Source organism: Ursus arctos, unplaced genomic scaffold (genome assembly GCF_023065955.2).
Source record: "Ursus arctos isolate Adak ecotype North America unplaced genomic scaffold, UrsArc2.0 scaffold_36, whole genome shotgun sequence".
NCBI lineage: Eukaryota > Metazoa > Chordata > Mammalia > Carnivora > Ursidae > Ursus > Ursus arctos.
The window spans coordinates 16,607,372-16,671,434 of NW_026623050.1; the positions used below are offsets into that span (position 1 = coordinate 16,607,372).

Sequence of the window (64,063 nt, forward strand, 5' to 3'; positions counted from 1 at the left end):
GTTTTATGCTTTAAAATGCTTTCTTGATAGAAGGGGAAAGGCAGGGTATACCTAATGGGCTGGGCTTGGTGACCAGGTTGACTTGTGTGAATGCATTCTGTTTGTTTGGTTGACCTGGTGGAAACAGAGTATGGCCATTGGCTCTCTAGACATAGGCCAACATTGGCTCTCTAGACATAGGCCAACATCTGCAAAAAACTGCGGAAAAGAAATGTGGGAGTTCTCTTGGGCAAGCCCTATCTGTTAAGCCCTGGAGAGTTCAGCCTTTGACTTTGCTTTTCTTGTGCTAAGTCTAACTCAAGTACCACAATTCCATGTCACTCATTACTTTGACGGAATGTAATTGAGCAAAATCCTTCTGCAAGTATGGGTGAAAGATTCGGTCACAGAGCCCAGCTGATACAGGAGATTGAGGAAGGTTCAGCTAGTATTCTTTCAAGTAGTCCAGTGCCACACACTTATGGGAATATTAGCTCCATGAGTAGCCAAAGAAGCTATTTAGAAATAAAAGTGACAACTTCCAACTGACAATTCTTAATAGGTGGGATGTTCTGTATGGGATTATTTTCTCCTTGGAAGAGGAAAAAGTGGGATGTTGATGAAGGCAGAGGGGGGATGTCCAGTACGTCTGAAGATAGGAGGGCACAGTTGTCCTCACGATTTCACAGTAATAGAGCCCTTATAATGCATGCATTTCACTGACAGTTTCTTTGAAAACTGGTAAAAACTGAATCCACAGCACATTCAAGATGATAATCAAGTACATAACAATGAGACAAAATTCTGAAGAGAAAACAGGATTTTCAAATATATGTTGATCAGCTTAATGAAAAGTCAATGATATTCCAAAGTCCTTAGGCAAAACCTGTACAAACATATGGGGTTTGTTCAAGCAGAGTGAAAAGTTGAATGACTACCCAGATAATTTGATTCTGGGAGTTTGCTTGGATCATTCAAACCAGCACTTCCCCTCTTCCTATCCTTTCTCTGCCCCCCACCCCATCCCTAGATTTTCCCCAGCATATTTTTATATCTACAATGTCTCTATCTAACTACATTAGCTTCCATCTGACTTTGTGTAGACATAGGCCTTGACTACATATATGCATACAAAATACAACAGATGTTCCAAGGAACTGGATGGGCGAAGTATACTGATCTGAAGTCTGTTTTCCAGCCAGAGGCAAAGTAAAGTGTGTGTTTATAGTCATCAAGTGAATTAACTTGGATACATTTAATCTAAAATCCTGGTCTTTCTTTCTGGGGTCTGAATTATTTGGATGATTGTTGAGACCTGACTATGGATATATCCAGGTACACAGGCATATTTCTGTGTATGTTTAGACCATATATATGATCCATATAGTTCCAACTTCAAAAATTTCTTTCTTTACTAATACCTATCCTTGAATTCTTAGAATACCTGCCTCCCCTTTACTTGGATTCTGGGGCCAATTAGATTATCTATGAGCAAGAGTGTCTGTTCAGTGCTGTCCTTCCTCCAAAGTAAATATAGAAAAGAAAGAAAAGATCTCCTGCTCTCAAGGTGCTTACGCTCTCATTTTATATTCAGCTGTTGTCCTATTACCAAATAGTAGGATGAAAAGAATATTCGAATGTTGAGATGGAAGTTGACCCAACGGCAAACATTTACTTACTTACAAATGAGTTTAAGTTTTTAATTTTTTAACGGCATTCAGTAGATACAATCATATTGGCTGTATAACACAAGTGGAGTGGTATTTGGAAAATTAACTCATCTACTTGATTCTCTTCATTTTTAAAAATTTTTTATTATTTATTTATTTATTTATTTATTTATTTATTTATTTATTTTAGAGAGAGAGTGCATGAGAGTGGAGTGTGGGAGGGGCAGAGAGAGAAGGAGAGAGAATCTTAAGCAGGCTCCACACCCAGCACGGAGCCCGACATGGTGCTTGATCTCACGACCCTGAGATCATGACCTGAGCTGAAACTGGGAGTCAGACGCTTAACTGACTGAGCCACCCAGGCGCCCCATACTTGATTCTCTTAAAGAACTAATTTACAAGGTGTGCATTTTATCCATGGCTATGTATAATGATTCAATAAACTCGATAGCAGTTCAATCTCCAAGGTAACTATTAAATCCGAGGTAGGATAAAAGACGATTGCAGGGCCTCTACCCTGACCACATTCTCTACTGATCTGTTGCTGTTGACTTCGGGATCACAGAAAGAAGGAGGGGGGAAACTGTTGAGGGAGAAAGAGGATGGAATGGGTTTGAACCCACTGGGTTGTGGAATTAGATGTAGATGTAGAGGAGTTCTCCTCCCTCAAATTATTGGGGCCATTGTAAGAGTTAATAGATTCCATTATTTAAAGTTATCGCTTGGTTAGCGCTAGTGGAGCTAAGCAATGTGCAAACATGAAGAAAAGAATTTTTATTTGAATTTGAAATGCATTGTGTGATTTTTTTTTTCCTACACCAGATGTGTGGTCCTGATTATATTTTACTCAGGCTATTACTAAGTTACTTTATATTCCCGAATCTATATCTATTGTAGTGGAGGTGATGGCTGAGGCATAAATTGAGAGACTGGGAAAGAATGGTCCTCTGTTTAACTTTTGCCACAGGCACATCTCCTGTGGATAATCAAGAGTTAATTGAATAATTCATAGGAAAAGTCATATGTTGAATTTGTAAGCCCTTCTCCAAAGAACATGAATGTTGTGGAGCCTACCACTGAAAACTAAATCAAAACACTTTTATTCACATTAGCAGGTATGTTTGGCCCTAAGTACCCAGACATCAGGCTGGCCTTTCTAACGGACTTGAATGCTTCTGCCCCAGACATTAAAATGCTCTTGGGGCAGGGCAGTGGAGATTTTGTGGGAAGGAGGACATAAGTTTTGCTGATGGCCTGTCTTTTCCAAAGCATGTTTTGTGGGATTGACCATTTTCCCTGCAAACTCTTGGCCTCTATTTTCTCTGGAAGTCTGGTTCTCTGGTTTGGATAAAAACAGATGACCAATGTCTCCTGACTCGCTGCAGTCCATACAAGGTATGCCTATAAAATGGCACAGGCCACCAAATGTTCACTGTGAGGATGACACTACCTGGTAAAGACGGACGGCTTCCATATGAACTACTGATGAGAAATGCTCCAGAGTAGGTACGGACCAACCTTCTTTAGTGTTTGAGGCACTTTTCTGAATTTCTTGGGATAAAAACCATTTCCAGCAAGTTGCTAGTCTCATCTGGGTGTAAGGACAAGCCATATTTTTTCTGTAAACTTTCAACACAATTTCCTTGCAATGTCTGTACGTGGAATCGTCTCAGAAGTGTAACCAGGACGACTTTCATCATCACCATGGCGATGTACTTTCCTGCACAGCTACGGGGCCCAAAACCAAATGGCTGAAAATACCTGTAAGGAACCTATGAAAATGATCAGACAGTTAGCCAGAATCATGCAGTCTCTGTTTGATTCACCCTGAAACCACTGAACGGTCAGAACGTTGTTACAGGGTCCAAACCATACTGTTCCCTCACTGAGATGAGTGACTGTAACGCAAATAAGTTCTTTCCTTCATCCAATGTGATTCACTCCCTGTGATATATGCCCAGCTTGGACAGTCCTCACTGTGGCTTTTCACATAAATTTGCTGGGGTAAATCAATGCACATCATCTTGTTCCAGCCAATGTTAGCATACTTAACTAGGTCTGTGGGATGGCCACAGCTTTGCTACTCTTCTGCATGTCACCAAGGCAAAGATTGTTTTTTTGTGCAAAGATGTTGACTCCTGGCCTATTAGTGCCAAGCATACAAATATTTTTAGTTATGCAGAAAATTAATGGGGACAACATCTGACTGTCTTGTTACCATTTGTACTTACATAGTACCTGGCACATTGTAGGTGTTCAATAAGTTTTTGTTGACCAGCTGTCATAGCATGGGTTGCTCACATAGAAACAGAATGAATTAGAGAACTGGATTAATTAAGATCATGTTTCTACATCATACGCAAATGGAAAAAGAGGACAGTGAGGGAAATATCTGGAAAATTTTGGTTAGTAAACATCACTGCCTAAAATTTGACATAATGGAGACAGAATCTACAGTATATTTCAATGATAGAAAAAGCTGGAGCTCTTCTAATTACTGAATTCTATTTAGAATGGAACTAGTGTTCATGGGGCCGTTTGGTGAACCAAAGGCAGACTGTGAAACTAAATCTTTTGGTCTTGTTTGATTTCCATCTGAGGCACAACTGGATTTTCCTTTGCGGAGATGGTGCTAGAGCTGAATCTACGTGATTAAAAAGTGACAAGTTGAAATGGAAAAGCAGGTTGGTTGGGTTAAACAACATTTGCCTCACTGTAGCCAAATTAAGGGCCTGGATTTTTCACATTTTGACCCATTGTGTGGCCACCATGTGGATACTTCTCAGAGCTGGAGGCCCAGCATCCTTGGCTTGACGATGAATATGGTAGTCATGTTCTAAGCTAGGGGAAACATGTGCTTCTGGTGAGGTAATAGAGGGGAACAAGTAAATAGAATGAAATGTACATGGTGAAAACACAGAACCAGAGAGGATTTAACAGTTGACATTTTTAAGAGTGGCACGCTTGGTTTTAAGGAAGTGCTCTTACATTCTTTGCAAAGTTTTCAAGAGTAAATTCATTGGGCTTGGGGAAAAACTCGAGTCTATGCATTCTTCCAATATTCAGGATAATGTTAGTCCCCTTTTTCACTGGGTAGCCATCGATGACATCATCCTGTAAGGCTTTGCGCATGACCAAGTTCACAACAGGCTGGTACCGCATGCTCTCGTAGATAAAGTTTTCCACCACTTTTAATTTTTGCATATCATCAATCCTTATATCTCTTTCACCTGTGGGAACAGATAAATAGGACAAGGAGGTAATGATAGTTTCAATACGGGATGGGCATTAAAACTCCCATAGTTTCCACAGAATACTCAGCTCCTGGCTAAAACAACATTTTTTTTTTTCATTCTAGAATTCTAATGCAAACCAACAACCTGGGCCAGATATGTCATTTGGTTCACAGCATGTTTTGTAAAAATTCAGATTTGAAGCCAATTACTATAAAACCTAGGAGATTTTGTGGAAAAGCCTGGATTTCTAAAAAAAATCAGAAAACCTGGTGACCCTGGACCTACATCCCTACATGGCAATGATGGGCTGAACTTGAGTAGCCAATGAGCCCTTTAGAGGGTATCCACCTGCCGTTTTATGTAGACCTACACAGTCTGCTTCAAACTTTATCTGCCTGGCCTCTGAGGTCTTTGAGTTTTGTCTCTTCCTCTAAATTCTAGGGGACATCCACTCCTTCTCTAGTCAAAGTGAGATGGTGAATTAAATCCCTTTCAATGAAATTTTCTCCTCTGGTTACCTCTGCGGTCATCTGCCTGGAACACATCACTGATAGTCCCTCCTTCCATCTCATCAAGAACAACCTTTTGTGGTAGAGTGGCAAGAACCTCTTTCCTTACCACAGCAAAATAGGTGCCTCAGCTAAACTACGGGGGTGCTGGGGATTGACTGGTCAGAGAGGCTTAGATTACTCCCAGAATTGGCAAAGCTTCAGAGCATCCTCGAATGGGTTACCACTTTTGCAGAGTCAAAATCAGCCCAGGGTCCTGAGGGATCTCTGTCTCCTGTACAACTGCACCATTCAGAAAAGGTCTCATTTGGTCAGAAAACTCTAACAGCCCTGCCGCTTGCATGCTGCTCTTTGTACACTCAAGGGTCTACTGCGGTACATTTATCTGGGGTGGGATGGTGGAAGGGAAGATGACAAAGAAGGTAACCAGAGGCATTCTCTAGGAAGTAATTACTATGTGTGTGTATCTAGAGGGAGCACGAACACATGTACAACTGGTTCAGCTATTTTCCATCTTTGCAGAGGTTTGTTGAAGTGTCGGGGGACATCATGGGGCAAACACTTTTCATCTCTCAAGGAAATTGTATTAAAGGCTCATGGTTTCAAGAGCAATTTTCCCCTTGTTGCCTGAACTCCATCATTCTATGGCTCTCTCTTCACTCCACTGGGCTTGCTTGTTAAGTTCTCTTTCTCCTGCCAGCCTGTGAGCCCACAAGTCTAGGAATAGCTCTGGCTTATTCACTGATGTGCCCCTGCACCTGACCCAGAACTCAGAACCTGACAGGGGGCACATGAGAAACCATTCTAGAATTTGGGGCTTGAATGTCATTCTGGCTTCCTGTGATCTATTTTCCCAGGCAATTTCCCACCTACAGCAACTCCTCTGTAGAACCATTCTCTCACATATTTAACCCTTTTATGAAAACCCTTACTGTCAACTATTTCAAGTAGCACTCCAATGGTGCCTCTAAAAAGATGGTGCCTCTCTACAACCAAATAAGTCATTTCACAGGGATTTATAAGGTCAAGAGAGAAAAGTCTGTATCATTACTGATGTCTCTTCACATGTCAGAAATGTGCTCCTGAAAAGATTATCTATGTGGGGGCCCCTGGGTGGCTTAGTCAGTTAAGCTTCTGACTCTTGATTTCAGCTCAGGTCGTGATCTCAGGGCTGTGAGATCAAGCCCTTCATCAGAGCATTCTCGAATGGATTACCACTTTTGCAGAATCAAAATCAGCCCAGGGTCCTGAGCAGCTCTGTTTCTCTCTCCCTCTCCCTCTGCCCCTTCCCACCAACCCACCCAACCCATGCACATGATACTGGTGCTCACTCTCTCTCTCTCTTAAAAAAAAAATTATCCATGTGAAGGACATTCCAAATAAGGAATTCTGGTTTTTTTCCCCAGAAAGCAATTCTGATTTCTTCCTAATGTGACAGTGTTCGTATGGAAGGGGGCAGCAGCGTCAGCAGCAGTGGGCAGAATGATGCTTAGGCAAAGCCAGAGCAGGGAAAACATTGTGTCAGGAAGAGCTGAGCAGGGACCTGGTGGAGGAGGAGAGGGCAGGGGGAAAAAGGGTCCAGCATCACTGGATTTGGGGGGAGAGGGAAACTGATCACTCTCCTGCCTTTGCTGTCATCCTCCCCTTGTCCTTCTGCCACTGGCTGGAAGTTCATTTGTGGACAGACTACTTGAAACCCAGAAACACTGCTGTAGATGATAGCCGGTTCTCTGGGTGGACCCACAAAAGCATTTGGCCCCATAAGGTAGGCAGAACATTTATGTGCACATTAAGAAAGACCTTAAAGAATACACGGCAAAGTATTAACAGTGGTTCCCTCTGGGAAATGCAAATGAGGCTGGTGAGGAGAGTGGAAGGGGTCAGGGAATGTCACTTTTGGCTTTATACATCTTTGTGTTATTTAATTTCCTTTCAGTAAGCATACATTGTTTTTATAATGAAAAAAAAGCCCCACAGAACAAAACTAACTTTGCAACCTATCTGGCATAACCAAGTGTGGCAAAATGACTACCTTTATTGTTTTCTGGGTGGATTATAATAAAGATTTTGTTTGAAATCAGATTCTTAGGACATAAAAAGCTGACACTCAGAAGGAATTGTTTTCTAAGTTCTATTATTGATCAGTTCTTACCAATAACAGTCTGGATCTCCTTCATTATTGCCTCTTCAACCTTAGGGTGCTTTGCAATGAGAAATAGCATAAAGAACACAGAGACAGACATGGTGTCTGGTGCTGCGATCAGCATTTCCAATATGCACTGGTTCACATTCTCTTTTGTCAGGTCACCACGTTTCTGAACAATTGGGAGAAGGGCGAAAAATTGGAAAAGTGAATCAAAGCTTCCAAAAAGGAGGGAAAGGGACAGTCGGGATCAAAAACATCAATGAAATGAAGTCATAAATATTACACCTCTGTAATCGACTTTGGACATTTTTCATAATAGTCTTCAGCTGAAAGGGGAAAAATTTAACCAATTATATATGTATTTACTGTCTCTGGGCTCCCCCATTTTCGTATTTTGTATTGTGCAGACACAGTAGTTTCAATCTTAAAAGGTCAGTCTTACCAGAACGTCTAATGAGTGGGCTCTGTGGGGTGCCATTGTAGAAGTACTAGAGCAGATACTTAAAAGCAGAAGTATGCAACAATTACAAGAGGGGATCTTTACACAACCTGACACAGTCAAGTACACATACCGCGTGGGAATTATGGTTAACCCAGGTCAGTACCTCGGCAAAAATTAACTCGGTGGCAAAATCCATATGGTCTTCCAGTTTCTCTGCTGTGGAAATCCTGTGTCTTTTCTCTTCTATCAGAATTTCCATGGCATCTTTCAAATCCTTGCTAAAAAAAATTTTTTTTAAAAGTGAAAATATAATCTATCTGTAGTCAGTTAAGACATCTAGAAAAACAAACTCATTAGCCGCATTTGTTTAAGTAAAATTATCTGCTCTAATTGAGGTCTTCAGCACTCACAAATAACTGAATTTAAACTTAATTCTTCCCAAAGATCCTTAAATTATGTATTCATTACACTTCATGTTAAGGAACCAAATTTAGCTAAGATTTCTAGGTACTGGTAGCGAAATGAAGGCTGTAACCTCTAGTTAAGGGTTAAAAGCTGGTACCAAAATGGTAAATCCAATTGTGTTTTCTGATTTTCGATATGTCTGGTACAGTGCCTAAATTGAAAAATAAAACCAAAAACTAGTGAAGGTATTTATTGGGGGCATGTTTGCTCCAGGCACCTTCACTTCCTTTTGACTCATAACCACCTAGCCCATTTCTATTTGCTCAACTCTGGAAAAAATTGAGTTTGAGATTTCCTATTCTAGAAACTGAACACAAAGGATCAAGTAATCCTCTTGATATTTATTCTCATACCTTGCAGTTTCTGCCACATAGTAAACATGAAGTAGATACTTATTGACTGACTAGCCGCACGAGTATGTAGTATATGCATTTTGACAGTGTGGTAGAGGGAAGAGCATCTCGAAAAAAGAGTCAGGTTCTAGTTCAGATTGTTCTCTACATAACCTACTCTACGTCTCTTAAATCTCTTTTAAAGTGAAGGGCTCAGACTTAACAGACAATAAGTCCATCTTAAGATCTAGATTCTGCTATTCTTGCCTTTGTCTTAAAGTGTATGCATTCACGTGTAAGTGTATTGTTCCCCAATCTCAGGGAATGGTGTTCTGCATTACATTAAATGTATAATAAGTCTTTCTTTCAAATTTTTGTTGACATGGTCACCTCTATGCCCTGTTGATGATGTTGACATAAATAGCCTCTGTGTTTACTCCAGCTGGGCAAGAAAATTAAGGGAAGATTCTTTAAGATTCATCCCACTTTTTGAAGTTTCTTTTGGGCATCTCAAGGAAGGGGTTTAAACATTTGAAGAGGTATTCTTCAGGCTAGTGGAGTAATTGTGTCATTCAAAATGAGGATGCCATCTATTGCGTATCTCTGTAAGTGTGCCCATAAATACATACATACCTCCAGAAATACACGAAGGATATATTCACATTCATTCATTCATTCATTCATTCATCTACCAGTCCATTTATTCAGCAAATATTTGTTGAAACTCTTACATACAAGGGACTGATATTCACTCAGTTGGTGGGCTGTGAATGCTCATAGCATTCCTACCTGAGCAATGGCCCCTAAATGCCCTAAGACTATAAATTCATGGAGAATTCCTTGATGGAACTGCAACCACTTCTGAACATCTTCTTCCCTGGGCAGAATTGGGGGCCTGTGAATGCCTGTTGGGATCCTTCTTACTCAGATTAGAAGCTGGTCCTACATAAATAATATGCATCTGAATTTATACACCCTTAAAAACTGGGAGAATTGAATTCAGTGACAGTTTTCAGGGAATAGGAAATCTCTGACTTACAAACATGTATTGTAAGAATATATCTGTGAGTCTGTGGTTTGGAACTCTGAGCGTATTTTGCACCCAAACAAGGTTGTCTCAGTTATCAGTCCAGGCCACAAACACCTATTTAAGGTATTCTGTGGCTAAAAAGCCTTAAACTTGCCAGAATAAAAAGTAGAAAACAATACTGCTGTAATATTGGTTATTAAGACAGGCAGAAGTATAAAATTGAATAAATAGGGATGGGAGTAGATGTCCCAGAATCCTTTCCATCAGTATATTTCTCAAAAGTATTGGTGTGACAGAGAAAGACAACTAGTATATGATCTCATTTATATGTGGAATCTTAAAACAAAACAAAACAAAAAAACCTCTAGCTCATAGATAGAGAACAGATTGGTGGCTGCCAGAGGTGGGGGGGGGGCAGAGTAAGAGTAGGCAAAATGGCTGAAGGGAGTCAAAAGGTACAAACTTCTAGTTATAAAATAAATAAACCGTGGAGACATGATGTACAACATGGCGACTATAGTTAACAATACCATATTGCAGATTTAAAAGTTGCTAAGAGAATAGATCTTAAAAGTTTTCATAACAAGAAAAAAGTTTTGTAACTAGATATGACGGTGATCATTTCACAATATATACAAATACTGAGTCATGATGTTGTTTGTATACCTGAAAGTAATATACTGTTTTATGTCAATTATACCTCAATTTAAAAAAAAAAATGGCATTATTGCAAAGGGCATGGATGGGAGAGGAAATTCAAAGATTTCTCTAGGTCTTTACTGCTCTAGGACATAGGAGATATGGATTAATGTACTAACCATTGGTAAATATTATATAGAGAGGGAATGTCACAGAGCTAATTTCTACAGAAACCTAAGAGAAACCATAATATAGTTTCATGCAATAAATTTTAATGGGCTTGCTGGCCAAAACCAAAGCTAAACAAATGACCAGAAACTATAAAATGAGCCCCTTCAGACCACTGCCAAATTTGAACATAAGGAAGAGATGAATCCTTTATCTCATCGATTCAAGTCACAATAAGCTCTGGTGGAAACTCAATGAAATGTATAAAGACCCAAGTGTCCAGATCACCTACCTAATACTCACCAACCACATGAGAATATATAAGCAACATCAAGTTGGTTTCCTTGTGAAGGCTAACATTATTAAATTTCAAAATACACAAACAGGATAAAGTTAGGTCTTCAGACAAGTTTGGAAAGTTTTAGAGATGGAGAATTTAAGATCATCAGGGACATCTGGGAGAAGATATGAACAGAGGGAAGGAGGAAACTAATATCTTTAGTGTCTTCTATGTGCCGTCCTCTGTGTTAATTGCCCTACGTATAGGATCTCATTAATCTATACCTCTATTCTTGAAGATAGATTATATTTTACTTTAAATAACTTCTCAAGGACATTTAGTTACTAAGCAGTAGAGACAAGATATAAACCAGGTCTGTCTGCCTCTAAATCCCATGGGCTTTTCACTGGTGGTTGGGGGCAGTGTTTAGTGGCTGGCTACTTACATTCTAGAAACCTTTTTTTTAGCCTGTAGACCGTTGGGCATTTGTCCAATTTTTGTCTAGACTCATCTATAACCAATGCAAAGCCATTTAATGACAGTTTCAGGATCCCCCAAAGACTAATATATATGACTAAAAAAAAAGGAAATCACACATTTTATTGAAGTCCAGTATATTCATCGTGAAAAAATTCTTTTGAGACTGCTGTTAATTCCTACAAGTTGAATTATGTTAAATTCATTCAGAAGCAACACAACTATAAAATGATTTTGTGTTTCCATTTTCCAGATATGAAAAGAGAATTTTTACAGATAATAATGATAGGTTCAACCAACCCTTCTCTTCAACTCAAACTACACTGCAGTGTCCTAATTCCAGACATGGGGCTCGCAGACCATCCACTTGGCCCCCTTGCTGAAAAGCTGCCTGGGCCGAAGGCCTCCCTTACTCTTCAGTCTGGCCACCACGTGCAGCCAAATTGCTGTACAATGTTTCATCAGTGTCTTAATCCATAGCTCCCCTGTGGGTTCTGAAGAGCAGAAAGCTAGCCGAAGAGGCCAACAAGAGCAAAGACACAACCCAAAGTCAATCCAATCTCACTGATAAGTTTTCCAAACTTGTGTTACTTACACAGACTTTTCATACTTTTTGTATAGCCAAGAAATCTTAAAGAAGATGTCTGGTTTGAGAAGGAGAGCTTGCCATGCATCAAAATAACCCTGGATTTTAACCACGATGGCACTTTCTGAAAAAACAAAACAAACAAAAGAGCAGAGTAGTTGAGCCAAAATGTGAGCCCAAGAAGGGTACTCTGAGAAGAGCCCCTGTATAGAGTCTCTTACCAGCCTGGGCTTCAGTGGGTGTTGTAGCCATATGAATGCCACTAGACAAATCAACATTAATTTATTCTGCTTGACATCTAAATCAACCAAGTTAACCAGAGATTTACTGCTTTTCAAGTTTGTGTTAAAGACACAGCCTAGAATCTCACATACCCCTCTTTGACTTGAGTGTCCAACTCAGTCCTGTTTTTTTGGACAATGGGAAATAAGAGGGACACCAGAATTATGGCTGTTATCGGCCTCAATGCTGGCACCTGGGAGGGCAGAAAGCCATGCCACTTTCCTGGTTACATTTTGGTCCAGAGTATAGAATTCATCTTAGTATCCCTAATGCCTTGTCCTGAGCCTCATGCATAGTCAGCTCCTAATGAATGTCCTTTAATTAAATTGCATGTTTGGGGAAAGAAAACCTCTATTTTTTTCACATTGTACAAAAAGAGAGGGAATAGGCATTTCTTTTCAACTGCTAAATACCAGTCACCATGCAAAGAGCTTTACAAAAGAGACCTCATTTAATCCTTACAATCTTGCTAGGGGGCTGATAGAGTGTCATCACTTTTTCAGATGAAGAAACTGCAGTTCATAGAAACTGGGAAGCTTGCCTAACACCACCATACAGCCAGTGTGGCAGGCAGGCTCTTGGGCTGGAGCCCAGTTCTATCTGACCTCAGAGCAATGTTCTTTCCTCTTGTTGCACTGACTCCCTCAAGCAAATCGAGAGTTTAACCAGGACCGGGTGTGGAGAAGGGGGATCTACATAACTCTGCCTGGGGTTTTACAGGTTCTTAGCATCACAGCCTGTATCCCTAAATTAACAGAGAGATTTACAATTCCATTTACTTCATCCTTCCCAAGAACCAAGGCCAGCACGGAACCATGAAGCAGGGACTCGTAAAATACGGACTTGCCTGACCTTCGGAGAGCTGCATGTAGGACAGGCCAGCTGGGATTAAGAGTTCCTGTCTGAAGGGGATGGGGCAAGGGGTGTGACTTAAAATACGCAGAGTTGAATGGGCCTCCCATCCAAATGGCAGTCAGATGAGGTTTCTATGTCTCTTGTAGGAAGTAAGTAAAGAGCAGGGGACAAGAGGTAAGCAGAGCTGGAGAGGAGGAAAGGAGGGCTTATAGCTTATCTGTTCTTCCGAATGTGGCCAATGAGGCAGCAGGTATTACAGCTCGCCTGCTTTGGGCCAGTGTTAAAATGAGGCCCTGTTCTCATGCCTGAAATGTCCTTCCCTCAGACCTGGATGTTGCTTCTGGTCTCACTTCATTTAGGCTGATGTCCAGGTGTCCTCCCTGCACAGGCCTTTCCTGACAACATTGTCTGGGATAGCCACACCCACTCCCCCCTGTGGCACCTTCTTCTTCACTTTCTATCCCCTTGACCTGCTTCATTTATTCTTCAGGGCACTTAGTATTGCCTGATGTATTATTAGATATTTACTTGTTTGCTGCTTATATTGCCACTGGGATGTGACCTCTTTGAAGGCAAGGACTTTATCTGTCTTGTTCACTGCTGGATCCCCAGAACCTAGAACAGTGCCTTGCATAAAGTAGGCAATTAGCAAATATTTTTTGAATGAATGCATGAGTCAGTGAACATGCTAGAATTCAGGGAAAATTACATTAAGCTGGACAAAAGCAGCACGGAATTAACCCAACTGATTAATGTTTATTTTTTGAAGGTGATAGAGTTGCATGTATGTGTTGTAATATTTGTTTCTGTAGTATAGTGAAGGGAGTAGCTTTTTGTGTTGGACATTTTTGCCAGAGTTGTTATAATGCTAAATGACAAACTATATGTAAAGCAACTTTTTTTATAGTAGATACTAAATTAATGGTAGCTATTTTCATCATTTCCAGCAGTAGCAGCACCAGCACCAGCACCATTATCATCGTATGGAAAAAGTTTTCGTGCTTAGTAGCTTTGAGGGAGGAGTGTATATGTATATTTATGTATATATGTATGTATGTATATCTGTGTGTGTGTGTGTGTGTGTGCGTGTGTGTGTGTGTGTGCATGCGCTCACAAGAACGGTTGGAATTGGTTAAATATATCATTTTGATTGGGGGTAGGGTATATTCATGTCCAAATTAATTGATCACGTTTGTCAAGTTTTGACTGTGGGTAGAATCATATTTCCCAGAGCAATGAGGAGAGTTATAAAAGAGGAGATGGCTCCCACTTACAGAAACTTCTATCTTATAAATAAACAAGGCAGACACACTAGGAAAAAAAAAAACCATAAGAATACTTAGAGATGTTTGAACAAGAGCAATGTACAAGAGCATTATCTTCCCTTGAGTCTGTTATCCCCTTCATGCCCTGTTCAATAAAGGGCAGAATGTCAGCTCTCTAGTACCGTCCAAGGGGATCCCCAGGAAGAGAATGTTCGAGGTGTCCAGCATGATGCGCCGCATGAGGGTCAGCACGTCGATGTAACCCAGTTCGTTGCTGACCTCCTCCAGCCTGTCCAGATGTGTTATGATGGATCCAACACAAACTGTCACCATGCGCACAAGGCCAGGGCCAGACAAAGCTGAGGGGAACACATCAGAGAGTGAGTCACATGAACTCAGGGGCACGCACAATCAGGTTATTTTGTCCTTTTCTGGTTGGAGTTTAACTGTACACGATTTTTTATTCGGTAACTTGGCAGAAGTTTTCATGTTCTTTTTTATACTTTTCTGCATTCTTCTAATATTCTACAAACATGCATCACCTTTACGGGAAAAGTGAATGAATGAATGAATGAATGAACGAACGAATGAATGAATGAATAAAAATCTTATTTTAAACAAATTCAAAATTAAACTCTTCTTCATGTGTGGCAAATCATTTGTGAGACTGCAAATGAAACCTTTAGTACTTGTAGTCATGAATTACACATCAGTGGTGTTCCATATTTATTGTATATATATTTCTCTAAAGAAGGTTTGGATTTGGCCAGGGAGATATTTATTTTATGTTTCAGCAGGTGGCAAGGTATTGCTATCGAACTACTCAGACTGGACCTTAACTATTGATCTAAAGTGCTTCCTGTTTAATTGTGGTTTATGTGGTTGAAAATGCTAGTCTTAACAAATTACCAGAAGTGTTCTTCTCTTGATTTTGGCTTCTTTTCAAACTACTTCTAGATTTGTCTTACTTAACCAAGGTTGTGACAGCTAAACAATTTTTTGTTTGCATACCAGTCTTCCCCACTGGCTGGGAATTCTTGAAGGGCAGTGACAACCTCCTATTAGCACTGTCCTTCAAGTCCACAGTACATGGTGGCCTTCAAATCGTATTTGTCAAATAGAAGAATGAACGAATGGAAGGATGGGCGAATAAATGAGTAAAGACAGAGTGAACTGGCTTTGCTCTAGATCATCTGGGCAGCTAGCGGGTTGTGGTGGTAGGCAATCTATCCAGAGTTTAACTCTTAAGGCTCTCCTTTCTTTGTTCTATTTTTTAAAGCTTTCTTTAAGAGTCATCTCTCCAATTTATGTCTTTTGTTATTCAGGCTTACCGTTAAAGTCAGAGTTCTTGAAATAGAATGAAAAATCGTGGGGAAATTTGTAGCCATAATTCTTTCTTTAAAAAAAAAAAACAACGGGCGCCTGGGTGGCACAGCGGTTAAGCGCCTGCCTTCGGCTCAGGGCGTGATCCCAGCGTTGTGGGATCGAGCCCCACATCAGGCTCTTTCACTATGAGCCTGCTTCTTCCTCTCCCACTCCCCCTGCTTGTGTTCCCTCTCTCACTGGCTGTCTCTATCTCTGTCAAATAAATAAATAAAATCTTTAAAAAAAAAAAACCAAAAACAGTTGCACAACAGAAACCCCTAAAGGCAGACTTTGCAAATAAGAAAGGAAGCCTGGTGAGCGGTTCTGGATTCTTAAGATTTCTACTTATATATAAAAAGGAAGGTTCGGTTGGTAGCATACCTTCTGACTTTAGGAAATACCTGGCCGATATGAAAGACCAGGCTGTTGTTTCTTGGGTGACTATCACATTCAAAGGTGGGACCAAATGATTCCTTAATGACTCAGCCCTTTGTGCGAAAGGGTTGGCTTCGAATATCCCTGGTGGTTTTGTCCCAGACAGATGTATGACTTGCCTCTATGTCCAAGAGCTGGAAGCCACGTTTCAAACATATAAGCAAAATTTAATATCATTGCTTATAGGCAGTGGTATGATGTAGATATAATTTTAATTTTTAAAATGTGTGAAAAAGTACTGAATCTTATCCAGGTTAAAAAAAAAAAGTGAGCAAGAAATCAGCGTAATTCCTTCACTATGGACAATTCTCTTGGCAGTTTTAGGAAACACAGGCTATTTCTTGCCCCTCTGCCTTCATCTCTCTGGGATGGGCCATTGCCTAGGCTGTACTTCACTATTTCTCCATAGATATGCCCAGGGAATCAATGCCTTCATTAATATTACTACTTTAGATACCAAAAAGTACCCTCACATTTTTGCTATATCAGGAAAACTAAGGAGGAACATAACTCTAAAAGGAAATTCAAGAAATGCCTGGGGGGCACCTGGCTGGCTCACTCGGTTGGTTAAGTGTCTGCCTTCAGCTCAGGGCATGGTCCTAGGGTCCTGGGATGGAGCCCTACACCAGGCTCCCTGCTCAGCAGTGAGTCTACTTCTCCCTCTGCCTCTCGCTCATGTTTTCTGTATCTCAAATAAAGAAATCTTAAAAAAAAAAAAAAGGGAAATGCTTGGGACTCTCATTGATTACTAAAAATATCAGACACAACAGGGAACTTTTAATAAGCAATTAGACCTCTCTATCTTTTTTTAGACCTCTTTTCTTGGTATTTAATCTGAGTAGACTTGTAATGTTTTTATTAGAAAATCTGATCTTCTATATACAGGGCTTATCTTAAAAAAGTGACAAAGATTTTTTTAATTGATTTCAAGTGCCCTAGATTTTACTCTTTTTTAAAAAAAGATTTATTTATTTATTTTAGAGAGAGAGAGTTGGTGGGGGGAGGGAAGGACAGAGGGAAAGAGAATGTTAAGCAGATTCCGGGCTGAGAGCTGAGCTTGACTCGGGGCTCGATATAATGACCTGAGATCACGACCTGAGCCTAAACCAAAAGTCAGACACTTAACTGACTGCACCACCCAGGCGCCCCAGATTCTACTCTTCTAACATCTCTTGCACTGATGACTTCCCTTCCACCCACCCTGTATCACTGCAGTCCTAACTATTCTCACTGCTCATAGTCATGCCTTCTGTCAATGAATCATTCATTCTGCTATCAGAGGAATTTTTCTAAAACACAAATATGTTCGTGTCATTTTGCTTAAAATCTTGAATGATTTACTGTAGCTTTTGAGATAAACTCAGTTCAGTGCCTTCCCCTTGGTCTCATGCCTACATGTATCCATGGCAGGCACAAGGGCCTACTTGCAGTTAGTTCCCTGGACATACAGTGTTGACCTACCCTTCTCTGTCTTGGAGTATCCTGTTCTTTCCTTCTGTGGAATGCATCTTTGTCCAACTTTCTTAATGTAGGTAGCTTTTACCTTCTTTCAAAACTTATCATAAGCATCCACTCCTCAAAAAGCTTCCCATGACCCCTCAGGATACTTTAGATGGCCCATTTTTTCTGTGCCTTGTAGCACTCTGTACACACCTCTTGCATAACATCACCTAGGATGATATTTGGTGATGTATTGATCTGCCACTCTGCCCCTCCCCCTATTATAAATTCCTTGAGGGCAGGGACCATGTCTTGACTATCATTGCATTCTGGGTACCTAGCTCAATGAGGAGAACACAGTAGTTGGTTAAACAAATGAATGAGTTTAGAAAATTCTATTAATCTAAAAATTTTAAAATTCTTTTGAGTATGGGAGAGTTAACTGCTCCTAAATACTAGTTCCCATGTTCCTAATGTGCCTGGGCCAAACAGCAAAGTAAAATAAAACTTACATTTCATTTGCAACAACATGGATGGACCTAGAAGGTATTATGTTAAGTGAAATAAGTCAGACAGGAAAAGATTAATGAATAGCCCATGACTTCACTTATATGTGGAATCTGAAGAACAAAACCAATGAACAAACAAATGAAGAGAAATAGACTCATAAATCCAAAGAACAAACTGGTGGTTGCTAGAAGGGAGAGGGTGGTGGGACGGGTGAAATAGGTGAAGGGGATTAAGAGGTACAAACTTCCAGTTATAAAATAAATAAGTCAGGGGGATATAATGTACAGCATAAGAAATATAGTCAATAATATTGTCACATCTTTGTGTTGTGACAGATGGTGACTACACTTATTGTGGGGAGTATTTCATAACATGTATAATTGTTGAATCACTAAGTTGTACATCTAAAATTAATGTAATACTGTATGTCAACTATACTTCAATGAAAAAAAAACAAAAACCCACATTTCTATAGGATCTTACAGCATTATTGCATGATGTCTTCATAATAACCCTAGAATTAATGTTCGGTTGTCTTTATCACCTTTTGTGGAGAAGGAATACCAAAGCTCAGAGAGGCTGAGTGACTTGTCCAAGTTCATATAGCTAGTAAAGTGGCAGAACTAAGACTTGAACCCAAACTTATAATCCTGAGTCCTATACTCTTTCTGCAGTTTTCTAAGGCATGAGAAGATTGATCTGCCCCAACATGAGTGGTAGGCAGAATAATAGTCCCCTAAAGCTGTCCAGGTCCTAGTCCCTGGAACCTCTTAATATGTTACCTTACATGGTAAAAAGGATTTGGCACATATGATTCAAATTAAGGACCTTGAGATGGGAAGATTACTGTGGATTATCTGGTTGGCCCCAACCTAATTACCTGAGTCCTTGAAAACAAAGAATATTTCCCAGCTGATGTCAGAGTTAGAAAGTGACTGTTGCTAGCTTTGAAGACAGAGGAAGGGGCTCTAGGCCAAGAGATGCAGGTGGCCTCTGAGGCTGGAAAAAACAAAGAAACAGATTCTCCTCTGGAGACTCCAGAAAGAAAGATGGCCCAGCCAACACCTTGATGTTAGCCTGTTGAGACCCATGTCAAATTTTGGACCTGTAGAACTATAAGATAATCGATGTATTGTTTGAAGTCACTAAGTTTATGGCAATTTGTTACAACAGCAATAGGAGGCAAATAGAGTCCACGAAAGTGGAGTCTACAATAGAGTTGTACCAAGTCTTGGTGATGGGCAATTCTGTAGAGGGAATCAACACTCAGCTGGGACAGGCATAGCTTTTCCCAGTCTCAGTAGCCACATGGGAGGCATCCAGGTTCACTACAGAGGCTGGCTAGAAGGAAGAATATTGCACAGTCAGACCTAAGACCCATCTAGCCTCAGATTCTATCACTGACAATGTTTCCAGGACATAATTATCTTCCTTGATGTTGATGTCAAAGACTGGTCATGTGTATTCCCCAACCGCTTCATTTCCAGCAAAATACAGCAAAGGGGGAAATCACTAGATAAGGAGCCTTGGGATCAGCTCTCTGCTTATCTATTGTTTGCTATGTTGCCTCAGCACAAATCACAACCTCTCTAGGACCGCATTTCGCCAACTATAAAATTCAGAGACTGGATGAGATGACGTACACAGTTCTTCCTAGTTCTAAAATTCTCTAATTTTATTTGCAAATTGCTTTCTGTTCAAACATCTGGGATGTCAGTCAATGATTCAGCAAACACATTGTTTGACTATGTTTAAATCAACCATGTGACCGACACACTAAATTCTTGACTGAAATGATCCTAAGTACAGAGCTCTCTCTCTTCTTCACGTCCACAGAATTGCTTTGTGCGCCAACAGGAAGAATGGAGTTTGTGGTGGTTTAAAATGTAGGCAGTGGCATTGTCTTCTGGGCCACCATTTACTAATTTGGGGACCTTGGGTAAGTTACTGAACCTATTTATTAAAGCTTCAGTTTTCTTATGTGTAAAATGTAGGTGACGAGAGCATTTACCACATGGGGTTGCTGTGGGATTAAAATATCAAGGAGTTAGAACAGTGCCTACCAAATCTTATCATTTCAAAATAAGTGAAGCAGCAGACTTTGAATTCCAGGAAAGGGGGCTCAGTTATAGACAAAAGAGCAGAATGTCGCCAGCGCCTGATTACCTTTGATGAAGAAAGGCCGAACGGCTTTCCAGAGTGTTGGATTGTTGTTGAATATGATGCCGTTCTCATGCATGCCGATGCACTGTAGTCCAAGTTTGCTGCCGAATCGGGAGCTGTAGTGACTGTGCTTCATTATATGGAACATGCTGGAGGACCTGCAGAGACAGCAAACCTTGGCATTAGTTTTTAAGGGTCAGGAGAACTCATGGTGATGATTTTGACTACCAGGTGGCTCTCTTAGCAAATGCATGTTAATCGAAATGCAAGGCCGGTTGGTTAAGCGTCCAACTCTTGGTTTTGGCTCAGGTCACGATCTTGAGGTCCTGAGATTAAGCCCAGGGTCGGCCTCCATGCTCAGTGAGGAGTCTGCTGGAAATTCTCTCCCTCTCCCTCTACCCCTCTCCCCACTCTCACTCTCTCCCCCTCTCTCTAAAAAATAAATAAATCTTAAAAAAAATAAATGCAAGATGTTCTAGGATTCATATTGAATAAGCATTTGTTAGCATAAGAACATCCCTCTCTAGTTGAAATATTCCTACCTACTGGCTCCCTGCTTGAGCATCACCAAAGATAGCACACGTGCACACGTGCGCGCGCACACACACACACACACACACACACAGACCCCATTCCTTATTTCGTATTTTTTTCCCTAACTCCAAGTCTCCAAAATACTGCCCACTACTGGGGTCAGAGCTGCAAGGCTTTGAGAAGCTGAGCGCTCCACACCACCAGAGGGTCCCGAAAGCCTCCAGCCCCAGTCCAGATGCTGCCACCCCCTGCAGGAGTGAGTCTCAGAATCCTGAGTTCCTGGAATTGCCCACGTCTTTTTCCATTTGGAACTGGCAGTTCTGCCTCTTACCACCTATCCTCAGAATCTCTCATCAGGCCTGGCCCCTCCAGTGGATATCCTTCTGGGTTTGAAGGGCATCTCCTGGGCATTCCTGGCTCTGGGATTAGCTGGCTGGGCTGGGCCTGGAAGGCTCTCTGTGGTGGTAACAGCTGCTATCTTGAGGCCCTGCATTCCATCCTGACTCATCAAGGTCTCCAGGGTCACAGAGTTCTTTCAGGACATAGGACATGGTGAGCCATTAGATAGCCCTTGAGGTAGCAACACTGGGACCTTGCCAACGGGCTTCCTTGAACTTCTCAGCTCCTACTCACTGTTTTGCCTCCATCCCTCTCCATGCCCAGCTTTTAAGGCCTGGGAGGAACTAGGAAGGAGGAGGAAGCTCCTCCGTCTCTCCTCTCCCCACCTATTTCCTCCCTAGTAGCTGCTTCTTGCCCCCCACATTCCACGGGGGTGATTTGGACTTGATGAGGCACTGAGAGTTATGAAATGTTATAAAATTCTAGCTGAAGAAGTTATAGGAGCCTGTACATGTGAGGGGGAGTATTACCTTCTTAGGACAGCGGTGCAGAATTCTTCTGTAGGGGGAGACTGACTCGCTTTGTTGAGAAGATGTTAAGACTGCTTAGAAGTTAGCCTATGGCATTAGAAGGATAAATGGGTAATTTAAATAATAATCAAAAGGATAAAGGACAAAGTGATAATTATTCTCTTCAGGATAAATGGTAGGTGGCTTTATTGGAGGGTGGGTGCACGCAGCACGGGGAGGGTGGGGGAGGAGAGCTGAGATGAATGCTGTAAAGAGTTGGAGAGAGAGGACTCCTGCCTCAGTGCTCAGCAAAAGAAGTCTGCAGGGAATTTATGAAGTTGAGAATTATGGGGTAGATGGAATGAATTCATTTTTCACCTGCCAAGAGAAAAATTAAGAAATGCCACAGGTGACTGCATTTCCTGTGGCATGGGCTTTGGCTGGAAAATACGTTCATGCAGGGCCCAGAGGGAAGCAGGTTAGCTGGACGAGGGCTGAGTGACGACTGAGGCCATGGACCTCATGGGTCAGGAAACCGGAACTCCAAGATGGCATGTGCTTATAAGCTATGTGGCTAACCCTTCGTAAGCTGAGAGAGATGAACCCTACATGAAGACAGACAGGACAGTGTTTACTGAAGGATGGAGAAGATAAACAGGACATGTGGTGCTTATATGTCTATTATTTTCATAAATGCCAATACCATATTGTAGGTGTAGAGCAGACATAAACACAACTTGGAAAAATCAAATGAGAGTATCTAAAGGATATGGAAGAAAGTTAGTAGAGTGAGGATAAGAGGCAGACAAAACAGTGCAGAAGGGGGAGCAGCCAGCCAGACCCCAAAATCCTCACCCACAGGGGTGCATGGTCATGGTTGAATGAGTGAGGAAAGGGAGGTCACACATCAGCTACTTCCTTCCAAGGCCCAGCCCTTCCATACAGAAGGCTGGGGACCCTTGGAGGCTTGCGACCCTCCAACATCTCTGTGCTGCTGAGTAGATGCTAGGAACACAGGATACACAGAGGACCACAGAGTTTGTGCTCACAAAGTCTCATGTATTGTCCTTGGCCTCCCTATGCTAACAAAGCATGTTCCAAGTACATGCATTACCCAGACTCCTCTGAGGTGCATGATAACAGGCTCTTCAGATCACAAGGCTGATGTCCCAGTATTTACATGTGGACAACATGGCCAAACGCAAATTCCCCTTGGTAAACTGTAAGCATCAGCAGATCTACTTCTCTCCATATATATTTTTAGCAACTTCGAAAAATTTCCATCAAGTATATTCAAATGGATTGCCATTTTTCTTGGAGATAGGGAGAAAAAGGGAGCAGGGTTTGGGAGTTAAAAAGAGGGGCAGAGTGGTTAGCAGAGGAGGAGTAGAAGTTTTCGGCATGCAGCCAGGGGAGGTGTGAAGAAAGGGGAGGCAGGGTAAACTGTCAGGAAATTTGACTTTTAGCCATGTTAATAGTGCCAGAGCCCGGCCGTGTATAATTGTTGTCTACCTGTATACGCTCTGGTGGGGATTGTAGGCAAACTTCAAGTGACATAACCCTTGACCTTGGGGCTTTAGAACTAAACTACTCAGGTCTGCCAGGTAAGTTAAAATAGAGCCCCCAAAGCTTTGGTTTCACCTGAGGATTATAAATTACTCCATGTCTCTGAGACCAGAGTAGAATTCAGAGGCAGAGATCATAAAATTAGGAAGGGACTAAACATTTGAGCAGAGGATGAGGAAGAAATTAGGCACATTATTGCAAGAAAGCAAAATATATTTATAAACATCTCTCTGATACTGCAAAACAGTGAGAACCTGGGCATTTTTCTGGTGTGGGAGGGATAGAGGGGGGAACAAAAAAAGAAAGTAACAGCATGGTTCTTTAAATGCGCAAATTCAAAATACATAAAATACCATCCGTGTTATATTTTAGATGCTGTAATTTTTTTATTTTGGTGAGCTCAATATTTATATGAGTTTGCACGTGTTCATTGCGACTTTGGTTCTTCCTCTCCACTTCTCCACTGAAATTTTGTTTCTCGACTGCAAATCTTCCTACCATGTGGCTTTTCTGAACATGTAACCGTTAGAGATGGGGAGTGGCCATTATAGTATATGCACCTCTTAAAGTTGATACTTGGTTCCTAAGTGGATGACTTTGCCTTAACGAGGTTGTTCAGTTAATGCCTGTGAAAACACATTCCCAAAGAAGACATCGGGCCAAAGGAGCTGTGCTCTGGCTGAGATTAGGCTGCGGGCTAAACATTAGCCAAACCCTCACATTTATGATGGTTCCATAGTCCTATTTAAATTTTAAAAGAAAGACACTAAAATAATGGCAGTGTCAAGAAATGAAAACAGAATATTATATGAATAAATTGTGTACTAATTTCTTTCAGAAAAAAAAACCTTATTTTCAAATCAAAATACTCTCCATTAATTCAACTATTCTCTTGACTCAATTCCAGATAATATTCATCAAATGATCCCTGAGTTTTGGACAAGTTTTTCTCTCCCTAGCAACAAAAATAAAAACAAAAATCCAGATGCTTTTGTTTGTATTCCAGGGAATTAATTTGACTGACAAATAACTAAAATTTTGTCCTGTATAGAAAAATTATGCTATAAGAGGACTGAAAAGCTTATTAATATATTTCAGCACTTTAGCTTCTCTTACCTTCCCCTACCTTAGTCTATAATGACAGCAGAAAGTAATTTGTACATTCTTTATTCACAGATTCATATCTAAAAATTTTAAGTGCTCAGAGGTAAAGCAAAACACTATTTTTTTCTGTTCTCCTAGAGATTTTATACACTGCATTAACCACATTAGCCTGCCCATTAACTTTGAGGAGTTACTAATCAATTTTAAAAAGCAAACAAAAGACCCCAGACTTAAACCCAACTAAATGTGTATTAGTTAATGAAGAGCTAACTTCAAACATAAATGTGTTCTTTAGGGGGCGCCAACATCTCAGCGATTTTTGAGTCGGAGGCTTGGACTTGGCAAGGGACAAAGACGGAAGTGATACACCCTGCAGGAGAAGAGTGACCAGAGGCAGGTGAGCAATTTAAAACCAAGTCTTTGATCAAAAGTAGGCTGGCTTTATCTAACCAGAGTAAATCGAGAAAGTGAAAATTAGAAAGTTGGTGAAGAACAGGGATTCCAGCCCCGAGCTCTCAGGGCATTCAGGAACACAGTAGAGAACTTAACTCCAGCCTTTTGGGCCAGCCTATAATACCAGTTAAGGGAGATGTTATCCTAACTGGGACAGTAAAGATTTCTTACCACTCAAGAGAGACCAAGGGAGTCCCCAAGCTCAGAAGGGATAGTGGGTAGTGTAAATTGTATGGTAACTGGGGTCGTTATTCTTTTTTCTTTTCTTTTCTTTTTTCCCTTTCCTTTCTCTCTCTCTCTTTCTTTCTTTCTTTCTTTCTTTCTTTCTTTCTTTCTTTCTTTCTTCCTTCCTTCCTTCCTTCCTTTCTTTCTTTCTTTCTTTCTTTCTTTCTTTCTTTCTTTCTTTCTTATTTGAGTATAGTTGACACAGTGTTACATTAGTTTCAGGTGCACAATATGGTCGTTCAACCAGTTTATACATTATGCTGTGCTCACCACAAGTATAGGGCTATCTGTCACCATACAGTGCTATTATAATACCACTGACTGTATTCCTTATACTGTACCTTTCATCCTTGTGACTTATTCATTCCGTAACTGGAAGCCAGTATCCCCCATTCCCCTTCATTATTCTTCTTTAAACATAACTGAAGTCAAAAGGCATTGCCAAAGATGGCAAACCTATTGTCTATTCAAAATGGGAAGTAGCCAGAGTAAGCTCTTAGGTAGTGAGGAGGAAGCCACCTTCAGTTCTGAATTTACAGGACTCACACTGGGGCACCTGGCTGGCTCAGTTGGTGGAGCATGGGACTCTTGACCTTGGGGTTGTGAGTTCAAGACCCATGTTGCGTGTAGAGGTTACTTAAAAATAAAATCTTCAGAAGAATAAAAAAATTTTTAAAATGCAATCTTCAAAAAAAAAATGACTCACACATCTGTGGCCAGGTTCAAGAGTGATGAGTGCTAGAAATATGGAAACTAATGGAATAATTGGTACCAAACATTTAAAATCACTTGCCTGTATGGACCTGTTTTGTGCCTGAGCCTTATGGTCCATTGATCCCATTGCCTTTCCCCTGTCCTTTGCCCCTCTGATGTCCTCACTTATCTCACTTACCCAGCTTAAATACTGGAGTCACTGCAAGAGAGAAACAATCTTTATAACAGAGAGATCTGCCTGTAACCCAATGATCACAATTAACATCGCTAATAGTGGAACAACCTTCTTCGTCTCTTGATGTGATGCAATATGAAATGCCTAGTACTACCAAGGAAGTATCATGACAAAAGAATTTAACCTGAATGAAACTGAGCCTTCAGACGTAATTTTCAGTTTATAAGAAATACAGGGAATAGAGGAATATGTTAAGTGACACCATAATGTAACGAGAGAAATTCGGAAATGTGGAACATCTTATAAGATAACAGACCTGGTCTCTTCAAAAGGTCAGTGTCATGTGGTGCAGGGAATGGGAGGACTGCTCTTTCAACTTTCCTGTTCCTTTGAACATTTTCTTAATAGAAAGTTAGGAAAAAACCATTTTATTGTCCGTCGTTAAAATCATTCTCTTTCATGCATTCTCAACTCCCTTGACCCTCTCCTTGCTTTGTCACAGTTGCCTGGTAAAACGTCACTTCTGGGTAAATCCAACTCTTAGCTTACTCTCTCTGCTTGCCCCTGGCAGCTGAATGCGGCTGGGAAAAAAACCCACACATGCACATGTTCGTACACACACACACACACACACACACACACACACACACGTCCCAGTTAAATTCAAGTGGGCCCTTGGTGCAGCTGACAATTCTACATTTCCCCAAGTCCATTCACTCTCACTGTTCTAGTTGACTATTATATCCAGCCTTCTCTCTCTTTAAATATTCTACTTCCTCAGTCTCAGCTAAAGACTTTATTCCCTATTTTACTGAGGAAAAAGAAGCAGCTAGAATCTCTGCGAGCTCCAACTATTGGGATCCGTGCTCATATATTCAAACTACCCAAACTTACTGTGGATGAACTTCCAAGTCCCTATGCAAGACCAACTCCACTTGTCACCTGGACCCCCTTTACCTCTCACCTGGCACACCACTTTCTCTTCCATCAACAATTTTGCTCTGTAATTCTCCACTGCCATCTCAACACACATGTTGTAATTTCTCCTAACTTAACCAAGACTCCTTGGACCACACATCCCTTTCTATTTCTTTGTTCCATTTCTCTGCTGCCTTTACGACAAACTCCTTTGGAACAGTTCTCTACACCTGCTGCCTACAATTCTCTCCCCTTATTCTATACTATCGTCAGACTTTTGCCTTCACCACTCCACTGAAACTGCTCTTTTCAAGGTCACCCATGACCTCCCTGTTGCTAAATGCAACAGTCAAATCTCTCGTTCACCAGGCACTATCTGGCATGGTTGACAATTCCATCCTCCCTGATATGCGCTCATCACCTGGCTTTCAGACAGCCACACTCTTCTTGTTCTCCCTTATCTGGCTGTCCTTATCAGCCTCCTTTTCTAGTTTCTGACTATGGTGGTGGTGGTGGGGGGGTTGTCTAAAGACTCAGACCTTCCTTCACAACATCCCACTCAGCTGTCTACTAGGCGTGTCAAGTCAAAATATCCCAAATGGAATCCTGATTTCTCCCCATCCCAAACTTGCTCCACTTATCTGAGGTAATGATACCTTCATTTTTCTAGGTATTCAAGGCAAAAACTATGCTATCACCTTGATTCTTACACCCAACATCAAATCTCTTAGCACCTTACTGGCTTTGCCTTCAAAATATACCTAGAATTTCACCTCTCATCTTACAACCTCTACTGCTGTCACGTGGACCAGCCATCATCTCTTGCCTGACTGCTCTCTGTGCACTCACCCTTGTCCCTTTAGCACCTATTCTCAAAGAACGTGGGTAGAATGGGGTAGAGTGTGGGTAGAGAAGCTGGGAATGTGCTGAAACAGGAAGGACTCAGATATGTCATTTTTCTCCTCAAACTCTTCAAAGGCTTCTCATCTCATGCAGGGTAAAATTCAGAGTTGTTACAATGGCCGACATAGTCCAACGTGATTGGGTATCCTAATACCTCTCTAATGTCATCTCCACTATTCTTCCCGTAGCCACACTGGTATCTTTGGTGTTCCTTGAACATTTCAGACAGGCTCCCACCTCAGTGCCTTTGTACTTGCTCTTCCTTTCGTCTGGAATGCTTTTCCTCTACATCTCTGCATGACTCATTCCCTCACTTCCTTTAGGTCTTTATTCAAATACTGTGTTCTCAACTAGGCCTGCCTCAACTGCCTATTTATAGCTGCACTTCCATCCTTGCAACTAGCCCTCCCCACTTTAGTTTCCTATATAGCTCATATCTACCTGATGGTAGTGTGAGCAACCATCGTGGTGGGACTGTCCCAGTTTTAGCATTAAAAGTCCCACATCCTGGGAAACACCCTAGTCCCAGGAATACCAAGACAGTTGGTCACCCTACTCGTGTACTATTTACTCATCTATTGTTGGTATATTAACAATACAATATATTACTCTATGAGGGTAGGGATATTTGGCTGATTTGCTCACAATACCCAGGGTACATAGTTAAGTCCTCAATAAATGTTTATTTAATGAATGAAGGGAGAGCCAATAATGATTATATGATAGGATCATCCAGTGCTTAGTATATAGTAAATTCTCAATAAATGTATGTTGAAAGAATACACGAGTGCATTCCCTATAAATGTACACATGATTAAGACAAAAATACAAATATAATCCTAATTAGTATGTTAATTACTAACAGGTTTGCAAATATAACCCTAATTAGCATGTTAATTGCTAACTCCCCTTTATGGACGCTACCCATATTCTTTTTTTTTTTTGGTATTCATTACAAAAACTAATATAGACACACAACATATAGTGTCATGCACAGCATCTGTAGACCCTCTTTAATTAAGAGCTCACCTGCTTGGGGAACTGTGCATACTTTATCTACCAAGGACAAGATGAACTTTCCCCCAGAACTCCGAGCTGCTCAGACAACATCCTGGCAGCACTCGGGCCTGAATCTCCCCATGAAATTCTGCAAATTCCTTCCCTGCCACCCCGACTTTGGGACTATGCTGGTAGGAAAAGTTGGACCATAATCTGTACTCAGTTGTAATGACTACAGATCTCAAACTTTTCAAAAGAAAAAAACCTGGCAAACTATTCAACTAAACATAAAAAGCTTTCTGAGGTCCAATGGGGTATTTTCAAGAGGCACGGGTAGTTCTGGAAGGGACCTGAAGAGCAGGCAAGGGAAAGAGATGGGGACAAACATGTCCTATTCCCTCAGGGAGCTCAGCCCTTAACAACAAAATTGAGCGGCTCGGAGGCAATTAAGGAGAACACAAAGACTCCAACCAGTGAAAAGCCTGTGAGAACAGGACGAGGAGAGAACTGGGAGAGCTGGGGGAAGGGCAGGATGGGTTGTGTGCTCATCTTGAGCATGAATCAGCACCTGAATTGGTCGCTGAGGTCACTTTCTTAATGCAGACAGCACAGTGGTCAGATGCCACCCTGCACTGTCACAAGGATCCTATTTCAGAAATGGCTTTGGGCTTCCAGGATTGGATCCGGGGATCCACGTATGTAGTATCTGTTCTGGTCCTCTGGTCCTTTGTCCCATTCTTCACTCCGGTTCTTGTCTTATACTACCATCACTTGAGCTAGACTGAGGGTAAGATGATAGACAGAAGCACTCCAACCCTGCTTAGCTGCTCCCCTCACCCCAAGGCAAAGCCCCCTGGTGCCAGAAGCTGCTCTCCTGTCTCAGGCTCTGCAGCATATTGGCATTACTTGGGGAGCTCTGCACACACCTGATGCCTGGGTCCCACCCCCAGAGATTCTGAAAGCTGGGGTGTGGCTGGGGCATTGTTTTTTTTTTTGTTTTTTTTTTTTTTAAGATTTTATTTATTTATTCGACAGAGATAGAGACAGCCAGCAAGAGAGGGAACACAAGCAGGGGGAGCGGGAGAGGAAGAAGCAGGCTCCCGGCAGAGGAGCCTGATGTGGGGCTCGATCCCATAACGCCGGGACCACACCCTGAGCCGAAGGCAGATGCTTAACCACTGTGCCACCCAGGCACCCCGGCATTGGGGTTTTTAAAAGCTCCGTGGGTGACTTTAACGTGCAGCCAGGGTGAGAACCTCCGCTTTAGATCCTGAGCTGTAGGTGGAGATCCTTTTGGATAACCATCCTGCGGGTCACTTCCCCTGTCTGCTGAGGAGGGCTGGAAGGCACCTCGCCATGCCGCTATGTCGGTGGTTGAAAGAACAGTGGCAAATGTCCCAAGCCCCCAAGCCCTTGTGTCATCAGTCCCAGGACATTTTGAGACTATAGACCATTGCCAGAGTGAGTAAAGTATTGATTTTTAAAATGAGTACTTATCGGGGCACCTGGGTGGCTCAGTCGTTAAGTGTCTGCCTTCGGCTCAGGGCGTGATCCCGGAGTCCTGGGATCGAGCCCCACATCAGGCTCCTCTGCTGGGAGCCTGTTTCTTCCTCTTCCACTCCCCCTGCTTGTGTTCCCTCTCTCACTGGCTGTCTCTCTCTCTCTGTCAAATAAATAAATAAAATCTTTAAAATATAAAATAAAATAAAATGAGTACTTATCAAGTTCACCTAAATCTGGCTGACCAGAGTAGCCCAAGAGAAGTAAAATCCAAGGGTAATTATTGGTCCCCCACTCCCTTCTATCAGTTATTTGGTTCAAAGAACTGGGCTTTGAGATTACCATGATATTTTATGAAATGATGTGTATAATCTTGGCTTGAAAGAAATCAGTGTAGCTTCTAGAAATGCTTCATTTGCCTCTGGGTAATAGTCCATGTATCTGGACAAAAAATTCTAACGCATCAGTAAAACCCTCGTTGGTCTTTGTTTGTGGGTAGAGCCCTGTCAGGGAATATAAAAACTCATTAATGACACAATGTTGGCATATAACATTATTAAATATCCAGTAAAGACAGCTGAAAGTCCAGTGAAATGTGCTCTCTTTGAAATTCTCCATTTTCTATGATCAATAAATAAGAAAACTAGTATTTCACAAAGCTAGTTCTGTACAGTCGATGCCTGTTTGATTAATCCTGGATGAATTCAATCTGCTAAACTTATCCAGAAAATGTAACAAATCATTGTTTTGAACAGGCAATACTCCTGGTTTATTAAAGATCACTCAGCTGAGACACCTGCCCACAGTCATAAATAGAATAGGAGCATAGGAATGGCATCTTTTTCTACCGTTTTGGTTTTTTTTCAAAGATTTTATTTATTTATTTGACAGAGAAAGAGACAGCAGGCAAGAAAGGGGACACAAGCAGGAGGATAGGAGAGGAAGAAGCAGGCTCCCAGCAGAGCAGGGAGCCTGATGCGGGGCTTGACCCCAGGACCCTGGGATCACGCCCCGAGCCGAAGGCAGACGCCCAACGACTGAGCCACCCAGGTGCCCCTTATCCAGAAAATGTAACAAATCATTGTTTCGAACAGGCAATACTCCTGGTTTATTTAAGATCACTCAGCTGAGACACCTGCCCACAGTCATAAATAGGAGCATAGGAATGTCATCTACCGTTTACCCTTCTAGAGGGGCTAGGAGCCTGCACATTAGCAAATTGGTGCAGATTACTTTCTCTCAGGTATTTTGTTTTGTTTTGTTTTAACTGCTTGCTTATAGGAATAAGACCAAAATCTTAGGAAAGCAGGAAAGATAATGCCTCTCCCTAAAGTATGTTTTGTCAAACCCAAATCCTTTGGATTGTAAGTTTCCATTCACTGCTCAGAGAAATTTCAAATAGTTTCCCAGCTTTCTAGAGTTTCCTTTTCTATGTACCTCTGGGTTTAGGCAAAACCCAATTACTCCACTTGTCTGCAGGGTTAGATTTTTACCTGGGAATTGCTCACCTTCATTTGAGTAGTGAAAACACAGTCTTAGCAACAAAAGCATCAAGATATCAAAATGAGTTTGTTTGTTACTTAATAGAAAAAAACACAGCCTTGGTTTAAAAAAAAAAAATCTGTCTCCGATTATTAACAGACTCACTTGCTAATAATGAGTGTTTCCTCCCCACATATCCAGACTCTGATGAATTCTCCATACATCTTGTTGTAGTAGTTGCAGGCACTGCCAATGCCCATCCACAGGAACCTGCAGTGGGAAATGAGGGGCCCAATCCCCATACAATAGCCGGGACCTAGGAGAGTCATCAGACCACAGTCAGCATTTTAGCAAACACCAAAAAAGAGCAACTGCTTTATGTTATTGCTGTTTGTGTTTTCTTTCTTTTTTTTTTTTTTTAAAGATTTTATTTATTTATTCGACAGGATAGAGACAGCCAGCGAGAGAGGGAACACAAGCAGGGGGAGTGAGAGAGGAAGAAGCAGGCTCCTAGCGGAGGAGCCTGATGTGGGGCTCGATCCCATAACGCCAGGATCACGCCCTGAGCCGAAGGCAGACGCTTAACCTCTGTGCCACCCAGGTGCCCCATGTTTGTGTTCTTTTCTATCTAACAGGTCTTTTAGATAGATATACCTGATGTATACCTGTGAATCACGAAAAAAAAAAAAAAAACACGAACAAGCTTAACATGAAAAAAACAGTAGTTCCGTGTCTGTACCACAGTAGTTCCATTTGGTCTCAATCATTTCAGTCTGAACAAACCAGGGTCTGTGTCTGCTGTTTTCTTGCCATGTTGAACAGTGTCGGTGAGTTTTAAATACAAGTCAATCAGTCCATCTAGTTACAAGCATGGAAACCAGGACGTGTGACAAGCTGACAGATCTGTTTGGCTGCCTAGTTTTGTCTGAAAACTTTTGGTTTGCATGCCCCAGCTGACGGAATGGGCAGATTAGAATTAGGTTGTAGTTTTGGTATAATCTTTTTAAGGGAGAGACATGGTCTACAAAGATAATGTCCAAACAAAGAATATCATTTTTTTTCCTTCAAAAAGGACACAGTTTAAGAGAAGAATCCTAAGGTAAATCTCATTAGGCCAAAAAAAAAAAAAAAAAAAAAAATACAGCTAAGCATTGAGGAATTAGGCAATGAGTCCGATCAGTGTCTGGACTAGAATTTGGATTCAGTGATGTGGTTTTTACTCTACAGCAGTGACAGCTCATATCCTTGCTTAGATAAAAAACGGGGGAATTTACTATTGCTTAGACCAGAGAACAAACTTGGTAGCTTGATTTTACTGGTGGTGGGAAAAAGTTAGACAAAAACTTCTTGGAATGGTTTTAGGAGTTTTCCTGTGAAGTAGTGGCTTTTTTTACATCAAACCTTTCTCCTTTAATTCCATTCCAGTAGTAAAATAGGAAGCCAACATACACAGCTGTTTGAAACAGTGTTCTCACTCCAGGGGCAAGCACCGTGTAAATAAATCTAGATAATCTAAGCGTTTGCTTAAATCATTTAAATTGGATGTTAAGTCCCAAATTCAGCAAATAAGATTAGTCCTTTGTAATAGCTGGATTAATGGGAATAAGACTGTCAGGTTTTTTTCTTTAAAATGAAGGTCTTTGGGACACCTTGGTGGCTTAGTCGTTGAACATCTGCCTTCGGCTCAGGTCATGATCCCAGGGTCCTGGGATTGAGTTCAGCATCGGGCCCCTCACTTGGTGGGGAGTCTTCTTCTCCCTCTGCCTGACACTTCCCCTGCTTGTGCTCACTCTCTCTCTCTGACAAATAAATAAAATCTTTAACGTGAAGGTCTTTGGTAATATCTATAGAACCAAAACATTTTCAAAGGGTTCTTCTTAATCTTCTGATTGTTCTGCTAACACTGTATTGTAAGTAGATGACTGACTTTATGTTAAATAATTTCATTACGTTCTTTAAAAGATTGAAACAAGCAAATTTCAATATGTATTTCCTTAAAAGGTCATCAGATATACAGATCTCTAATCAATTAAAATGTACATAGTAACAAACTACTTTGTTGGGTATTTACAGCTTGAAACGTTGTAGATGCCTAATAAATGTTTCCTGGTGAATTTTTTAAAGTCATTAGATATGTGTGTATAATATAAAGGATGGAGTTTTAAATATCATCCTCATTTAGAGTATTTCAGGTTGTATTTACATTTTGGTAAAATGGAAAAATATTGTTGTATCATGTACATTTAGTCCATGGGAGGTCAGACATCCGGCTATTTGGAAATAGACTCACTCAACAAACGTTTACTTTGCTTAATATGTTAGGCCTATGAGGAGTGAAGACATACAAATGAAAGGCTTCACTCTTCATTTTTTTTTTTTTTTAAAGATTTTATTTATTCGACAGAGATAGAGACAGCCAGCGAGAGTGGGAACACAAGCAGGGGGAGTGGGAGAGGAAGAAGCAGGCTCATAGCGGAGGAGCCTGATGTGGGGCTCGATCCCATAACGCCAGGATCACGCCCTGAGCCGAAGGCAGACGCTTAACCGCTGTGCCACCCAGGCGCCCCTTCACTCTTCATTTTTTATCTAACAGTTTGGTGCCATGTAGAAAGTCTTAATATTGGGGAACCACCATTCAAGTTTAAAATATGTCAGTGCAGATCTCTATCCACTGAAAAAGGGAAATGATGATGAACTTTGCTCAGGTTGAAAACCTGAGTGTTCTAAACAGAAGAGAATCCAAGTCTGGGGTCCCTAGTGATCAATCATGTGTCAGCTTAATTCATCCAACAAACACTTACTGAGACCCTACTAGGTTTAGACACTAGCTACGAGTCAGAGACTGGAGATGGAGTGATAAGCATAACTAGGTTCCCATCAGAGTCCTGGGCAGGAAAGGAGAGTAAAGGGCGGGGGGAGAAAGTACAATATTGAAATATTATAACACAATGTGATCCTTTCATTTTCATGTATATCTTATACCCTCCAGCTGAGAAAAGAATGTCCTAGGAGGGGAGAAACTTTGTAGAATATTTGGGAATACTCTGGTTGCATCCGCATTAAGCTGCTCTCTGCCTCTCAGATTTGGGAATGCTGATCTGGGCCTGCAGCGGTCACGGGAGCCTCTTCCACACCCTAAGAGGAGCCACGGATACTACACTGCATTTTTTGCAGAAACAGCCTCCCGGAAGCCAACAGCTGGGACCTCTCACCCACTGGCCTAATCAAGAAGCCGTTGCATTCCATGCTAGGTGTACACCCTAGAGAAACCTGTGCACAGGAAGGCTCATAGCAGCACTGTTCACAATAGTCCCAACCTGGAGACACCCACACATCCACCAACAGTAGCGGCAGTAATTAAACCACGAGATGTTTGTGCTCCTGCATACCGTATGAGCTGTAGCAGCGAGTCACCACATGGACGAAGCTTACAAACACAACATTGAGCAAAAGAAGCAATAGAGAAGAAGTACTGTAGGACCCGATTGCTAAAACAATTAAAACCAGGCAAAATTAATCTGTATTGTTCAGGGATATGAAATTAGGTGGCAAAACTATAAAAAGCAAGGGAGTGATTATCACAAAATAGAAGAATGTTTACCGCTGGAGGCGAGAGAGGGGTATGATTGAAAAGGCACACGAGAAGTTTCTGGGATGCTGCTAACATCCTGTTTCTGGTCCTGTACTGTGATGACATATTTATTTGTGCACTTTTCTGTGAAGTCATTTTTTAATGGGAGAAAGGGGAATGTGCAGCCATGTCCTTTCCCCAGTGCCCCCCTCTGGGGACGTGGTGCCCAGGGCAGAGAGAGGCTCTGGGGGAGTGAACCCATGTGCAAGGTTGAGGATGGCTTAAGAGACTTAGCTCTGAGTCCCAGTTTCATCCCTTACTAGCTGTGCACCATCGACCCTCTTTAAGCTCAGTTTCTTCATTTGCAAAATAGGCATAAACACATCTACCTCACGAGAGTGCTAGGAAGATCACAAGAGAAAAGAATGTGAAACTGCTTTGTAAATTGTAACTAACTTAAGGACTTTCAAATCAGTACACCTTTTTAACTCCCCTTGGCATTCCCTGACCCTGAGCTTCCCCCAAACCTTTAAACCAAGAACCCAGAGAACCAGTGATTTGAGGAAACTGGCAAAAGGAGTTCAGAAGTATTGGTCAGGAGGAACCCCCCCAACAAAGCCAATTTTCTCACCGTAACTGCCCCAACTGGGCACCATGGGACATTAGTCTGTGCCACAAGAGGGTTCTGACCAGAGCTCACATTTTCAAAGGGAAAGCATGGAACGAGAAGCTACCTGGCTAGCAAAATGATCACCAACCTAGGATTTAGGAATTCCTGGTTGCCCCCCCTGCCCCCCACTCCCACTTCCTTTCAAGCTGAGGCGCTGACAAGACATTTCCTTTCTCTGGGTTTGAACCCCTCACCTGTAAAAGGAAGGGTTTGAACTCTGCGGTTTCCTATATTTGTCATAAGGGTTTGCTTGGGTAAGGCAGTTCACCTCTCTGGGGCTCAGTTTCCCCTTCCATCAAGTGAAGGGATTGGGCTCATATCTATGGCTCTCAATCCCGACTGCTAATGAAAAATCACCTGGGGAAGATTTTTTTATTTTCTATTTTATTTTATTTTTTATTTGGGGTGAGGGGGCGGTACAGAGGGAGAGAGAGAATCCTAAGCAGGCTCCAAGCTTAGCATGGTGCCCAGTGAGGGCTAGGTGAGCTCAATCCCACAACCCTGGGATCATGAACTGAGCCAAAATCAAGAGTCTGACCCTCAACTGACTGAACCACCCAGGCGCCCCAGATTTTTTTTTTTTTAAATATCAACGTGCAGGCCCTGCTCCAGACATGGCTGAGAACCACAGTACTATTAGTGTATGACAGCATGATGTTCCCAGTGCAGGAGTGGTGGACAGAGTCACCTAGGCTCCTGATCCAAAGCTTCAGGGCTGCCAGTTCTTGTGCTTGCCTTCCTGTAGGCTGATCTCCTTTTTCAAAGGTCCAAGGGACTTCTTCTAACACTTGCAACATAAACATCTGGGGGGACTTGTTAAAAAATACTCTTCACCTCACCCACCATTCATGGATCCTGACCTGGGAGCCCACTGTGGGAGAAGAAATCCAGTGAGGAAGGGGCTGTAGTGGGAAGGAACTCAAGTTAAAGGCCATGGAAGGGTCTTCCCTCAGACTCCTCGGGGAGTAGAGGACATTAACCGAGCGCTCTGCTTACGTGGACATTAAAGCAACCTAAAATACCAGGCTGAATCAGATAGACAGGACAGACAGTTCTCTGGAAAATTTTGGAAGAATCCAGACACAGGGCATTTTGCACCAGCTTCACATTCCTACCCTACATCACTCTATGATGAGGCCCACTACACTTGGAAGTGCATAGTGACTGTGCTCTTGAAGTAAAGCCTTATTGGGTATCTCATGGGAATGGGGATAGATGCCTGCCATGAAGAATTTTCACTGAAAACAAAAGAAATCATTGGATATTTCTGATAATTCTGAATTAATCTGATAGTGTGGAGTGGTAGGGGTTTCTATTGGAATTATCTGGATGATTATATGGTACTCTACTTTTGATTAATCCACAGACCTTGTTGAAGATTCTATCAGGGTCTGATGTTCCAAGGGAACCATAGCGGTCCCCATTTTTCTTCCACTTCCCAGGTCCCAGCCAGCCCTTATGGTGGCACCACCATCACACCTACCCCCAAGAATAAGAGAAAATGAAGAGTGGGATGAAGAGAGGAAATAAGCTCAAGAAAGGAAGAGGGCAGAGCACATGGATGAGGCAAAGCAGGAGGGAGGAGGAGAGGAGTATAGAAGGCATTCCGGGTGTGCCTGGCTGGCTCAGTCGGTGGAGCACATGACTCTTGATCTCAGGATTGTGAACTCAAGCGCCACATTGGATGTAGAGATCACTTACAAATAAAATCTTAAAAAAAAAAAAAAAGGCATTCCAGAGACATTTTTACCTTCAGAGCAACATTGGAATGAATTTGAATAATTAAAAAAAAATGCCTGGTTTACCTTGCTTCACCCCATCTCAAACTTACTTTTTTCTTTTCTTTTCTTTTCTTTTTTTCAAACTTACTTTGAAGGATACTTGTGCCAAGTCTACTTTCCTAAAGCAAAGCACAGACTGGAAGGGATTATCTAAGATATTTTTTGAAATGCTTTCATTTGAAATGTGCAGATAATTGGCATAAAATTTTTCACCTGAGTTTTTATTTGCTAACACTGCCATGGACTTCAGCCATTTCCCCATGTTTGCTCTTTGCCCTTTTGCAAAATTTTCTTTACCCTTGTGGACTGAAAGCAATCTCCTTAGTTACAGAATGAAATGACTGACTTACCTGGTATTGAGGACGTGTCTTCGTAATTCCAAACCAAAAGAAGAAAGCCAGTGAGCAGCAGGATTGGCATGGTGGCCACAGGCATGACTTCGGGCATCATGCTGGTGATGTTATAATGCATTGGGTTCAGCATTTTCAAAACCATCTTTTGTTCCTTGATCTCAAGAGAAACAACTTAAAGTCCTGTGGAAATCAGAGGAGCCAAAAAAAAAAAAAATTAGAGAATCCTCCGAAGGGTACATCCAAGAGTCCCGTTGCTTCAGAGGATGCTGTAGTGCAGAAGTCAGCATTTGTTTTATAATGTGATTGGACACCTAGACAAGACAAACTTGTGGTTACAAGTCAAAACAAGCAGGCCAAAGGAGATCTTTTGGCTTGAAGTGCAGCATTTCTGACCTTGGTAGAGTCTCACGTTCGTTTAGACGCTTGGTTTGATAGAACCTTATCATCTTGCCCTTGAGTGGGTAGAGTGGCTGAATTCCCAATTGAGAATCAAATTTCTTACCAAAATACAAGAAAACGAAGCTCATTCCAGAGGTGGAGCCATTCTGGACTTCATCAGCAGATATTGCTCAGGCAATCTTTTTCTCTTGACACCAAATCAATTTTTGAAAAAGTAATCCCTAACCCCCTTCCTTGCTCAAAATTACTTCCCCCCCCCCCCCAAGAGTAAGCTTCTCTAGCAAGAATAGTTGCTTGGGCATTGTTGAGGGATCCTCAGAGCCTCCTACTGGGTTCTGTGTTGAATTCAGTGTGACTCACTCAGAACGATCTTTCTCTATTGGCTTTAATAAGACTTAAAATCTCTTGTACCACAGGCTAGATGAAGCAGTGCCCATGGGGGCCAGTGTCAGAGGTAGTAGGAGAGAAGAATGAGAAAGGGAGAATCAAGGGAGAGGAGAAAGAGGAGGAATGGGGAAGGAGGAAGGAAAGAAAGGACAGAAAGAGTAGAATGCCGCCAGCGATAGGCTCAGGTGCCACTCATGCCTTGCCCACAGCAGCTAACCTCTTGTGCAAGACAGTTTTCAGTTTCATTTGCTGGTTCTGTCGTGTTTCTCAACAATGTCATGTTGAGTCTGTCTTTTCAGTAAGATTTTCTAAGACCAATACTCACAGAGGAGAGTTTCAGGGACGGTGGTTTGTTGAAGAGACCTAGACTGAATAAACTTGCATAGCAAGCCAAGAGCGACCATTCAGTGTGGTCCTGGTGCCAGAAGACTGCTCCGAGGATTACCCTCCCTTGGAAAGCGACCTGAGTTCGAAGGACTTGTAATACCTCTGAAACAGATTTTGGCAGGATTTTATCCAAGGATAGTTCTAGATCCTTAACCAGAGCTTCTAAATGGATTTCGGATACTCTGTGAACTCCCTGAAATGCTGCATAATGTGTTGTATCTGCTCACCTGAAAGGAAAGGGAAAAGAACTTCCGTCAGATTCTTAAAGAGTATGTAATTACATTTCTCCCCTGATCTATATGAGATCTTAAATATCCAGTTAAAAACCCATTTCTGGCAATTAGAGAAATTTTGTAATATAGTTGTATTTATTCAGTTGCTTGATTCATATTATTGATTCATTGTATTGCACCATTTAAATAATTATAAACAGTTAAGTGCAAGGCATTGAAAATGCCTGCATATGTGTTGGGCAGTTTGGTTTTTCTTAAATATATATAAGATGAGGCTGAAAAGTCAGCAACATGTCTGTTACCGTCCAGTTCCTTTGTTAATGAGTAGCTGCTCTGAACAGGTTGAATTTTAGGTATTGAACTTCCATTGTGGAATTTTTTACATCATTGTGAATAAGCTCCCTGTGACTTTATGACAGCCAGGACCCTCAAGGTTTCTGTTGTTATTGACGAGACCTGAACCCAATGTTAAAAGTGTAAGTGAAGCGGGGCTCAGTTGGTTAAGCGTCTGCCTTCGGCTCAGGTCATGATCCCAGGGTCCTGGGATCAAATCCCACATTGGGCTCCCTGCTCAGTGGGGAACCTGCCTCTCTCTCTCCCTCTGCTCCTCCCCCTTGCTCATGCTCCTCTCTTTCTCTCAGATAAATAAAATCTTTTAAAAAAGTGTAAGTGAAGAAGGTGATTCAGACAAAAAGGAGAAGATGCAGCAGAGGAAGTGATACAGGCAGAAAACTTCACATTAAAGAAACTCTCAGGAAAAAAAAAATTTTTTTCGAAAAAATAAAATAAAAAAAAAAAGAAATTCTCAGAGATATTTCGCAGCATTGAAATCACAAAGAATAACATGCTGGAAGCTTACGCAAATTTATAAAGGAGTATGACAATTCACCAAGGCATAGAAAAGATGCTCCATCCTTATCATAAGTTATACAAAGAGGAGACGGCAGCAAGAGATATTCAAATACTCTCATTTTTTTTTTTACAAACAAAACACTTTTAAGAATTGCAGTGTTTCTGATGTTTACAGTGTATTATGATATGGATCTTACTATTTTTTTCGTTTTCATATACACTTAAATCCTGTAGTATAAGAGTTTTTAATGTTTCAACATAAATTTTAAAGGCCATGGAACACTTGTATTTTTTTCTCTCAGTTTTCTTTTTAAGGTTTTATTTTATTTGAGAAAGAGTGAGAGCAAGAGAGCACAAGCGGGGGTGGGGTGCAGAGGGAGAGAGAGAAGCAGACTCCCCGATGAGCAGGGAGCCTGAGGCTCAAGCCCAGGACCCTGGGATCACAACCTGAGCCAAAGGCAGACTCTTAGCCTTAGCCGACTGAGCCACCCGGGAGCACTTGTCTCTCGATTTTTACACAGTTTCACTTTTTATGGTCATTGTTATGGTCTTGCGCTACTGTGTAAAGCAAAAACTGCCTGTATGTCTAAATGTTTAATAGGGCTTAGAAGCCTGGTTCCTCATCTTTCTCAAAAGTATGTCCTAAACATGCCCAGAGTGTGAGGTTTGTTTTTTTTTTTAACGCTTACAGAGCATTTCCTATGTGTCAGGACATTGTTCCAAGTGCTTTACAAATTCTAACTCATTCACCCTCACAACCACCCTGAGCTAAGTAAGATGATCCCCATTGTACAGATGAGGAAACGGAAGTGTGATAAGTAGGGCACCCAGCTTGTTTGCTGCAGAGCAGGGATTAGAGTCCATGTAGTCTGTCTCTGGAGCCCATGCTCTTTTGGTTTTTCAAGTTTTTATTTAAATTCCAGTTAGGTTAACATACAACGTACGTTAGTTGCAGGTGTAGAACCTAGTGATTCACTTAATACGACACCCAGTGCAGACCCCATGCTCTCAATCATGCCATTTTGGTGCCTATTATGGGATTTATTTGGTCTCTACATTCAGGAACTTTTTGTTTGTTTGTTTGTGTTTCTGTTTTTTTAATGTGGACTTTACACTCAGTGTGGAGCTCAGCATGGGGCTTGAACTCACAACCCTGAGACTGAGCTGAGATCAAGAGTCAGATGCTTAACTGACTGAGCCATCCAGGTGCCCCAGGAACTTTTTTTTTTATAATAATTTTTTATTATGCTATGTTAGTCACCATACAGCACATCCTTAGTTTTTGATGTAGTGTTCCATGATTCATTACTTGTGTATAACACCCAGTGCTCCATGCAATATGTGCCCTCCTTAATACCCATCACCGGCCTATCACAGTCCCCCACCCCCACCCCCACCCCCCCAAGCCCTCAGTTTGTTTCCCAGAGTCCATAGTCTCTCATGGTTCATTCCCCCTTCCGTTTACCCCCCCTTCATTCTTCCCTTCCTTCTCCTACCGATCTTCCTGCCACTTCTTACGTTCCATAAATGAGTGAAACCATATGATAACACAGGAACTTTTCAATCCTAAGCTATTTATGTTCATTTCTAAGCTATTCAGAATGACTTCCTTTGAAGGAGTAAGCTTTTCAGACCTCCAAATACCACAGCTGGAAAGGTCCTGTCAAATTCTTTCCTTCTTGCATGTTGGTTTTCCTGTTCATTAGAACATTCTAATGTGCTGCACAGATAGGTTGGTTGAACAGAAGCCTTTGAGTGGTGGTATAAGAATGTAGGAAGGTCCTAGAACTTCATAAGGGATGCTTATATATCCTCTGTGCCAGGAATACCCCCACGCCCCCAAACACACATAGCCATATGCGTGGCCCTCAAGTGCCATGTTCCTTCAAATGCCATTGCGAACTTTGGGGGCTCCAGGCATTTGTTTGCCGAGCGGTCTCTACTCTTCACTCAGTGGGCATCCCACATGGGTCCTGGTACCAAAGAGGAACCAGATCGGTGTTCCTGTGCTGTGTGGAACCACAGGTTCCTAACACCTTCACTTACTGCCCCACAACCTCAGCATGACGAAATGCCAGCCCTACACCCAAAGTCCCCAGTGCAGGACAAAGGCTGCTGGGGACACTGCAGATCCTGGGTGTCCTGGTGCCCTGAGTTCAGGATACACTCAAGGCCCTGCAGTGCCAGGAGGGGCTCCCAGATGTCTTGGTACAGCCTTGACTCTCTGCAGGGTGGGGAAGCAGGCAAGCCTTGCAGGAGTGCCGCCCAGCCTGGCCAGATCTTACCAAATCTTGCCTTACAGTATAGGGGCGAGCTGTCCAGAGGACCCAGCCACCCTGGGTCTGAGGGCCAGGTGCCCAGCCTGCCCTTCCTTTCCTTCTCTTCACTACACCTGGTCTGTCCCTCCTTCACGTCCCCACTCGCAGAGAAATGTGACCCAGCTACCTTGGTTCTCCCTGTAAGTCCCTTACAGAATAAAATGAGGCATTCATTCTTAAAAGTTCTCTCCCTCCTTTTGTTACCTCTCCTTCTAGAAGGTGAGTTCTCCAAGGCCAAAGATCTGTGTCTCTCTCCTTCACGACTATATCCTACTCCCAGAACAGTGTCCTGAACTTTGTATATGCTCACTGCAAGCCTGTTGCCTGGGTTTGCAGTTTCCACATTCGTTCAGATTTTACTCCCCATTGCAACCTCCCAAGACCCTTCTTCTCAGACCTTTCCTTTCAGTCTGTCCTGTGCACTGTTGCCGGGGCTGTTTTTCAGTTCAGTTTTCATGACATCAGTTCCTTGCTAAGCCTTTCCTTGCTTCTAGTTGATTGCAAGGCTTCCAAATTCATCCTCATTCAGACTTTTTTCTTGGCTCTCTGCACCAACATTTTGACTCCTCACTGACCCAACGACATCCTACCTGGGAGCTCTTCCTCTTGCCTCCCACATATCTCCCCAGCTTGGCTGGTTCTGCCCCATCGGCCTACCAGGAAAGGTTTGCTTCCTCCTCTCCCATCTCTGAGCCTTCTCTTACCTGGTATATATATACCCCTCCTCCTTTCCATGACATAAGTTCGGGACACTCTTGCTTTTGACTGCCAAGTCAATCTATAACTCAAGAGCCATGGATGGTTTTATTAAACATTTATTAAGGACCTCGTCTGAGCAAGGTACTACATTCAGACATGAGAGGCATAAGGCAAGTTCCAAGGAAGGTGCTGTTAACCCAGGGCCTGGTGTGAGGACTACAGGTCTCTAGGTTGACAAGCAGAGCTGCCCATGAACTGCTACATCAAGGAAACACAGCTGGAAAGAAACTCTGAGATCTTCCAATAATACAGTTTTCTCCCTTAAAAAATGAACCAACCACATGAGGTCCAGGGAAGTAAAGATCCACTTGTCAGTGGTCCCTTAAAAGTGGGAAAAGTTCACCCGAGTGCACATTCTACGATCTGATTTCCATGACACCCTCCTACTGGGGTCATGACACTGCAGGTTCTAGTCATTCTTCCCAGGAAGCTTCCAAGTGAGTCTCTGGGAATTTCTTGTTCTGGAGCAGGAGAGATAATAGGAACCAACAAGGGACACATGGAGGGATAAACATTGTGTGGTTGGCCTGGACTCCTCTTTAGGGACCACTGGCAAGACCTCAGCCACTGGCATTCTAACCACAAAGGGAAGACTACTGACAGTGCAGGAAAGGCAAGTTTCCCTCTCTAGTAAATGCACAGCTGCCAAGACCCACATTTCACATGAACATGCAGATCCAAAGCTCTTGGGCATCAGGCAGAATTGGGGCTTTCTTCCTCATCTTTAAGGTCCCGTGACTTCAGTGCACATTTGTAGAAATGCTCCTTTCTTTGCAATAGCGTACTGGCCAACTACCAGTAGGCCTGGCTGCTCTGTTACCTTAGCTTTCATCTTTGCCCCTGTGAGGGTGCCCTCTTGTCCCTCAGATACTTAATCCGTTGTCTTCCCAATGGCTGGATCTGATATCCTCTCCCAAGACAATTTGTTTTAAAGCATAGTCAGCAGAGAGCCCCAGGCAAAGCCTTCTAGATCTTGATCATTCAAAGCCTTTCAGGCCACTAGACAAGGTGTGGGTATTGTGGAACCAGAGGCCCACCATGGGGCCCACAGACCCTCTTGCATAGAGGCTGCCTTACATCAACCCATACTTTTCTTACTAGGACCTGTCTCATGGAGGGGGCAGAAAGGGCCGGGCTGGGTATCATTCTTACAGCAGCAGCCATTTCTCTAAGAGGTTTCCTCCCACTTCACTTTTCAATTCAGTTTTATGAGACCTAACATGTTGTCTGGCTTCTGAGAGAACAGGTAATTTTTCAGCCTAATCTTGGCTTTTAACCTGAAGAGGGAAAAAGCAGAAGTGACAGTATCACAGGAGCAGGATTTGGGGTGGGGGCCTGACTTCAAGTCTCAATGGCTAAGCAACCCTGTGAGCGCGTTTGCTCCCCAAGCCTCCCTGAGCCCGGGCTGAGGAAGCCGATTCTCTCTCTACCTTAGGACATGGAGACAAGGGTTAAAGTGAAACCTCCAGAGGCCAGCACCAGTGATGTTGGCTTGTGTTCCTCAGGCTCAAACTCTCTGTGGCACATGGAGTTGTGGGACTCCAGGACTCTGGGAGCATCTATACCAGGTCCCCAAGTGGGACTGCCTAGAGTAGCCCTGATGCCACAAGCTGGAGAGGCCCAGAAAGAGAACCTCTTTCTTGTGGCAAGATCCAGAACCCTACCTCAGCCTTGGTGCCCAAGATTTACTACACCGAGGTCCCAAGTGGCCTTGCTTTAGCTCACCTACTTGGATGTGATAAGCTCTTGTAAGGGCAATAACAAAGCTGCCTCCTGTATAGAACACCCAGCTGCCTCTGCAGTGGGATGTCTTTTGTCATCACCACAGCATAAGTTCCTCCAGAGCTAACAGTCACATCTTTCTCCTCTCTGTGGCTCCCATGGAGGCTACGTGAGTGCCTTGTACCTAGTTAGTGCTCAGTAAATGTCAGTGATGTGAATGGTTAGCAGATTAAACTTTTGGGGCCTGGAGTTGTCAAAGCATGAGGTACTCACACATCCCCAAGGGAATGTTTTCCATATCATACTGTGATGGCACATGCCAAGTTTCAGCAATGCAGTAACCCACAGCCACCACCCAAACAGTCAGATAACAGCAGCTGGCCTTTCCTTGTGAGCTTATCTGTTGTTAAGTGAGCAAATTGTGAGGCCACAGAGATGGCCTAGAGCAGGGTCAGTCTCTGACAAGGGAGCCACACTGGCTGACCCCAAGTGCTCACATTACTTAACCCCTCTGGACCTCCTTTCCTTAGCTCTAAAACACAGGGATTAGGCCATATGACCTTTTTTAGTTCTGTGTCTGATGCCGAGCATTCTTACACTTTATCTTAGCTTCCCCTCCTGGCCTTCTCTTCATTTTCCTTGATTCTTTTTCCTTGTGTACCATTGCCTTAGGCCAGCCAGTGGTGCCTATAGGCCCAGGTGTCCAGAGCAAAACTGGGATGTCAGGGAAGCTGGAGTGTTATAGCTCTTCTCATTCTCCTTAGAGCCCCAGGCCCATTCTGAGAACCTAATGAAAGTACTTGTGGAACTGCACTCTGGGAAACACACCCAGGAATCAATGTGCAATGCTTTTGAATACAGTTCTGGGTTCTGGATCCCCTGAGGCCCATCCACAGACTTCAAATTAACAGTCTCCGGGGCCAGTTCCTTTCTCAACCTTCCACCTCAGTTTCCCAATATCCTAGAGGCTCTTTGCACATCAAACACTACCTTCACTGACCAGCGGAGTGTGATTTTCAAATTGTAAGTGAATGAAATTTCCTTTGGAAATTTTACATTTCACTTGGACCCTAAATCTATAGGCGAAGCCTTGATGATAAGGTGGTAGATTAAGCAGGCAATGGAATTGGTGATAAAAATTTAATGGGAGAATGTCTGATAACCCTGAAATCCCATCTGTGGCCCATCTCTCACTGACACTGTCTATGGCTAGACTTTAACCCTTGGTAGGCATCAAGGCTCATAGGATCTCTGCACTTCTGCCATGGAAGGTCCCATCTCATGGGAGAACATACACACATGCAGACTACTGTGTTCACTCCCTAAATTTAGTATCTACAACATCCTAGGCACTGTTCTAGGCTCTAGGAATATAGCAATGAACAAAACGAGGTCCTTGCCCTCAAGGAGCTAATTTGGACAAGACAGAGCCACCTGTATTACTATTCATATAAGACAGAGCCACCTGTATTACTATTCATATAAGTCAAATTACAAGTTTAACCAGGGGCATCCTTGGGAAGACAAGAGAAACTGATTATCGTGGGAAGGTTGGCTATGGTTTGATGAGCAGACCTTGGAGGAGGAGCATTGTTTTCAAGGTATCAAATTGAGGGAAAGGCATTGCAGGTTAAGAGAATGAGAAAAGAATTGACAGGGGAAACTCAAAGCTGCTCCTGCATCCCTCCCCATGCCATTAGCTTTCCTGTGTTTAGATGGACCCCCATCACTGTGTTATGTTCACTGCTACAGCTCTGCCTCAGTTTCTTCATCAGAAGAATGGGAAAAATCGTGTTTCTTGATATGGTAACTATAAGAAAGAGATAAAGCATGTTGGGGCCTTATCAGCATATCTTCCACGTAGTAAGAGTTCAATAAATGTTATTTGTCTTCAGTCTCCAGCAAGAACATCGGTCATAAGGGATAGTCCTGGGAATAGCTGGAAGGAGCAGCCTCTGGACTGGAGTAGTGCTCTGGGGGTCACCGAAGAAATCTGTGCTTTGGGGTAGATCACTACACCTCCCTTGGGCACTGTAAACCCCATTGGTGGGTGGTCTGGAGGTCAGTGATTCTATGACCCTTTTGTCACGGAGTAATTGGGGGCTAAGGGAGAGAGGCTGAGGTGTTCTGAACAGAACTGCAGAGTTGCAGAATAATTGATGTTTGCCTCCACTGCCCTTCCTCACCCAGACTTCCTTTTCTGTATCATTTGCCCACATTTTGTATCCTCCCACTTTCTTCTCCCCAGTCATAAGAAATCATCTCACCAAAATAATTGGTCTCCAGGGGCTAATCTTTCAACTTGTTCTCCCTCCTAGGGATATTTTCATTGTAACAGGTGCCTGGAGTGGTTTTTTGGAGGGCACAAAAGAAATGTTTGGCACTCTCTCAGCTCTATGGGAGCCTGCAGTCTAGTAGAAGAAAACTAATAAGCCTGACACTGTTGACAAGTACCAAAAGATATTACCACAGAGATATGGCCATAGAAGGCTTCGCATGAACAGTGAGACTTACCCTGGGCCTTGAAATGTGGTTGGAGTTTTAACGGTTAGAGGAGGACAGGGTTTTCTACGTGCTTGGAGGCAGGAATGAGTAAGGTGGTTGGGAATAATGAGACTGAAGAAGCTTGATTCATGTCTGGAGGCATTAATATCTACTGGTCAAGCTCTAAGCAGCGGTGGGGTTAATGAGGGAGGATCCGGGAGAGGCATGATTCTCTTAGTTGACCCCCTGGCTTCTAGTTTGTTCATGTACTCCTATGCTTGGAGACTAGAAGAAGGTTTGAAGAAATAGAAAATTCTACTAGCTAAACTGCCTGTGTGGGTGCTAATACTAGAGGCAGGCACCTTCAGAGCCAATTTGTGAGCCTTGTAAAAATATTTTAAATTCACAACTAATTTCACTTACGGCTCATTGTCAACAAGTGCTGGGTTTGATCATTTGTTCCACCATGCTTGGCTTCAAAGGACCTTTTACTGCTCCCCAAATCAAGTCTATCATTGGTGAGTGAAGAATTGGCCCATTGAGATATCTGTATGTGGCTTTTTTATACTGCTGAGAATTCGGGCAGTTCCCCTTCAATTCTGGGGAATTCTTGGCTAATATTTCTTTGGATGTTGTCTCTCCCCCATTCTCACTATTTTTGCTTCCTAAACACCAGTTAGACAAATATTGAGTCTTAAGGATCCATTCTTCGTGTTTCTTACCTGCTCTTTTCATATTTCCCATCTCTTTTCTTTGTGCTATATTCTGAGATAATTCCTTGGTTGCATCTCCCAGCTCTTCAACAGTTATTTGGCTTTTCAGTCCATCCATTCAGATTTTCATTTCAAAAATCAAACTATTACTGGCCACTATATGTTAATTTCTTTATGGATGGCAGTATCTGCTGAGTTCTCTGAGGCTGTTATTAATTCAATGTATTATAGGGCCCTGTTTTGATTGATCAGTAAGTCTGTTTCCTCAGGTGCAAACTCTTCTGTTTACAGTTTGTGACTTCCTCCCATGGTGTTGGCATTCATCAGATTTTGGAGAGTCTTAATTATGTGCTCATTTTTGTGGCTGAAATTCCCCATTAGTCATCCAGCTGCCTCTGTTTGTCCAGCTTTTGGGAGAGGAAGAGAAGAGACAGGATGTTCTGGTGCAGTTTGTATTCCAGTCTGTTTATAGGAAGAGTGAGAAAGGGGTGGAACGTGCCACTAGTCAGAATATCTAGAGTTAGGCTTCTGGGCTTGGGTGCACTCTGCATCTCCAATTCCAACCCTCTGTGCCAATAGCTTCTTTAGAAAGAGTCCTTACCTCAGCTGCTGCTTGATAAGGGGATGGGAGATCTATAGGAACTCCTGAAGCCAGTTTCTCAATCTTCTTGTTGCCCTTCGTTTCCTCCTGCTCTCATAAACCTACTCTCTCCACGTATGGAGCCCCATTCGGTTTTGTATTGCCTTCATAGGGATACTTTTCTGTGTGTATTTTTATTTGTTTCCTCTATCAAGTTGATGCCATCAGTTTTTGTACTTTCAGAATTTCTGGCCCAAGGAGGGCTCCCTTCTTGTTTGAGTTCAGTTGTAGATTTTAAAAATATCTTTTCTATCAATTCCAGAGATTTGGGGTCACAAAGGCAGGCTGTCACATGTGCTTCATCCACCATCTTGAACCAGTTGACGACTGAGGATATTAGAAGTCAAGTGCCACAGACTTCTGAAAGCAAACCCAAAGAAGGGGCTCTGGTGATGTTTTTGGCTTCTATCATTGAAATGAGTGAGTAAGCTGCATAAGAGTGTCATCTGTTTGGTCCTGTAATGTCTGATGTAACAGTTAACTCATCAGTCCCACGGCTCTATGGCCAGACCCTGTGACAATAAGACAGCATTGTGGATGTCAGAGGTGCTCTAGACTTCACCCACGGAGGGTCCAGAGTTGCATGTGGTAAACATAAGAGGCAGCAGGGGATAAAGAATGAAGAGAGATATACTAGGGAGACCCAGAAGAGCAAATATAGGTTAGACATGGAGGTCAGTGACCCAGCTAGAGGTAAGCAGCAAGCAGAAATCCAAACACATAAAAATGGCCTCTCCAAAAGTGAATGGAATAGAGAACACGGGGCATTTTGTCCAGGCATGGAAATTCTAATAAAATAATCAGCATTTCTAGAAGGCAGGCTAAACTTGGAAAAAGGCAATGGGTGAATCCTTCATAAGTGATAGTAGCAGTTTGCACAAGGCCTTGAACGATCTCTGACCAGTTGGAACTTGGAAGTAAGACATAATCAGCATTGTTAGTTTTTATGACATTATATGTGGGGAAAAATTTACTTTATAGCCCCATACTGTGTGACTTGAGGCAAGTTACTAAACCCATCTGAGCCTTCAGTTTCCTTCCCAGTAAAATGGAGATAATAGAGCCTTGAGATAACTTGGATGACATATCTACATAAACTGTGATAGAGTACAGATGGCAAGCATGATTTTGCCTGAGGCTCCATCTAACTCTCTTGGAGTCTAGGAGCAAAGCAGAAATGAACAATCTAGTGTCCCTTGAAAGAGAGAAACACCCTCAGGTAAGCATTCTGGGGATCCCTGCAAGGTTCTGAAATGCCACAGCCAGTGAACCAGACACATTCTCCCAAGGAGTCCACTCCTTCATCAAGGGCCTTCTGTTCTAGGTTCCATGCCAGGTGATGGGCACCTGAGGAACATGGTTGACAGGCCCCGTGCCTAGAGCTCATGACCTAGTAGTGAAGGCAGGCCTTGAACTAGTAAGCATAAAATTGAGACAAGATTTATTGGAGGGAGCATGTGGTCAGGTGCCCACTCAAGCTCAATCTGAAAGACAGTATTTTCCAGGAGAAGGAATGACAAAGGATGACTTATTCCAGGGAGAGGAAACAGCACTATTCCAGTAATTGGGGGCGGACATTACTTGTGCTGAAGATTTCTGGAACAGCTGGGCTGTAAGTTCTTACATGGTTTCCTGACTCGTCGAGGGAGTGAAGGGGGGACTGGCCCCATGTGCAGGTGCACTGGCCTGAATAGATTTCCACCATTTCTCATTAGAGTCACTAATGACCTGGGGCACAATGAGGGATCCCTGTCTCCAATAAAAACCCAGTTAAAGTAACTCAAAGGAATCTTCACTCAACAGAATATTTTGAGAAGAAGTTTCATTTTCAGTTTGTTATGCTTACAAGTGAATGGGGAGGGAGGCTTTCTTGTGTGTCCACTCCTCAGGAAACTTTGGAAGCCTTTAACCCCATGGATGGAAACAGTCCCTGAGGCTCAAGTTTAGCTGAGACAAAAGTTGTGAATTGCCTGCTATTGATCCCAAGTTCTACATGGAAGCTGTTGGTAGGGGCCCTAAGAAATCAGCCAAGGGGTACAGAGGAAAATTCCCCCTTGCTGGGACATGATGTAGGTGGAGAGTACTTCTGGAAAAGCACCCTGAAGGCGACAGGCTCTGTAATGATGGATAAGTAAGGTGTTTGCCAAAGAGCTCTTTCCATACCCCTGCCCATGCTACAGGAAGCAGTCCTTTCCCCACATGGTGGGAACCATCCTCCTGAAAATTATTGCCTCAGAAATGATAAAGTGGCCCAAATAATTCAGCCGAATCCTGAGTATTATTCCCTCGATTTATGGGAGCCCTAACTTTGCTCACCTGGAACCAGACATTCAGAGTTAATATTTTCCACCAACAGACTCTTACTGAGTAAGGCAGTTTATCTGTATCACCATGGCGGAATCCAAAGGAGGCATGAAAGAAGTGTTTCTGTGCAGCTTATCAATAAAAGCACTGGGCCTAGAGATAATGCTCTCCATCCCCTGCCCCCACCCTAGGAATCTTTAAATGGAAAAAATAAAGATAAAATCTGCTGCCAGATTAGCTGTACAATCTTTAGGTCTTATGAATGAAAACTACACAAGATTCCATCTATAAAGAATCCAGGAGCAGGTTCAATTACCTATATTTATGAAGCTCCCATTTCTGTGAAAATCAAGGCAGCAGCCACTGGTTATTCAGCCCATTTGTCTGACCTGAGGATTTGGAAATTGGCCTTAATAGGAGAGGAAGATATTCACCTTGGCATTCACCCCATAAGTGCAGCAGTTGAGGGGTGAGCATGACAGCCCCGCATAAATCATTCTGGGCTCACCTCTAAAAATTCTGATCCAGTAAAGGCCTGGCTTTGGCCTATGTGGGAAATCCACAATATTACCATTTAATTGACCTGTAACCTTGGTTGGGCAAGTTACTTAACCTCCCTGAGCCTCGGATTCCATAGCTTTGTAAGGGAGGTAGTACCTACCTTGTATAGTGGTTGGTGAGGATTTTATAGCTCATTTACTCAAAGCACCTAGTACAATGGCTAACACATATTCATTCTCCAATAAATGATAGACAAACTTAATGGTAAAATAAATACCCATAAAAGACAAACATATCAAGAAGAAGAAAAATATTTAACTAAGAACTATGTTTTGAGAAAAGATGTATAGTCAGATAGCTTGGCATTGGAGACAAGGGGTAGACAGTAGATAGAGACTCATGGACTGGTTTGCCCAAAACAGTCCCAATTATGCCTATTGTCCCTGCACCATTATTACTAGTATTCCCTTTACTCTCAAAAGTGCTCCAGTTTAGATAATAAATTTTATAATCACCTTAATTATATGTGATTCTCCAGTGTGCTTTCAGAAGCAGCCACCCCCTTCTTTCTGCTTACAGCATCACACTACAGTGACTGCAGCTATTAGTAATGATAATGGCTACCTTTTATTGAACACCAAGCTTTACCTTACTACATCTAAGCCTCACAACCAGTCCCATAAAGATTTTACTCTTATATCCAGTTTACATATGTGGCTTAGAGAGATGAAGTAACTTGCCCAATAGTCCAGATTTCATGCAGTGTAGAATTCGGGGCTGGATGGAATAGCAGGCTTCTTTGTGGTCTTCCATCCAGGGAAGGGCAGAGCAGGTGGTGATTCTGTGAGGGTGAGGAGAGCCACTCTGGAAATTTCCTTTGCCAATGGAGCCGGTCTCCCATGACCTCCAGGGTCTGAACCACAAACACCTCTGCGAAGGGTGCAGAGCTGAAAGGAATGTTGGCTCTTGGGTTGGTGGCCAACAGGAGCTTTGCCTCCATGCCAGAGCGTGAGGAAATCCAAACAGGCCCTGGCTTCTTAGACACTGTGCTCTGGTGCCTGAATCCAGGGCACTGAGGTCAGTCTTAAACAGCACCATTTTCACTGCAATATTTTCTTCCAAATACTATCCCAGTGTGCTAAACCATATAAAAAACAGCAGCAACACGAAGATCAAGCCTGCTTTCCCTTTTGTGGTATCTTTTAGACTATAACTCTCAATCTGTGGGTCCTAATCTTGCTCGTGGATCACAACAGGTATTTTGTGCCTGCATATGTGTATCTGTCAGTAAATGTAAATCACAATAGCTAACACTTATTGAGCACTTACTGTGCGCCAGGCACTGTTGGTAGCACTTAGGTAATATTCTCACTTAATCCTTATACCAACTCTGGAAGATAGGCACTAATATGAAGCCTAGAAACTAGCAGCAGCTTGCCTAAGGTCACCGAACTACTGAGTGGTAGAAAGGGACTCAGATCCAAGCAGTGTGGCTCAGAAGCACACTTTGATCCTCTCTACTGCTTCTTGCTTTCTTCTCTCTCCTCTGCTCTATACTGGTAGCTAACATTACATATCCTACCTACTTCCAAAGGACCACAGGCTCCTTAAGCAGGCACTAGGTAGGACTCTAGAGCCCTGCCAGGGGATGGGATGATGTTCTCCTTCTTTTAGCTAGGATTGTGTGCTTTCTAAATCACTGCCTCTACCCCACAAAGCTTTTCAGATCTCCCAGTCACCTCTCTCATCTGTGTTCTCCTTTATTGCCCACGACCAGGGTCAGCACTTGGTGGACTTCTTCCATGACATTTCTAACATGTCTTTATTCCTGTGTAACCCATGTGCTTTTAAGCATGTGGCTTGACTCTCAGGTTAGGTTGTAAACTATCATGCCTCTCTCCCCAGTCACCTCCCAGCAGGACCCCCATCAGCCTATACAACACACTTGTATGATTTAGAAAGATCCACATCTGGGACGAAAACTTTGGAAAAGGCTCCCCTGCAGTGGAGCTTGGACTGGATTCCAGTTCCTCCTGGCCCCCGCACTTCTTCCCCACCCCATTTCCCACCCTGTCCCACCCTACGCCATCCTCTTTGTGTCCAGCAGGAGCTCTAAGAAAGAGGTGCTCAGTAGGTATCTATGTGTTGGCTGCCTAGAATTCTAAGGTAGGGCCTGTTGAAACTGTTACAAAAATTGACAAAAACCAAGAGGACTATAAGAATGGTTTTCTTTTAAAATGTAAATCTGATTTATCCAATTAGAAGAGTTCAAATCCAAAAACCTGGGTGGGGGGGGGGGGTCATCCAGCTTAAGTAGATGACGGAAACTACAAGGAACCAAAGTGGGCCGCAGCAAATGCTGCTGACGACAAATTTGACAAAAGCTTGAGAAAGTGAGAAAGTCTTAGGAAGCTGTGAGTTTAAGTAACCCCCCCACCCCCAACCCCTACCATGATTTACAAGCTGCGGCGGTTTGGGAAAATCACAAAATTTCTCTCCTAGCCCCAGATTGTACATCTGTAAAATGGGGCTAATGATCCCTGCTCTCTGACCGTCCAGCGGACGATGTGATCACTAGAGGAGATAGTGAGGAGTAAAAGCACTCAGAGAATAGTGCTAGGTAGAGTTAAGACTTAGCGTTACTATCCCCTGTGACATCCATCAAATAATCAAGTAATCACAAAAGGAAGAAAAGAAAAGAAAAAAGAAAAGAAAGAAAAGAAAGGAAATTGCATAAAAAATAATGGTGAATGCGTTGCACAAGGATCAAATTCTGGCAGATGCTTAAGTTGAGAAGTAACTGGAGATAGCTGGAAACATTTTGGCCATGGGCAAGAAAAGATGGTATAAGGAAATTACCCAGAGTAAGACCACATTGTGTTCTTCAGTTTCAAGGGAGATTTTAGGGGTAAATTGGACACAGCATACAGCTTCTTTGGGTTCTAAGAAAACCAGCTCCTTTGCCAAGGGAGGCTTCATAAGGCTTTCTTGTAGAGTTGCCCTGGGTAGGGAGGTGGGGGGCAGTGTTCTTAGGGCTGGAGAAACCAGGAGTGGTAGTTTTCCAAATGGAAGACTGCTAAACCCTGAAACTAGCCCTATTAAAGTTTTAAAAATGAGTCAAAAGAGGGAGCAGATTGGAAAGCTCTCTAGAGGTAGAGGGAAATGCCAGACAGATGGGGAGAAACTATAGGAAGCCAGTAGGAGTGGGCAGAGAAGAGGCTGAGGACTTTCAATGTGGGCAAAGACAGGTGATGCATTTTGCGGGAAAAATGACCCAAATTATGTTTATGACTCATTTGTTGACTTTTCTAGAATCCTGAACTCCAATTAAGTGCAAGTCATGGTATTAAGCTTTCAGTATGGGTGGGTGTCGGGGGGGCAGGTAGGGAGGACACTAAAAGAATACCGTCTGTGCCGTTAAGGAGCTTTTGATACAGCTAGAGAGAAAGACATGAATACAAATAAAAATAGCAAGGTTTTCTGTGATCAACTCCACAGGAAAGGAGTATGCAAATTATGACAGTGGAGCAGCAAAGGGATTGACTCTGATCAGAGGAAGAAGATGGGAATCGGGAACTGTCTCTCGAGGAGGCAGTCTTTCTGGTCTTGTGGAATCATTAGAATTCTGCTGGAACTAGATGGCAGAGTGCTCTTGGCAATGGTGTAGGACAGGACTCAGGTGTATTTTGAGCATTTTTATGGAAGGCATTGGTCCTAAAGGGCTGCTGAAGCCTTGGTGAATGTTGGGAAATTTTAGGAGAAGCATTAACTATGAGGAAGTCTGTAAATCAACCCAAAGCATATATGAGTTAAACCATTTGCATTATAATATGCGTCCAGTGTGACTAGGGGTGTCTGGCCCCTTTGCTACATTGCTAAAGCACACACACAGATAGCTCACAAAGAGGTTAATTTGAACCAGCTGAGCTGGAGAGCAATTACCATGGGTCTTCAGGATAAAAGCCTCATTTAGAAGCTCAGAGATTGTGTCTCAGGCTATTCTGGAATTAAGAGGTTGTTGACTATGAAACCAAAGGAAGGAGAGGGCCAGGATCAGCCAAGACCTTTATCTTGTCAAAGAAATGAGTAATTAGCATTATTAACATACCCTTCCAGAACTTTGTCTGATATAAGAAAAGAGATATTTTTGGTTAATTATAGATCAAGGAAATAAAGATAGTAAATATGCTTCTCTAAAATTTTTTTTTTGGCAAGTGTTCCAGTTTGAACAAGCTAGTTCATCACAGATGCACAATGCCTTGATACAGTCAACCACAAGAGCACTTGTGTTATATACAACCAACAATAACATTGACCATTTGAACAAAGTGCTGTGGTAATGAGAAGGAGTCATTCTCCCTGGGGTAACCAAGGAGCGCTTCATAGAGATCACGATGGAGCAATAGGATTCCAAGGAGGGAAGTGCGGGGCAGGTCCTACCAGGGAGAGTGAACAGCATGGCTGTGAGGGCCCAGTGAAGTGGGTGATGGGCAGAATACTAGAGTCCCCCGATTCTGGGCAATCTCTCATTGCCCACCACCCCGCCCCCGTATTCAATTGCTATTTTATCTCTGTGAGTCTCGCCTCTCCCTTTCCTCTCTATTCTCAATGTCTCCTGTGAGCTAAGGCTCTGGCCAGCCCTCCCTTGGAACAGAGTCACACAAATGCCCCTGCCTCTCTTCTCTCCTTCCACCAATTCTTCCTCCTTCCTGCTGACAGCTGTACAAAATGCAGAGCTCACCGTGTCACTGCTCTGCTTAAAAACTTGAAGACTTCCCCCACTCCTGGGTGCCAGGTTTACTTTTATTAATACAAAATATCCCCACGTTTGGCAAAAAAACACATACGGACTTCCTGTTCTACAGTAAAGAAAAGATAGTTGTACACTGAATCTGGAGAACAGACTGTGGTGACAAGTTCTAACTATTAGACAATCCCAGGAAGGCAGATGTTTGCTTCCTCTTTTGGCAGGCAGAGCAGGGGGTGCCCATCAAGTAGCAGCCAGCAGGGAAACTCAGTCACTGAGCTGGCCCTGAGTGGATTGTACGAGTGGTGAACAAAGAAGACATTGCCCACCCTTAGGGAGCTTACAGTTCTAGTAAGGGAAACAAACAAACAATATATAGATAATCACTCAAGTAAGTACTTAATTACAGTTCTGTGATAGAAAAGGTGAGGACTCAGGAAAGATTAAACCAGGTTAGAGATGGTTTTCAACGCCTTGGGAGAAGCTGAAATTGCCTAGGGACACTGTGCTGTGAATGAGAGAAGGTCCTGAAGAACTCAGGAATTCAGGAACAGGCAAACGATCCTAAGAGAGAAGAGTTGGAAGGCATAAGGAAGAAATAGCATTTTTTAAAAGACTTTATTTATTTATTTATTTGACAGAGAGAGAGAGACAGCCAGCGAGAGAGGGAACACAAGCAGGGGGAGTGGGAGAGGAAGAAGCAGGCTTCCAGCAGAGGAGCCTGATGTGGGGCTTGATCCCAGAACGCCAGGATCACGCCCTGAGCCGAAAGCAGACGCTTAACGACTGAGCCACCCAGGCGCCCCGGAAATAGCATTTTATCACCAAAGACAAGAGGAGAGAGTGTTTCAAGAAGGAGAATACGGTCAACTGTATCGGATGCTGCTGGGAGGTCAAGTCAGATGAAGACAAGGTTTATATTGATATAGCAAGGAAGCTATTGGGACCCCAGCAAGAGCGCTTTCTGCCAAGTGGTGAGGTAGGAAGCCAGACTGGAAAGAAGAAGAGGAGACAGAGTGGAGGCACTACCCATGCATAACTCTTAAAAAGCTTGGCTATGGATGTAGAGTAGACAGATTAGGTGAGAGCTTGGGGGATGTGTTCAGTTAACAGAAGTTTTATTTGCTTGGACTTTATTTGTAATGGAGGATTTAGCATATATTTAAGTGAAATCCAGGAGTGAGATTTGGGTGGGAGAAGGGCCTGAAGATCAGGATGGAGTAGAACCTTCTCTTAGGCAGGAGGGGACGAGATCAGGACACCTGTGGAGTGGCTGGAGGGGAGACCCTCGCTCTGCTGTCATACAGGTACGAAGAGAGGACAGGTGCAAACACAACTGGCCAGGGTGTTCTCTGCCAGGCCTCTTCTCTGGGAATAAATGGGTTGGAAGCATGAAGGTCTGAGAAGAGGAAATGAAATCGTGATTGTGAATGTGGCTTGAGAGCTTCTAGAAAAGCACAGCAATACTGCTGGCCGGTGCCGAGGGCCCAAACAAGGCTGGAGAACATGAAGTGAGAGCCATGCCAAAATGTGCAGGCAGGTCATTTTCTTCAGTAAGGCTCATCTGCTCAGCACAAGCATGAATAGTTCTTCAGGTCTTTGCTGGGCAAGGACTTTTGGAAGGAGCATGATGCATTCAGTAATCTGTTTAGGGCATTCTGGGAAAAACTATTGCCTGTAAGGTGCATATAAAGGAAGTAAAAACAGAAAGAGGGGTCACGGACAGAGAAAGTGGAGGGACCACTGGTGTGGAGATCTCTCAGTGAGGGCACTTGAGCAAACGAGCTGGAAGAGGTGGCAAGAGAATGAGATTTCAGAGGAGGTGCAGATTGGGATGACGCCAAGATCCCGGCTGTGCCCGTGGGAGTGGCTAAGGTGGAGGCAGACAGTCACAGAAGGTGCAAGTGTCACGTGCCACTGCAGCCAGGGTGTTCTTACTTCTAGCAGCCACAAGGACATTTAGCTGCTTTTGATGATGGGGTAGAGAGGAAGACGAGGCTTCCGTGACTAGGGGTGACAGGATGAGTGGGTAGATGCTGTGAACCTCAAGCAGGTTTCAGCTCTTTAGAAGGAAAAAGGGAATAATGGTCAGAGGCAGCACTCTGGAAGACTCCAACCCCACCTCCCAACAGTGACACTGGGAGACTGATGATTGAAAACACATCCTCTACTTGAGCGGACAGATGGGAAAACAGGGCCCTCAAGGGGTCAGGCTGAGTGTGGTGCAGAGACAGAGCTGGAAAGATCGCTGGGGAAGAGGAGGAGTTGGCGGAGCCTGAGGAACGGGGGAATGGGAGCTGGAGTGGGAGGAGGGCAGGCAGAAAACAGTAGCAGTTCCAGAAATAGCAAAGTTTAGTGGCAGCTGTGGCACACAGCTCAGTCAAGTCTGGCATTACCTAATGCCCTCAGTGCAACCCGTAGCAGCTTGGGATACATTGCAGAGGTCAAGACCACCCAAATTATGACAGGCATGGTTTCCACATCATGGTTTCGGAAGCCCTTTATGTCACTTCAAAGTGCACAGATGATAAATTACACCCAATGGGTTGAAGGATTAGTCACTAACTTTACAGAATAACTCTACAAAAGTAGCGTAAGTAATCAGACACCTGAGCTGATGAAAAACTTTTTTTTTTTAATATTGAGTCCGATTTCATCTGCCTTTCCGGTCTCCTCCCCTGCCATGTGCCCTACACTGCACCCAGCTATACCAAACTAGTCCTAACTTCCCAAGCACACCATCCCCATTTGGGCCTCTTGAGATTGTGTGCGGGATGTTCCTCCCTTCGGTCTAACCGCTGGGGTGGGGGCAGGCTAGCTAGTGTTTCCTGATCACTCTGTATGCCCCCTCCTTATTAAGTCGGGTGAGGATTTTTCATTGCTTCAGAGAAGCAGAACGTGGAGGGGAAAAAACATTTTCCTGGTTTTTGAGTTTCAAAATCCAGGCCCTGTTGGGGTAGGCAAGGACTGGCCACACTAATGGCTCTGGGGAAAGGTGCAGCTTATAGGAGCGAGGCTTCTCCCCTCCACCTTCCACACAGAGAAGAAATCTCCACAGGCAGGAGGGAGGAGTGACGGAAAGGGAGAAGCTGAGGCAGGAGCCAGGCAGCCTAGAGGAGGCGGCTCTCCACAGGAAGCAGGGCACAAGACTGCCCTCTGTCGTGTTTCCCTGCCTTAACTGAAGTTTCCATCTTTAACCCACTCACCCTGCTAACCTGTCTCATTTTGGTTTACACTGTGCTTTAAATTTGCTTTTGCTGCCATCATTTAAAATTTCGAATACCTCAATCTTGAAAAGTCCAGGTTTGAGGCCTCTCTGGAGAAAAACTCAAAAGATCTGGCCACACTGGACTCACATTCCCTTGTGGCCACAGTCTGTTGATCCTTTCGAAGGGGGCAGGCACCCTACATCCCCCCTGATTATGATTCCCTCATCATTACCTGCCTGACCTTTGTAGCTCTCTGAGCTACAGGTACCCTGGTGAGCAACAGGCCAGGTGCCAGGCTACAGGTTAGTGACTATGACCGGGCTTGATAAACCTAGCTGTAGCCTCAGAGACAAAGCAAATCTTAGTTTCGCCCGACACTAAGAAAAATAGTTTCCTTTGTGCCTAGGTGCACTAAGCCTCTGTTCGCCCCGTAAATCTGACCTGCTGTGCAGCCCAGACTCAGCTGAGGAAGACTTAGCTTTTTTTAAAAACCTTCCAGATCCAACCCTACCCTGCCAGGCTCAGGGAAGGGCAGAGAGGAATATATGCTAATGCTCTCACACGTCACATTATGTGCACAACACTTCCCTCTCACTAAAAGGCGACAGAGTGGCAAATGTTGGCGTATCCTAGAGGTTAAACTATGTACCCAAGGTCTCCCAGCTAATGAGTGACAGAGGTAAAGACCCAGACCTCCTCTCTTCCCAGCCAGTACCCTTGCAGATTATACTGCTTCATCCTGCCTCCGAGAAGGGCTGGGTGTGAGGCGCTCCCCGCCTGGCGGAAGGAAAAGCACTTCCCTCCTCACGTAAAAGGAGGTGGATAAGCTTCTGCCAGTTCATTCTCTAACCCACGGAGTCAAGGATTAGTCCAAAATTTCTATCACGCCTTGACTCATTTAATGGAACTTTCCAAGTTTATTTTTGCTTCTAAATCCACGAGTTTAACAGATTTGTAGGGCATGTTTCCTAAAAAGAGCTCGTACCTGCTCTTGCCCTTTCAGAATAAGCTTTCTAAACCTGACCTGGACTGCATGGAAAAAGCTGGAGGCAAAGAACTGGCAAATCAAAGAGGTAGGGCCACTAATTTACGATGGGCTAGGCACACGAAATTTCTCTAAGGTCTGGTCTTTTGTTGTGGCTGGATCATTGTCTGACTAGGAGCATTCATTCTGGAAGGAAAGGCAAGGTATTGAAAGTGAGCCTGATGCATTTTACTACTCTCTCTGTGGTCTTGGCTGTTGTCATGGTTACTTTTTTCAAAACAACAAATTGGGACTTTCACCCTTATTCCACACTGGAGAGGAAATCAAAGAACAGGGAGGACTGTAACCAGAAGAATCTAGTGAGAGCAGGACTTGCCTTGCTTCTACTCTGATACACTTCCTACTCTGGAGAGCAAGTCTTCCCTACATTCCAGACTCTCCATCACAGGCTTTGGTCTCTGTCACTCCTGATCAGGGTGAATTGAGCCAAATCTTTCCCCTGATGGGCACTGGAAGCTTTCTGGAGCAAAATCAGTCCAGCTCCTCTCCTTGTGGCAATCAGTAGCCGGAGCCCCTGGGCAGGCAGGGTGGGGAAGGAGTGCGGTGATCCCGAACAGGCTGCCCTGCAGCCAGGACTGACCACGGAATTTGCAGGGCCTAGCACAAAATGAAAATGCAGAGCCCCTTCTTTGTTCAGAAAGCAGGTGAAAGGACTTTTCCTATCTTTTTCAGTCTTTCTTTCCACCTGTCACGGTGTCTTTCCTTTGCCATTTAATGTTGTGCTACCTGGGGCACAGGGACACTTGATGGCAAATGTAGACCCTCACAACTGCCCAAGGGCCCCCACCCTGTGACTCAGTCCCCTGGCTGTGCACCCAGCCCCATTCCTCCCATGCCCAGGTCACTGCCGGGCAGAGGGCAGCAGTGTCAGCTGGACAGGAAGGAGAAGGATCAGGCAGCAGAGAACTTGTCCCTGTTCCCAGGGAAGCCACAGAAGAGGTGACCCTGTGTGAGCTAAGGGTCCAGGTTCCCAGTACATCCACTATCCCATTGGACTTTGCTTACAAATTCAACGATAAAATGATTAAGAATTTCCATACTGTGACCGCAGAGCGTTAAACCTGCTAGGGGTGCCCCTCCTGAGTGCTGAGCCCTATGTGACTGCATTGGCTGATTGGCCGCCCAAGCAGCTGGCCTGCCTGCTTCTCCTCATGCTCAAGGGAGCTTGAACGCCAGGGCTGGTCCCGGTCGCCTCTAGGCATTGTGCCTCCCTCCACTCCCTCCCCCAGCCTGAAGGAGGGAAAGGTCCCTACTAAAACAGACAAAGAGGAAAGCAAAGCAGCAGACTCTCCCTACGTTTCTTCCAGGACACCATTTAAACCGCTTTAGTCTATAGATGGGGTTTCATTGGTTACATCAGACCCCATCTCCCTCCACCCCTATAAAACCACTTTACCGAGGCATAATTGACATACAATAAACCTCAAATACTTCAAGTGTACAGTCTTATGAGTTTTAACATATGCATACACACTTGTGAAATCATCACCAGAATCAAGATTAACATTTCCATCACCCTTTCTGTAATCCATCTCCTCTATCCCCCAAACAACTACCGATCTGCTTCCTGTCACTGTTGATTAGCTTGCGTTTTCTAGATTTTTACAGCAGTGTAATCCTACAGTCTGTGCTCCTTTCTGTCTGGCTTCTTTCACGCAGCATACTGATTTTGAGAGTCATTCACGTGGCTGTGCATAGCAGCAGTTTGTTCCCTAATGTTGCTGAGTAGGATTCTATCGCATAGTCAAGCCGGGGTTTATCCATTCACTTGTTAATGAACATTTGGGTTGTTTCCCAATCTGGGCCATGTCATAGACGGCTACTACGGACACTAGTATACAAGAGCGTTGTATGGTAGATATAGGTTTAACTTTTTAAGAAACTCCCCAGTTATCTTCCAAGCACGCCTACATTCCCACCAGTAGTATACGAGAGTTCCAGTTGCTCCACATTCTCACCAGCTGCTTGATATGTGCCAGTCTTTTAACTGTAGCCATTCTAGAGGTATCTGATTAGGGTCTTAATTTGCATTTGCCTGATTACTAATGATTTTGAACATTTTTTAGTAGTTTACTGACCATTCATATACCTTCTTTTGTGAAGTGTCTGGTCAAATACTTTCCCTGTTTTTAAAAATTGGTTTGTCTTGGGGCACCTGGGTGGCTCAGTTGGTTGAGTGTCTGACTCTTTGATTTCGGCTCAGGTCATGATCTCAGGCTTGTGGGATCAAGCCACGTGTCGAGTCTGCTTAGGATTCTCTCTTCCCCTCCTTCTGCTCCTCCCCACCTCCCTCTCTAAAAAAGCAAACAAAAATTGGTTTGTCTTACTGAATTTTAAGAGATTTTTTTAAAACTGTATTCTGGATTCAAGTTTTTTGTCTGATAGGTGTTTCAAATATTTTCCCCTAGTTTGTGGTCTGCTTTATTTTCCTAATGTCTATTAAAGATCAAAAGTTTTTAATTTTTGATGAGGCCCAATTATCAAACTTTTCTTTTACTAATGTTTCATGCTTTTGTGTGTGTGTTCTAAGAAAACTTTGCCACTCCATGGTCGTAAAGATTTTTCTCTTGTTTTCTTATAGAAGTTTAATAGTTTTAGATCTTACTTTTAGGTCCCTGATCCATGCTGACTTATTTTTTCTGTATGGTGTGAGGTAAGGGTTGACGGGGATCTCCCCTTATGGATATCCAGTTGATCTACTGCCATTTATTGAAAAGATTTTCCTTTCCCTGTTGAACTGCCTTGGTATCTTTGTTAAAAATTGGCAATACAGGGCACCTGGGTGGCTTAGTCAGTTAAGCGTCTGCCTTCGGCTAAGGTCATGATCCCAGGGTCCTGGGATGGAGCCCCACATTGGCCTCCCTGCTCAGCTGGGAGTCTGCTTCTCCCTCTCCCTCTGTGTGTTTTCTCTCTCTCTCTCTCTCTCAAATAAATAAATCTAAAAAATATATATATATATTTTTTAGATTGGCAATGTATGTGTGGAACTCTTTCTGGACTCTCTATTTTTCTATTGATCTGTTTATTTTTTTCCCAATACCAAATTGTTTTGACTACCATAGCTTTATAGTAAGTCTTAAAATATAAAAAGTAAGATCAGCAAGTTGGAAGATAGGTTCTCCAACTCTGTTCTTTTTAAAAATTACTTTGCATGGTAGCCATTGGAGGTGCACTGCTCAGATTTCCTTCAAATGAGTTATGCTGTTGGGAGTGTGGTCGACAGCCCTCCCCTGTGGATTCCCCACTAAGTTCACAGAAAGGCCCACTTCTCTGGGTAGCTCCTAACCAGTGAC

At 43.1% G+C, this 64,063-nt stretch overlaps 1 protein-coding gene across 1 annotated transcript; it reads right to left on the reverse strand.

Moving 5' to 3' along the window:
• Positions 1–1,879: 1,879 nt before the first annotated feature.
• On the reverse strand, positions 1,880–39,457 carry LOC113269623 (aromatase). The gene is made up of 10 exons (XM_026518473.4): positions 39,182–39,457; positions 38,068–38,250; positions 31,861–32,011; positions 20,278–20,432; positions 14,544–14,720; positions 11,969–12,083; positions 8,146–8,260; positions 7,547–7,709; positions 4,638–4,879; positions 1,880–3,421 (listed from the first exon to the last, which is right to left on the reverse strand). The coding sequence occupies exons 2-10, from the start codon at positions 38,210–38,212 to the stop codon at positions 3,173–3,175; spliced, it is 1,512 nt and encodes a 503-aa protein (XP_026374258.1). The 5' UTR covers positions 38,213–38,250; positions 39,182–39,457; the 3' UTR covers positions 1,880–3,172.
• Positions 39,458–64,063: the final 24,606 nt, after the last annotated feature.

What these genes read in the sequence shown, in the direction of transcription:
- LOC113269623 (XM_026518473.4), bottom strand. Translation starts at nt 38,212, where the DNA reads ATGGTTTTGAAAATGCTGAACCCAATGCATTATAACATCACCAGCATG. An exon ending in TCGGCCTTTCTTCATCAAAG is followed by an intron (nt 14,721 to 20,277) that starts GTAATCAGGCGC and finishes TGTTCCCCTCAG; the next exon opens with CTTTGTCTGGCCCTGGCCTT. An exon ending in AAAAAGTATGAAAAGTCTGT is followed by an intron (nt 8,261 to 11,968) that starts GTAAGTAACACA and finishes AATTTTTTTTAG; the next exon opens with CAAGGATTTGAAAGATGCCA.